Source organism: Zingiber officinale, chromosome 1B (genome assembly GCF_018446385.1).
Source record: "Zingiber officinale cultivar Zhangliang chromosome 1B, Zo_v1.1, whole genome shotgun sequence".
NCBI lineage: Eukaryota > Viridiplantae > Streptophyta > Magnoliopsida > Zingiberales > Zingiberaceae > Zingiber > Zingiber officinale.
In genome coordinates, this window is record NC_055986.1 from 36,640,276 (window position 1) to 36,712,364 (window position 72,089).

The following is a 72,089-nucleotide window of genomic DNA, read 5'->3' on the forward strand; positions in this document are numbered from 1 at the left end:
CCTTGGTCCAGAAGCTTTTTCAACGAACTCTGAATTGTAATTCCAACGCTTGTAAGCTTTAGTCTAGAGTTGAGCTTCTGTTTTCTGCACTTCAACGTTGTACGAGGCTTCTCCGCCAGAAGGAGTTTTTAAGTGAGCTTAATCTTCCTTGGATTAACAACCACATCGGTTGTAACCAAGTAAACCTTTTGTGTCTCGTCTTTTTAATGCTTTATTTATTTGCTTTGCTTTATTTATGCAAGTGCTAGCTTAAAGAGTTCGAGAAAGGTTGTTTTGTTTTTCATTTTACAGGACTATCCAACAACCCCCTTCTAGCCGGCCGCAACGGTCCTACAGAGGCTAGGTCAGCTAGAACCCGGTCGGGCCCTCCACTTTGATCCCTTGTTCAGCGTGTTGGCCGGTTGTGGAAATAGTGGGGTCATTCGGCAAATGGCACTTGATTGCTGCTTGTCATTGTTGCACCATTTTAGCTGCTTGAGCTTCTATCAACATCTCTAGTTCTTCTTGCGTCAAGTTTACTATAGTGAGTCATCCAGTTTTGTCCATCTTCACATCTCAAATGCAGGTGAGATTCTCACAGACGACGTCAAATATAATCTCGTCTGAAAGCTGGGAAGATGGCTAGTTAGAAACCCGGCCGTGTTGTTGACCAAAAGAAGATCTCAAGCTGTCCTGTGTGTCATAAAGAGCGTTAACTGCTGGGCCAGGGAAGACGCCTTTAGCGTTGGCCATCCGACATTCAAGTTAATAATTGGTTTTGAGAGAGGAATAATGAAAGAATTGTAGCAATGAGCGTGTAAAAATATGTAGCATCGCATACCTCCACATGTGGATGAAGATCCTCCTTTATAATGTCGTTATTTTGTCTATGCACTAATTATGGAAGCACTTCCAAAAAAGGACAGATCATAAAGTGATCCTGATACCTTTCCTAAAATGAGCCCGTAAATCTTTGTGATTTGACAAGCTAGAGCCTTCGAAAGTATGATTTACCTAGAGTATATCCTTTATCCTCCGTGGCACAAAAGTCAAAAAAAGTGTAATAATTTGTTGGGATACGGGGCCACAATAGACTATTTTGACCAATCAATCTAATTATTGATATAGTCTGATCGGCCTTGACACCCGAGTAGTACCCGGTCAATGTTTATGAGTGCAGTCGGTAGCTCAGCTTTCACTCGGCTTCTTTATTTGAACTGTACTCAACCGGGTGTCTAGTATGTATGATCGGACTATACGTCGTTGGAGAACACAGTCGGGGTAATTGATACTTGGCTTTATACTTCATCATTGATTACGAAATCGGGCTTTGAGGCCAGACCAATCAGAGGAACCGATTGGGATTCGATCGGGCAAGCTCCTAGCTTAACACTCCGTTTACGCACATGATTGAAACTGACGAACTGACTTAGAGGTCTGATTTAACATTCTCTTATTCTAAATAATATTGACGCACATGATTGAAACTCACGAACTGACTTAGAGGTCTGATTTAACATTCTCTTATTCTAAATAATATTGACGCATATGATTGAAACTCACGAACTGACTTAGAGGTTTGATTTAACATTCTCTTATTCTAAATAATATTGACGTACATGATTAAAACTCACGAACTGACTTAGAGGTCTGATTTAACATTATCTTATTCTAAATAATATTGACCACCTTTTACCTTTAACTTTGACCCCCTTTCAACCGGCCTCCTAAAGTTTCACCCATGGTAAATAGGCCTATCTTAAACGCAGTATCAAACGTCAACGGTGGTTAAAGGATGAAAGAGTATAAAAATTATGAGATATTGCTGATTTTAAAAATTATGCGTTTTTAAGAAGATTTTAAAATTCTAAGAAATAGTGTTTTTAAGAAATTAAACAAACTTAAAATATGACTTATGATACAATACCATTAAAATATGATTAGCATGAATCATGACTTATGATATAATACCATTAAAATATGATTAGCATGAATCATGAGTTATGATACAATACCATTTGAAGTCGTAGATATAATTAGCATGGAGACAAAATTTATTATCCATTTATGATACCATTTATTTATATAATTGAATTTAAAACAAGATGACGTTTGGTTGAATATTAGTATTTGCAATTATTGCCAATGACTTTTTTTAAACACCAAATGTGGTTGTTAATATTTCGAATTGAATATCATCAATTGTTGGTTGTTAGTTCTCTACCGAATTCGTATTAATAAATACATTTTTTTTTCTTATTTTTTATGGATATTGAACGTTGATCATCAACATTAACATTCCTCTTATTTTTAATGTGAAGCTGGCATGACGGCCCAATATTATTAGTAGTTTAATTATCATAAATGTATGATAAGAATTGAACTATAATTATTTAAGAATATACCGTGTCTTTTACCACCATACCAAACCGTATAGGCATAGAAAATCTTATTTTTATCCATGTAAACTCAACCTTCCTACATCTAATTACTTTCATTAATTTGACATTTCTTTGATATTAAATAAACCACGACTTCCCTATCCTTCGTCCATATATGATATATTTATTATTCACAAGTCAAGTCAATATAAAATTTAAAGTAATTATATCTTTATAATATTTTGTATAAAATAATTTTATTTATCCTCATTCGCCAATTTTCAGTCGGATTAAATGTTAAAATTTAAAAATCTACTTCTAAACAATATAATATTAATTTATAGTCGTTTCTTGTGTGACTGACTATTAATGGGAAAGCAAATTACAAAAAGAGGCAAATAAATTGAATGCTGCTAGTGTTTTGGAAGTTGGAGGAGTGATGGAGCTGGAGAGGGTAGAGGCGATAGTGGACGAGGAGGAGGAGGGCGAGGGCGGCGGCCTCGAGGCGAGGCAGCGGCGGCGGAAGGCCGACAGCTACGGAGCTCCGCCGCAGGCGGAGGAGAGCAGCGGCGAAGAAGCCGAGGAAAGTTGCCTCTCTGACGACGCCGACCCAGGTTTAGTACTTCGTATTTTGAGTGGCTCTTTTTCGGTATCGACTTTTATTTATTTCGTTTGTAGATCTCTCTCTCTTTCCCTTCCTTCGATTGGAGTTCGTATCTCCGTCTTCTTTCTTCTGTCCTTTTCGCGATCGTAATGGCGGAGATTGTGTTCGTCTGCTAGCTTCGGCTATGGTCTTGTTCAGTGATGGTTTAGGGTTTAATTTTTTTTTAAAAAAATAAAATCCATGAGAAAATGTTCCTTGAATGCGGGATGCTTCATTACCTCGATTGCCTGCGTTTCTTCTTGTTTGCTTGATTAATTTATTATCGATAAGGTAGACTTGGATTCGGGTTGACTGCATTTGGGAGTGGCGCCCTTTCGTTTACTCAACTACTGTCGTGTTAGGAACAATATTCGTGCGTCAAATTTGACATCCTTCTTGGAATGAGCTGGAGCCTCCAAACTTCGCTTTCTTGGGTCCCACGTTGGTGTTGACTTTTATCATCTTGCAGCGAGGCTTGGGCAAGAGATCAAACTGTGATACACAACAAGTGGACTGTTTGAATGTGATAGGAACCGTGTCCTATCTCGTGGAAAATAGAGGAAGGATGAGAATAAGAGGATAGGATGATCATTTCGAGGGGTTGACCTCTAATAATCAAATTGATTTGGTTAACCAATCATATTACTTGTCTTTAAATGTTACATATGTCTCTGATATGGGTTATAATGAGCGAATCCAGAAAATGACGTGATAGTTAAAGTCAAGGTGATGTGACGGTCAAAGTCAGGATAGTGGGACATTCCACACTTGGTCCTGTTGATCACTCAGTGTCAAAAGTCTCGGGTCTTGCCTCCGCAACTTTGAAGCATGGTGTTTGGAAAAGGCTGGCGGGGTATACATTCTGTCGAGTATAAGGACTCTAAGGGTGCGTTTAGTTGAGGGTTATCCTTGATAACCTTCGATGGTTATCAATGAAAACCCTATTTGCTTTAGATAATCGATGATTCTCGAGTAATGATCCATACGCGACACGTCAGCAAAAGGGGCATATAATATGGAATCGGAAAACCTCGGAAAGCTGAGGTTTTTCTTGATTCCAGAGAACGAAGTTTTTTGGTAAAAAATACCCTTCAAAGCGTGAAAAAAAAGAAAAACGTAAAAAAAGGAAAAAAAAAAAAAAACATAACAAACATAAAAAAAAAGTAAAAAAACATATAAAAAAATGTAAAAAAAGAAAGAAAATGAAAAATGTAAAAAACACATTAAAACGTAAAAAAGAAAAGATAAAAAAATAAAGGAAAAAAGTAAAAAAAATTGAAGTAACGTAAAAAAAAGAAAAAAAATGAAAGAAAGTAAAAAAGAGACGTAAAAACATAAAAAAGAAAAACGTGAAAAAGCAAAAGTAAAAAAATATAAAAAAAGGAAAACGTAAAGTTTAAATAATAATAATAATAATAATAATAATAATAATAATATGTAATTAGTTTTGTAACTAAGGGTAATATAATAAAATATTAAACTAGGTTATTCATTAAAACCTTCAAACAAACAAGTATTTGTTGCATTACCTAAGTTAAACCAAACAACATTTGATTATGTTTTATTCCTCATAACCTTTGTTATGTGATTATCTGATGCACCCTAAGGTTTTACTCTAAAACTAAAGAAACAATGAGCTCGGTTAGTAAATAGATGGCCGGTTCAAAGGAGCCCGACCATATGAAAGGCCGTTCGGACTCTAGGCATTTGAGCCTTACAAAGATCTTAATACACGATCGGTCGGATAAGGGTCAGTCGAACATAAGGCTTTCTGTGTACGCCCAACTGGGCAAAGTCCGACCGGGCTCAAAGACACTTAGCCTCATAGATCTCTTTATACTAGATCAGTTGGATAAAGGTCGGCCGAACATAAGGCTCTCTGTGTATGCTTGGTCGGGTAAAGTCTAGCCGGGCTCAAAGACACTTAGCCTGATAAAGTTCTTAATATACAATCGACTAAATAAAGGTCGGTCGAACAGAAGACTCTATGTGTACGTCCAGCCGGGCAAAGATCAGGTGGACTTAAAAACACTTATCCTCATAGATCTTTTTATACTAGATCGGCCTGATAAATGTCGGCCGAACATAAGGCTCTCTGTGTACGTTCGGCCGGGCAAAGTCCGGCCTGACAAACTTCGGCCGGACTCAAAGACACTTAGCTTCACAAAGATCTTAATATACGATCGGTCGGATAAAGGTCGGTCGAACAGAAGACTCTATGTGTATGCTTGGCTGGGCAAAGATTGGGCGGGCTTAAAGACACTTGCCCTCATAAATCTCTTTATACTAGATCGACCTGATAAGGCCGACGAAACATAAGGCTCTCTGTCTATGCCCGGCCGGGCAAAGTCTGGCCGGGTTCAAAGATAGTTAGCCTCACAAAGATCTTAATATATGATCGACAGGATAAAGATTGGTCAAACAGAAGACTCTATGTATACGCCTATCCAGGCAAAGACCGGGCGGGTTTAAAGACACTTATCCTTAGGAAACTCTACATATACGGTTGACTAGGTAAAGATCGACCGAGTTTAAGTTACTTGATGTTATATTGTTCCTAAAATAAAGACTTTGATATACATAATTTATTATATGGTTCCTTGAATAGATCTTTGCTATACTATGGGCATCATACTAGTCTCTGAATAGATCTTTGCGGTATTTAGTACATGACAAGCAGATTGATACCAATACAGGTTAAAGGTACTTCATTTCATAGGGCTTACTATAAATGGCCAGTCAAATGAAAGATTAGTCCAAAATATATTCAATGAAAGATATTCCAGTTAAGTAGCCGGCTTAAGGACCGATCGAGATATATTTAGCAGACAAGCACCAGACAACATTTTGACAGGTTGTCAAAGTTGTCGGGGAATATTCCTTGGGGATTTCCTCACTAATTAATCCGTTACAATAGTATATCTCAACAATGTTATCAAAGGCCTAAGGCATAAGCGACAAAAGAGGTACATTGTGGTAGAAAAAAGATTCCTCGGACTATTATTGCCGATCACTCAGACTGTACTTTCCCATCACTTACCAAACTCTGACACAAGGGGCCACCTCACGATCACGGAAGTTGTGAGAGGTGGTATATAAAGGGAGATCATCTCCGTTGGCAAGGTAGGCAATTCGCATCATCTAGACCTCTGATGCATATCCACTGTTGTTCTTCTTCTTCGCCCACTCACCGAAAAGTGTACTGACTTGAGCGTCGAAGAGCCTTGCTAGGAATCCTTTCCTAGTCTTTAGTCACTAATGCTTTGTTGGATCGTCTGATTGTGTGCAAGATTGGAGGAAGGTTCCATTCTAAGCTAAAGAAATCTTCTGCCGGTCAACAAATCATCCACTAGAGCCAACGCACCATCTCCCTAGCCTTCAGACAGGATCAGTCTCTTTACATAAGCATATAAGGATGCCATTTCAAGAGAAATTTTTTAATAAATTCAACGAACAATTCTAATAGAAAAGAGAAAAAAAATATAACAACTTGTTCTAAAAGAAAAAATAAATATAAGGTTTTGAAGGGTTTATTTGAATATATTCGTTAAGGGATCATATCTGAATTTTTCAATAGTGAGGGTTGCTAGGTGGCGATCATGTCCTATAAAACTGAATTCTGTGTTTCTGTTAATTCCTTGATTAATATTTGCCTTGCTGCTTTGACTTAGTTGTCTTCTTAGAGCTGAAGTGTATTCTTTAGCATCCAATATGGCTTTCATTTTGTTAACAACTGTAATTCACATCATTATCAAGTGCCATTTTTGCCAAGTGTTGATATTTATGACATGGAACTCTGGCTAATGCTTTATAATTATGTCGATATCAGTTGCTAAAAAGTTATGCCAGAGTGAGAACATTAGTTTATTCTGGTCATTGATCAGAATTTGATTTATCACTAGGCTCTTCAACTTCACCATTTTATTTAACTCAGCAGTGTGTAATCTGCAAAAGAATCCTGATCAATGTCATTTTTGAAGCTTGATCTCCTCAAGTGAAACCTAAGAGCTCATGAATGTCTCGTGGAAAATGAAAGTTAATTTTTTATGCTTGTGATGTTGGGAGCTTATTGAGATTTTTCATGTTTAGTCAATAGAAACTATTTTGAGGCCTTCCTATTGCTTGTCTTATTACTGTTTTAGTATGCTTTAATGCTGTTCGTGCATGAAATAGGAAAACTAAACTGCTTTATAATGTGGTGAATGTGGATCAATCTATACTTGCAGTTTGGACTAGTGGTGTGGAGCTCAAAAAGAATGACCAGAATGTTATACAGGAGGAACTTGCAAATGGAAAGTCGACATCTGATATTGTTGATGATCATAAGGGTATTACAACTGAAGGAGAAAATCAAATGCTGAAGAATGCAAATGTGGAGAATGGATCCAAACCGCAGGATTATCCCAAAGTTCGGACTAATATAATGACAAAAAGTGAAGAAATAACAGTTTTTGAACACATAACAGTACAAAAAAAGAATGCCTTGGAAGCAGTAGAATTTGATCTTGAGAGGATATTAGATGAACAAGATACTCATGATTTATATTGTCCTAATTGTAAGTCATGCATAACAAAAAGAGTGATATTACGTAAGAGAAAGAGGACAGTTAAGGAAATCCAACACGATATGCCATCCAAAAAAGCCCATGAAGAGCAATATGTTGTTGAGAAGACAGTTACAGAAGCTTCACCAGATCATTTAACAAATCGAGATGATGCACAAGAACCAGACATTTATAGATGTTTATCATGCTTCAGCTTTTTCATTCCTATAGGTAAGCAACTTTTGCTTCTGCCTAGATGAGTTTGGTTACATGTGAGAAACTGGGTCTCTAGAATGTCTTGAAAGATATTAAAATGTTAAATTACTATAGTATATATGTTAAATGAGGTGGAATTTTAAGTGATGTTTAACTAGAGTAATGATGGTCTCTTCATATGTGACAGTGGGTGGTTTTAACATATTCCGTATATTTGAGAAAGGAAAGGAAATTTCCAAGAAAGTGTCTGAAGAAAAGGTGGACTCCACTTCATCTATGGTTAAAGTGGATGAAATCAAAAGCAAAGGAACTGAACCAGGTAAGCAAGGAGTATGGACTGCATCCTTCTATGACCTTAATCATATGGGTATTTTTTTCGTGTAATATTTAAATAAGTTAATCCTGAAATTCTTAGATTCATCAAATGACATGGTTACCTTGTTCATTCATGAAGCACGATATGTGAAGCCAGTTTAATGAAATCAAACAAGATGTATTGCTGCAATCTTGTTGCTCAAACAAAATGAAATTCTTGGCTGAAGCCTAGGATTCCTGCTTCCTTTTATTATGCCTAGGATGGAAATGGAAATTAAGACATTGTTTTAGTTGTGAATGTGTCAACCAAACAGTAATTTTGTGATAATCCCTTAATGAACCCTAATCTACTTACTATTCATTATAAATCTGGTTATTGCTTATTCAATTATCTTGACTGTCTATGGTGACTTGAAAACTTCTATAGTTCTTGCCAAAGTGGTTCATCCATTTTAGTCAACGATTTGACTTTGTAGAGAGTTTGCCTTAATTCTATTTAATCTTTCTGTTCCTGGATTAGCTTTCCACTGTTTATAAATACATTGTAGCAAAAAGGTGATTATGCTCACCCCAGGTGCCTCTCAGCCTGTCCCAGGTCATGTGAAGGGAGGTAAGTCACTGGGTTAGCTTATAGCCAACCGCCCAAGTGGTTAGAGAGTGGGAAGGTTTTTTTTTCTTCAAGGGCATGCGCCCGCTGGGAATTGATCCACTGTTTATAAATACAGCTGCTTGCCAAAGTGGTTAATTTCCTTTTGGTCAATGTTTAGACTTTGTAGATAGTTTATCTTAATTCTTTTTGATCTTTCTGTTCCTGGATTAGCTATCCATTATTTCTAAGCTGCTATACCTAGCTAAGATTTTTTATCATTAATCTCTACAAATAAAATGGATGTGAACAGCTAATCATATTGTTGTAGCTCATAAGCTATACTGAATCTTATATATTTATATTTATAGGAATTTCATCACCCGATGAATCATCTAGCATCAGTAGTAGGGTTGATCAACTGGTACAGAAGGATACGGCACCATCACCAAGTTTTCCAGGTTCTCTGAACTTTGTGGAGGGTCAAAGTATTTCTCAAAACAATGATGGTCTGTTGATTACAAGAGACAGAAAAGGTTACTAACATGTGAATATAAATACTATATTGTTACTTGTCAGTATGAGTAGTTTTTGGAAGCTCATAATGTACCTGATAAATTCGACTCAAGTGACCATGAAAGTATATATCCTGACTCCTAAGAACAGATGCTTAGTGCTCAGTACTGATTCTACTAACAGTATGTTATCCATAGATCTTATGATCTACTAGATAGTGCAATATACTAGGTTATTATATCACGATAACCTTACTGGCAATGTAAATTATGAACATATCAATTATGAAAAAAATATACTTTTTTATTTATCACTATCATTATATATTACTCTTCACTTTTTTTTTTTTTTTTTGCACCCAATAGCTATCAAGTTCTTATTAAGAAAAATCAATTTCACATGCTGATTGCTATGGACATAATTTCTCCTAAAAGATACAAATATTCAATCATAACTGCATAATGGTAAAAAGAATTTCATATTTATTGTAAGCCAAGTTTTCACAATATGTTCATGTAATTTTTCTTCAATGCTGCTCTGTCAAGCAATGGTAAGAATACCAGCCTTCAATCTTTCCTTACTGAATCATTTGTTTTTATTTTAAATCAGCACCAGTAGTGACTAACTTGACCTTTCATTTATCAACCAAACTTAAAATAGAAAAGTGTATGATAAACTGATTTCTTGAATATTGGAGTTAGCCCCATGAATTTCTGATATATGCAGTTAAAGTGAATTTTTGATGATTTACATAACACAAGCCTGCCACAGCCTTGAAAGTGTACAATTTGCACAGTATGTTAGCCTGCCAATATGAGATACCTGAATAACATTGTATTAAGTTCTAGTAACTAAGTAAATTATTGATTAGGAGTAACTTAAAACGAGTATACTTTCGCTATGTATTCTGTGAAATACCTCATTTACTGCAGAAAGCAAGCAAACAAAGGAACAGTATCATATTGGAGCCCAGAGCTTCATTAAATTTTAACCTTCCTAGAGAAATGGCCATTACCTCTTATGTCTCAGGAAATTTAGTAATTTCTTTATCTAACCACTAAGGCTTAATGTATGCTATTTTCCAGTCATAAAATATGCTTGTCTTCTTTGATATAGGAATATTTAACCGGGAGATAACTGCTGGTGGAGGGGAAATGGATGATCATTCCCAGGTAAAGCCAAACCTTGGAATACCTATAGAAGCAGGAGAGCTTGATGATAATGGTATTGCTACTGAAGCAATTGATGCAGGTAAAATTTTATCCATCATTGCAATCGAAGCATGATTCAAATGAACCTATTGCTGTTGACATGTAATTTGTCAAATAATATGCTATCGATCTTAAAGTTCTTTACTGAGCGATATAATTAATTTGTAGGAAGTGTATATAGTACGTCATCATTATAATCATGCCATATTTGTCCCAACTTTTATTACATTGATTAAGGTTCTTTAATCTCCCTCTATCCTTTACATTTTCCACTCTAATTAATTCAACTCTTCTAATCTTCTAATTATGGAATCTATTGGGTACTTTTGAATATGTTTATATCATCTCAACTTATGTGCTCGCACTCTATGTCTATTGGAGTTACAAGCAATTACTCTTAGATATTAGTAGTTTTGATTTCTAATAAATCCACGTATCTATGTTAGTATTTTGAGCTTTGCTACCATGTTAAGTTTTTATACTTGTTGCTATCTTCTTCTTAGCATGGCTTTGTTTGAAATTTTGTCTTTTAATTTAACACTCAACTTAACTTTTCTAAGTTTTTTATGCTCATTTTTTAAGTATCCCATTTGTGATTCTGCCGATTTATTATTTTAACACAAGAGAGACCAGATGCTATCTTCTCTTATAGCTTGAAGATGAACTAGATGATCACTTATTCTTTAATTTTTACAGATCTAGTCTTCTCCAAGTTTGAATATTCCATACACAATCCTTCCATCCCATTTTCACTTGTTACTCAATGATTATGATAGCTCTCTAGATATTATAGAATAGATGGAACCCATTTGCTCAAACTGGGTTGCTGAGATGTGATCAAGGAGGATGGTTTGACAGTGACAGAAGAGAATTGGACCACTCACTATTGATATGGACCCTAACTTCAGAGTTCAGACTAACTACCCTGCTTTTAGTATAAGGAATTGCTCCTCTCTCTCTCTCTCCGAACGTTGCAGCAACCGCATCAATGGGAACCTAACCTGAACCGTTCCCAGGATATGTGTGGTTGAGGCATGTTCCAAGGTGGGTAGTGTGTTGGCTATGCTTTATCGAATTTAAACAATTGTATGGACAAAATAGGTGCGGTTTACAATGGATTGTGTAGACACAAAATGCTGACTGATAGTGTCTACCTTTCACAAGATCATTTGCTTGACCCACAGTAGCGGACGTTGTCACAATTCTTAAGCAATGCCTATGCAGAAGAATTGATTGTCACCAAAGGAAGTTTAAGGATTGTGTAAGAGGTTAGGAGGCAGAGAGGTAGACCACAAGAGAAGGGAGAGGAGGTGCTTGTAACTCTGAGATCCTATTTTAGTTTCACATGGAGAATAGTAGACTAGTCAAATTTGGTTTATTGGCTTCAATAAGCAAACTTCTATTAACTTTAGCTTAAACATTTTGTGCAATAGCAGCAAGTTAATAGGTTGATTCTTTCATCAATACAAGTTAATACAATCAGCTTCAATGCAAAACGGATTAGTTGTCTGCTTGTATAATTACAGAAGCACCATCAGGGCTCTGGTCAACAGGTATTTTCTTTCCTTAAAGGAGCAGAGGAGATTGATTGCACATGTGTATGTGCCACGCGATGGATGCCTTGTGGTAGGAGTTGTGAAAGGATGAAAAAACTAGGTGTGGAGAAAGTAACTGTTTTATAGGAAGGGAGGTGATGTTGCCACCCCAAACCTTTAACCTTAAGGGATTAATAAAGAAAAAAAAAATCTAACTAGTAGAGAATCCTCCCTCATACCAAGTTGAGAAGTCTAAAAATGTATTTGTCAAAAGAAAACCAGTGCAACTATATATATAGCTCTCAGATGCACCATCTAATTATATAATGCACAAGGTAGGACTATATGTTTACTCTAACCTTGACATAATCCTCATGTCCAAAGTCATGTTAGTTCCAATTTATTCTTTTGATCTTAAATTTTTTCACTCTAGAATTAAGGTTGTATTGTCTATTATCATTAAGTTATTGTCTTCCTATGCTTCATTTCCCCCCTTTTTCTTTTAGAGGCTTTGCAAGTATCTTAGGTTTCTTTAAAATGTCTTCTTGAACTGTATTACTTTCTTGACACTAGCATATGCATTTTGAATTTTGCAATTTGTCATATAAAATGCTAATATTCTATGATAGCAGATATTCCAGTTAGTGGATTTCCCACTGTTGGTTTCTTTGAACAATTGAAGGAACAAATAGAACACTATGATCCTTCCACTCAGATTATATCCACACCTGGAGCTACTATTCAGATTGAAGAATTCACTGATACTGTGATTAAAGTTGGTGATTTTATAACAAAGAGTGATACAGGTTGATTCTCCCCTCTTCAATTACCTGAAAGTTAGGTGCTCTGTGGTGAAAAACAATTTTGTGCACTGCTTATGCTACCATATATAGTATATTTAATTTATGAGTACCCTCATGTGATTACAATTGCTAGAAATGATAGGAATATTATACTCAGTCTTGTACATATAATTTTGATAACTAGTTAGGTGTCGAGGTTATGTATTTGTGGGTTTTAATTAGGGAACCTGCAAAACTCGACCTATTTAAGTTAGGTTTGGGTACTGACTAATATCTTTGATTAGGCATCACTTGGATAAGTGTGTGATAATACAATAGATTTGCAATGCATTTCAGAGAGCTATCAGATGTTTATATTTAGGGAAAGTGACAACTTCCTATGATTTGAGTTTCTTCACACTATGCAGATAGTGCTCAAATAACTTTTCGAAGTGAGCAGAAAATTGAAGGTTCACAAACAACCACTACAAATGTGTTACTGCGACCAGATGATGTCCAGATTGCCGTACCTGATCAAACTTTCAGAGAGAGTGAAATAAGCAATAGTTGGGATCTACTTAAAAGTATTGTTTTTGGAGGTCTGACTGAATCAATTACCAGCCTAGGAGTTGTCTCATCAGCTGCTGGTGTTGGTGCTTCAACTTGTAAGTTTCAAATTCAAAAGCCTTATTTCAATTCCATGTATTTGAATGATGTTTTCTCCAGTATAACTGACATGAGATGTCATATCATCGTTATATTTTTGAAAGCTTGGGAATAATGTTGGCATTCATCATGAAAATATGTTTGTGTCAACTATTTAGGGAACTACATGGATTTGTCATCAACTGAGGTCTATGTTAGACTATATCATTAGGAAACACAAGATGCACTGAGGTTTTTCTTAGATATGATCAGTGTAATAGATAGGGATGCAAAATTGACCTTGATATAAACGTAGATTTATAACAATATACCTAACTGTATTATCATGCATTTCACGTCAATATAGTGACTAAAATGTCCATGTCCTCCTTAAAACCCACTATATATAACAGAGTTTAGGAACTCTATGATGTACTTTTTGTAAGTCAATAAAAATCATATGCTAATCCTTTTTCTAATTTATTCATTAATTGTTTTGTTAGTAAATTATTATAGGCAAACTTTCCCATGTAAAACCAAATTGACTATAAAAACATTGTTTCTTTCATCTCTTAGTCTAGTTATTGTAACTCTTTTCCAAAGTTTCATAAGTATAACTTACCAACTTGATCACTCTATAATTGAAACAATATTACATTGTGCCTATATTCTCATTCTTACAAGTTCTGAACAAATTTTCTTTCATTTTTTTTGCCCTCTAATTTTAAATGTTTTATTAATAATTTAGTGATTAAATTTTATACCTTGATCTCTTAAAAATCTTCCTAACTTCAACAGAAGTATCGTCTACCTTGATCTCCTATGCTTTGACCTATCTTCATTTTATTGATCATCCACTTTTTTTCACAATAGTTGTAAACAAATCTAATGTGGCATCTCTGACATATTCTAATCCTCCATATCTGTACATCATCATGTTCTTTTGCTTCCTGATTAATCACTGAACTGTTTTAAATTTCCTAGTCTCTATTAAGATAACTCTAATCATTGTTTGAGAAGTCATAGTCCGAAATAATTTCTTGTTTGTTGGTTTGTAACTGGAACTAACATCACTATTTCTAGTTCGTTGGTTTGAACTGGAACTAGCATCGCTAGATTTTGTATGTTTTTTTCTCTATTGATATAAGAGATTCAAATCATCCTCTCTTTGTTTCTTTCTTTTTCATGATCTTTTGCAGTGAACATCTTTGCTTTGGGATTGGCAAATCTAATCGGTGGATTTCTTGTAATTGTACATGAAGTAAGTCAACCATTAGGTTTGCTTTTTGTACTCCTCTTCTGTGGATATAAAAGGACTCTAGGTAGGCAATGTTGTTTATGATGACATTTCCAGTTTTGACATTGGGGGTACTTTTTGTATGCAGCTCTTTGAGCTTCGAGCTGTTCAAGACCACCCTACTGAACAGACGGATGAACGAGTTGGCCGATACTGGGAAGTACTAGGCCAAAGAGCAAAGTTCCGCCTTCATTTCGTCGTCGCCATAATCTCGTACATTATCGTTGGCCTACTGCCTCCAGTTATTTATGGTTTCTCATTTTGGAAGAGTGACAACAGGGAGTACAAGCTCCTGTCTGTTTCTGGGGCATCTCTTCTATGCATAGCTCTGCTGGCAATAGGGAAAGCACATGTTAAGCCTGAAAAGCCATATCTAAAAACTCTTTTCTACTACCTGAGCCTCGGTGTGTCGGCATCGGGTATTTCATATGTGGCTGGGGTGATGGTCAACACCCTGATCGAGAAGCTCGGTTTGTTTGATCACACCGCAGCTCCCTCTTCACAGACCACATTTCTGCCTCAAGTTTCAAGCTCAAGAGTATTATCATCACCATGGGCATCTTCTTGAGTTCGGTGTTTTTCTCTGATGGAGCTTATTCTCGGAGAGATCTTAAACTTATTCCAACACCATTACGAATTATTTTACTAAGCCAGAGCTTCAATTTGCATTATGCGCAAATCTTTTTTTTTTCCTTTCTTTGGAATTGTCTTACCATAAGAAAACTTGTGGGCAACACTGTTGTATCGATGGGTCCCCAGTTCTTTCTCTACCGTTTCATTAGTTAATGATAATCTCTTTATCTCTCGATTATAAGCCTGTCAAGTTGATTTTAATTGCTCTTTAAAATGCACTTTAAAAAGCCATATCATGATTTAATCCATTAGTTAATGACTTTAAGATGCTCTTTTAAAAAATAGTTTATTGTTAACTTATATCTTTCATTTTATAAGTGTGTGATTGATAGTAACTTAGAAGACTAAAATATTAATTTTGTTGTTATTTAATCTTTCAGTCTTAATGATAATATAGTTAAATTATCGATTAATAATATGATAGATATGTTACATATGCACCTATGATTTTCTTATTAAATAAGGGGGTGTTTGGTTTAGGTAATAAGAGTGGGGAATGAGAATAACAATCATTGATTGTCATCGTTGATGTTTGGATTATAAGAATGGAAATACAAAAAAGGGAATGAATCCTTATAATTGGGAAATGACTCATTCCCATGTCTCCCCATTTCAACGAGTCATTACTCTATTTTCAACAATCAAAATATTTCCTTATTTCAAAAATACTCTCGATCCAAAACTAAAATTTCTCCCCTTAATATCAAATATTAAAATATATTTATTTAATTTTTTTTTCATATCACTTTCTTTTTCCTGGTTCTCTCTCATCATATTTTCTCTCTCCTCATTTTATCACCCACTTTCTCTCTCCTTAATTTCTCTCATCACATTTTCTTTCCTTTTTTTTCTCATTACATTTTCTCTCTCATCATATTTCCTCTCTCATCATACTTTCTCTCTCCTCAATTTCTCACATCAAACTCTCTTTTCTCTTTTTCTCATCACACTTTTTCTCTCATCATATTTTCTATCTCATCATACTTTCTCTTTCCTCAATCTCTCCCATCACACTCTCTCCCTTCTCTCTCATCATACTTTCTATCTTCTCAATCTCTCCCATCACATTCACTTTCCTATTTTTTCTCATCACACTTTCTCTCTTATCACACTTTCTTTCTCATCATACTTTCTCTCCCATCATACTCTCTCTCCTCATTTTTCTCATTACACTTTCTCTCTCTTCATTCTCTCTCATCATATTTTTTCTCTCATCATATTTTCTCTCTCATCTTCTATCATCATGCTCTCTCCCATCACACTCTCTTTCCTCATCTTCTCTCATCACACTTTCTCTCTCTTCATTCTATCCCATCACACTTTCTCTTTCATCATATTTTCTCTCTCATCATTCTCTCTCATCATATTTTTCTCTCACATTCAACTTTCTTTCACATTTAATTTTTTCTCTTATTTTCCTTTAAGGGTAAAAAAAGAAATTTTAATTTTCAAGTTAATTAATTTTATAAGTTAAACTCCCAAGTGATCCTGAACATTTTCTACTGTCAAGATTTTTTTCCTTAGCAAATTTTTCATAACTTGTCTATTTTAATTTTTTGATGAATGCCAAAGGAGGAGGGTTAGGTGGTTTAAGTTAGCAAACTACCAAAGATATAAAATTAAAACAAGACTAACTTAAAAGTCATATCATTTTTTTCATATTATTTTTTTTCCTAACTTAACCCAGGTTATCATTGCATCAAAAAGGGGGAGATTGCTGGTGCAGGTTGAACCAATAGTCGAACTCAAGTTTTGATGAATGACAAAGTAAGTTAAGTTAGATTTGTTATGATCTAATGATGTAACTAAGTGTGCAGGAGAAGTCTAGATAGGTCGACGGGCTGACCAGATATCTGGCAAGAAATCCAACTAGGTCGACGAGCTGACAAGATAGCTGGTACGAAGTCCAAATAGGTCGATAGGCTGACCGGATATTTGGCACGAAGTCCAGCTAGGTCGACAGGCCGATCGGATAGTTGACACGAAGTCCAGCTAGGTCAACGGGCCGACCGAATAACTGACACAAAGCCTAGACATGTCGACGGGCTGACCGGTTGTCTGGTAAAACGATAAGTTAAGATAATTCACTAGAGAGAAGTGACTTGGTGAGAGTGTGTTCCCCATTTGAGGGAACAGTAGGTGTCGATCCAACTTAAATACATTTCAGAAATCTAAGTTGAGATCTTGACTAGATTCTGGTCTTGAAAACACAAAATCTAATTATTACTCTATTTTTATAAATTATGCTAACTTTTGTTTTGTAGGGTAGTATAATATTTATTGCCTCGAACTAATATTTTTTTTGCAAGAAAAAGCTTTGCTGGAAAAAGGGGGTCCGGGCGTCCGAAAGGGGTTCGGGTGCCTGGAAGGGATCCGGGCACCCGGAGTTGGTCCGGGCGCCCATAACTTGTCTGGGCGCCCATAACTGGTCCAGGCGCCCGGAATGCAAAACTCTATCTCGTCGCAAACATGGAGCGCGCTGATTGGCTGGGCCACAGTCACAGTCCAGGCGCTCAGAAGGGATCCAAGCGCCTGGAACTGCTTATATAAGCAGTCTTCCACCAAGAGCCAAATACAACTTCTTCTACGATTACTCTCTTGCGCGCTGCTCCAAAGACACTCCTGCGACGCTGCGAAGTTCCTCTGACAACCTGTGACTCAGTTTCATTTTCCTTGTTGTCGGTATTTTTTATAATTCTTGTACTAAAATTGTGTAATACTTTTACAAATTATTAGTGATTGTCCAATGAAAGTACTCTCACGTGCGGACTTTGGAGTAGGAGTCGATGAAGGCTCCGAACTAAGTAAAATTAGTTTATTAGCGTTGCTTCAATTTTTCTATTTCCATTGCTTACTCGATTTACGATTTTCGACGATCGCTATTCACCCACCCTCTTCTAGCGAATTTTATGATCCAACACTTTTAACTCTCCCCTTTGATCACATTAAAAATAAGGTCTTCTTATGAAATTAAGTTGAAATAGGTCTAAGGAATTTATACTTGAAATTAAAACTAGTGACTTATATTTAGGAAAAATTTTGAAAAATTTATACTCGAAATTCTAATTTTTGTGATTAAAAAAACTTTTAACCAAAATAATTCTAAAAATTATTTTATTTGTTGAAAATTTTTAAAAACTTTTCTAAACGTTAATCAGACACATCTAAAACCGTGATAAAATTTTCATGAGAAATTAAAATAAATTAAAATAATAAATAATTATTTATTACAAAAGGATAAATCTTTCTTAGAAATGCTTATGAAAATAGTTTTGAGATTCAAAAAAATCTTGAAAATTTTCTAGGAATATAATAGAGTAAATATTTTTGCAAAAAAAAAATCAATTTTTTGAAAATTGAGTATTCAAGAATTTTTAATATTAAAAATTAGTGTTTTAATAAAAAATTCACAGAAAAATCAATAATTGTAAAAAAAATCATAAAATTTTTTTTGGATAGAGAATATGATAAATTTTCACAAAAAATAAATTTATAAAAAATAACTCTGTGAGATGTTTTGAATATGCAAGATATAATATTTGAATGAAAATTTATAAAAAATAATGCAATGGTTAAACAATTTTAAATTTTTTTTATACAGATTATAAAATAAAATCCTATTTTTTAGAAAATTTAATAACTAATTAATTTTAAACAAAAATTGTATGAAAATATTTTTGTACATTGGGCAATTAAAAGGTAAATATTAAATTAAATTGAAATTAGAAATATGCATAATTTAAACTAAACATGATTTTAGAACCTAATATAGGGTCCTTTCAACTGGGTTAATCTGATATTTTCTTGGGATGTATGTTTTTGTTACTCTTCTAATTTGATCCTTATGAAATTTATAATACTAATTTAATCCTTTATAGTTCATAAAATTTGAAGAAGAAAAATTTGAATATTTTAAATTTTCTATTTGTTCTTTCAAATTAGCATTTTCAATTTTGAGCAATGATATGCTCAAGGAAAAAACTCAAGGAAAAGCTCAAGGATAGACACATAAAGTCATGACCCACCATTTCACTTTATGTGAGTCTCATCACTTTATGTGTCTATCCTTGAGCTTTTCCTTGAGTTTTTTTCCTTGAGCATATCATTTTTCTTCAATTTTTAACTTATCTAGATCCTCTATTAAACATGATTTTGCTAAAGTTTTTTTTATCTCTAAATTTTCATTTTTTAATTTGTCATTTTTAGTTTTTAATTTGTACATTGATTTTTCCATTGATTTAATACCAAAATACAATTAATCTGGTGGTAAGAGGCATACCTTGATCTTACCATGTCAAATCTGAAGCTTGATTTTCCTCCTGCTTTGTTGCATTCATCTGATGTCGGTCCTCCTTCATCGATGCTGGCTTCTGAGGTGCTTTATTCTTCGTGGCTAGCCATCAGTGCTAGACCAACGTATGCTTCTATTTCTGACTCAGATGATAAGATTTTGTCCCAAGTGGCCTTGAGATTCTTGTGTTTGTTTTGTTTGGGTCTCTTGTCTTTTTTCCTTTTCGAGTTTCGGGCAGTCCTCCTTTATGTGTCTCTCCTTTTGACACTGGTAGCATTGAACTTTTCTTATATTTCTTGGATTTTTTCTATTCTGCATTTCTTTAAATTTGTTAGATCTAAAAAATTTTCTAAATTTCCTTACCATGTAAGCTTCTTGGTCTCCTTCCATATCTGAGTTTGACTCAGGTTCGTCCTTTTTGGTGGCTTTTAGTGCCAGATTCTAGCTTGATTCTTTTGTTGTACTTGCACATATGGTTTCATGTAATTCTAAAGTTGAAAAGAGTTCCTCTAGGGTACTTACCTCCAAGTTCTTCGAGATATAGTAGGCGTTGATTATCGAGGTCTATTCTGGAGTTCTGGGAAAAGCGTTGAGTGCATAGTGTACCGAGTCCCGGTTGGTTACCGTTTCACCGAGGTTGACCAGTCTGGTGATCAGTTCCTTGATCTTTGTGTGTAGTTCAGCTACCTTCTCATCTTTTTTCAAACGGATGTTCGTTAGCTTGTTCTGAAGAATGACCCATTGTGCTAGTTTTGTTTCGGATGTTCCTTCATGGAGTTCCAGGAACTTCTCCCAGAGGTCTTTTGCCAATGTGTAGCTTCCGATGTGATTTACTTATTGAGGCAGTAATACACTTAATAAGTGATATTCTGCTCTACTGTTATCTACGAATTTTCTTTGCTCCTTCGTCTAGAGGTATTCTTCTTTCTCTACGCCTTGTTGATCTTTTGGAACTGTAAAATCATACTTCATTATTAAAAGAATTTCAAAGTCAATTTTTAGAAATACCTCCATTCAGCGTTTTCAGTGTGCGAACTCCCCCTCGAACTTTGGCGGGATGAGGCTTGGTATAGCCATTGATTTTGCTTCGATCGACGATTAGTCCTTCTAAAGCGTCCTTGCTCTGATACCAATTGCTGGTCCCCTGGCGACTAGCAAGATAGGGGTGAATTGCCCTGAAAATCAAAATCAACCTTTCTCGACGTTTCAAACTAAATTAAGAAAACACTTGTATAAAAATAAAATGTAAATGCATAAATTAAAAAATAGAGACAAGAGAATTTACTAGGTTTACAATCAGAGGATTGCTAATCCTAGACAAATGAAGTTCAATCAAGTTTCCTTTGGGCAGAGTAACCTCTTTACAACGTTGATAGCTCACAAAAGTAGTAGAACAAAAATATAAGTCATTTTATGAGTGATGTTCTAACTATAAAAATTAGGGCTATATTTATAGGTCTGATCTGGGTGCCTGGAAGGGTTTCGGGTGCTTGGGTGTGGATAAAATTGTATCTGCATCATAACGGATCGCGATGAAATGAGTTTGGATAAAATTTCTGGTTTAGGCGCCCAGAAGGGTTCCGAGTGCCCGAACCGCCTTCGCACAGGGGTGCCTTGGCGAGGTGCCTTGACTGAACCAGACTAGTATGGACTCCTGGAGTTCGCTCGCTTGGGTGATTTTTTGTCTGAGTCTTTCGCTTGCTTGGGTGATTGTGTCCATCTAAAATAGGGCTCATCTAAACTCATTTTCTAGCCTTCTTGAGTAGTCTTCCGCTCCAGTTTCTCATCCCTCAGAAATGACGCGCGCCTCCTTCTTGTCCACCAGAGTATTCTTCTGCAGCGCTTCGTCCCTCGGATACACCGAGCCCATCAGCTCTTTCCTGTGTCGTCCTTCTCACTAGCTGCGTCTTTCGCTTGACTTCCTGTGCTCCTAAGTTCCTGCACACTTGGACACAAGGCATCAAAATAACAACATGACCTAACTTGACTTAGTTGATCACATCAAAATCATCACGGGGTACTTACAGAAAGTAGATGGATCGATTAATCGATACAAAGCTCGTTTAATTGCAAAAGGATATACCCAAATGGAGGGTATTGATTTTGAAGAGACATTTTATCCTATTGTAAAGTTGTGTCAATATATGTCATCTTAGCTATAGTAGCACATTTTGATTTGGAATTACATCAGATAGATGTAAAAATATCTTTTTTAAATAATAATCTTGACAAGGAAATCTATATGGCATATCTAAAAGGTTATATTACTAAAAGTTAAGAGAATAAAGTATGTAGACTTTAAAAATCTATATATGGGTTAAAGCAAGTGTCAAGACAATGAAATATAAGATTTAATGAAGTCATTTATCTTATGATTTTGAAATGATCAATGAGAATCATAGTGTTTACATAAGAAATGAGAAAGGAAAGTTTGTCATATTATCATTATATATTGATGATATGCTAATAGCTAGAAATGACATTAAGTTTTTGATAGAAGTCAAATCATGACTTTCATCATAATTTGACATAATTGATATGAGAAAAGCTTGTTGGTTGCTACTCGGAATACCGTCCTAGTTCCCCTGTACAAAAATTTGTACAAGCATAGAACTATCATAGCTATCCATGTGCTCTACTAAAGTTAAATTTGGATTGCAAACGATGCTTAACATTATTAATTCAAATTTCCCATTAGAAGTTAAACTTGGATTGGGAACGAAACTTAACATTCTTACTCCAAGTTCAACGGATGTAATCTTCCTAAGTTAAACCATATTACAGAAGTTATCAAATATCTATTTCAAAAATCGGCTTCCAGGTTAAACATGGCGAGGCACTAAGCCTTCTTGGGTATGAGATCATCCACCACTTCCTAGATAAAGTCTCACAAAGAAATCGGATATTTAACTTCTTACAGTAAACTAGGTTTAACTATAGAGACCTCAATAGAAACACATTATCGAAACATGAAATCGAAAAATAAAAATCGATAACAAAAATGATAACTAAAACTGATAACCTCTTGTGTTTGGTTTTCAAGATCTATACAAAATGAACTAGTCATGATGCGGAAACTAATAACTAGTTATACCTTTTATAGCTTATAGACCTCTTGATCTTCTATTATATTCCTCTCCTTCTCTTGGACGTCGTGTGAGCGACGATCTTCCAAGATAAAATTCACTCAAGCTTCTTCCAAGGCTTCCAAGATCCGGCCACCAACTAACCTCCAAGGGATGCTAGACAATAGAGCTTCCTTCTCTTCTTCTTCTCCTTCAAGCAACCGCCCACCAAGAGATCTCCACACCAAGATGCCGCCAGCCACCAAGAGGGAAAACAAAAGGAGAGAAGAGAAAGAACAAGGGTCGACCACCAAGGAAGAATAGAGAGGAATAGAAGATGTGTTATGAGGTGAGGCACCCCTCCTTCTCTTTTATATTCCTTGGTCTTGTCAAAAAAGGAAAGTTTTATAACAAAAAATAAAACTTCCTTTTCTGCCATGACATGGCCGGCCACAAGCTTATGCTCCAAGCAAGGAAAGATTTTAAACAAAATTAAAATCTCTCTTTTAAAATCCCTTTTGTGGATAGTTATAAAAGGAATGTTTTATAAATTAAAATCTCTCTTTCTTTTAAATCCTTTTATGGATATCTATAAAAGAAAAGATTTAAAATAAAACATGGTTTACAAAAAGGAAAGTTTTATAACAAAAATTAAAATCTTTCTTTCACATTGTAGATAATTACAAATAAGGAAAGATTTCAAATCTCTCTTTTATTCCTTTGTAGAAAGCTATAAAAGGATAGATTTTAAAATTTAAAACTCTGTTTTAAAACCATCATAAAAGGAAAGCTTTTAACAAAAAAAAACTACTTTTATTTCCTTTTGTGACCAATCTAAAAAAGGAAAGTTTTATATTAAAATCATCATTTTAAATCCTTTTATGGATCTCTATAAAAGGAAAGATTTTACAAAAAATAAAACTTCATTTTCTTCTTGTGTGTGGCCGACCCCTTGCTTGGGCACCAAGCAAGGCTTGGCCTGCCCTAGCTTGGGCTCCAAGCTTAGCTTGGTCGGCCCCTTGCTTGGTCTCCAAGCAAGGCTTGGCCGACCCTAGCTTGGGCCTTAAGAAGCTAGACTTTTGGGTGGATATAAGACTTTATAAATAAGAGGCTACAATAGGGACCGAGTGGAGGAATTGGTTTTGGTTTCTGATAATCTTGAACTTCCCATGTTCGCCCCGAACACCCAACTCAAGTTCATCAATAATATCTCATTCCACTAAAGAGTTATTATTGCACTACCGCACCAATCCCATATTACAATATGAGCTCCTTCTTATCATGAGTGTGTCAGTCTCCCTGTGTTTAAGATATCGAAGGCCCACTAATTAAATGAGTTACTGACAACTCACTTAATTAATATCTAGCTCTAAGAGTAGTACCACTCAACCTTATTGTCATGTTGGACTAAGTCCACCTGCAGGGTTTACATAACAATCCTTATGAGCTCCTCAAGGGGACATTATCAACCTAGATTACTAGGATACAGTTTCATTCTATAATCAATAACACACCATATAAATAATATTATTTCTCAACTTATCGGGCCTATTGATTTATCAAACTAAATCACACCCTTTGATAAATTAAAGAAATAAATATTAAGTATATGTGCTTGTTATTAGTGTTAGAGTGTATACTAAAAGCCTAGCTTTTGTATAAACATTTATTTAGAAATAAAGAATCACAATGGTCAAATACCTACATTTATTTGTTAAATATAGTTGTTCAATTAATTTATATTGTAGATAACATGGTGTGTGGCGTCACACACAGAAAATCATGTTATCAGTTCTTTATAAATTATAAACAGTTGCTCACGACTAAGATGGAAAGGAACAAACCATTTGAATAATCGTAGTGTAATTAGGTATTAGTTTATCTTGACTAATAAATTACACTAGTACACTCTAAGTGTATTGAGTAGGACCATTTTAGGTAAGTTCTTTTTATACTGACTTGATAAAAGAACTAGACCTTAGTTATTATGGAAGTGTGTGATCTTAATCCTAATATAATAACAAACACATATATCTAGTATTTATTTCTTTGACTTATCAATGGGTGAGATTTAGCTCGATAAATCAATAAGCCTGATAAGTTGGGAAATGATATTACTTATAGTGTGTGTTGTTGATTATAGAAGGAAACTGTGTCCTAGTAATCTAGGTTGAAAATATCCCCAAGAAGAGCTCATAAGGATTGTCATGTTAAACCCTGCAGGTGGACTTAGTCCGACATGACGATGAGGTTAAGTGGTACTACTCTTGAACAAAGATATTAATTAAGTGAGTTATCAGTAACTCATTTAATTAGTGGACATTCGACATCTTAAACACAGGGAGATTAACACACTCATAATAAGAAGGAGCCCAAAATATAATTTGCGATTGGTGCGGTAGTTCAATAATAATTCTTTAGTGGTATGAATTATTATTGATGAAGTTAAGTTGTGTGTTCGGGGCGAACATGGGAAGCTTAATTTCATCGGGAGACCAAAAACAATTCCTCCTCTCAGTCCCTATCGTAGCCTCTTGTATATAGAGATTTATACCCACCACATACCCACTTCTTACCCACCTTTATACCCATCCTATTGGGGTCGGCCAAGCAAGCTTGGAACCCAAGCTTTGGCCGACCAAGTAAATAGGATGAGTTGAGTTGGTGTGGTCGGCCCTAGCTTGAACCCAAGCTTGGTGTGGCTGGCCACATCATATTAAAAGGGATTTTATTTTTAATCTTTTCTTAATGTGGATATCATGGTTTTAAAAGAGAGTTTAAAATTTAAATCTTTCCTTTTATAGCTTTCTACCAAAGGTTAAGAAAAGATTTGAAATCTTTCCTTATTTGTAGATTGAAAGGTGGATTTTAATTTTAAGAAAACTTTCCTTTTTTTAACCATGTTCATGATTTAAAAGAGAGTTTAAAAATTAAATATTTCTTTTATAAGTTTCTACAAAATATTAAGAAAAGATTTCATATATTTCCTTATTTGTAGATTGAAAGGAGTTTTTAATTTTTAGAGATAACTTTCCTTTTTGGAAATCATCCACATGTTTAAAAGAAAGATTTTAATTTATAAAATTTCCTTTTTACAAACCACCATGAAGGGAAAAATTATTAGAGAAATTTTATTTTTAAAATTTTCGGAAACAAATAAGGGAGTTTTAATTTTGTTTAAAACTTACCTAGTTTTGGAAGCTCTTAAGGTGGTCGGCCACTTTAATAAGAGAAAATAAAATTGATTTTTATCAATTAATTTTTTATTTTTCATGGTAAAGAAAATAAGAAAGTTTTATTAAAACTTTCCTTATTTGCCAAGGCCAAGGATTATAAAAGGGGGGTAGAGGTGCCTTCATGGCTAGTGAACTCTATTCTTTTTCTTCCTCTCTTTTCTTCCTTGGTGTGGCCGGCCCTAGAGGTTTTCCCTCTCCTCTTCTCTTCTTCTTTAGTGGCCGGTTTCATCTTCTCTTGGAGCTCTTGTTGATGGCCGGTTCTAGCTAGGAGAAGAATGAGAGAAAGGAGGTTTTGTTTCTAGCATCCCTTGGAGCTTGGTGGTGGTGGCCGGACCTCTACTTCTCTTGGAGAATTGTGGTGGCCGAATCTTGCTTGGAGAAGAAGGTGGCTTAGGTGGATTCTCATCTCGGTAGATCGTTGCCCACACAACGTCCGGGATAAGAAGAGGAATACGGTAGAAGATCAAGAGGTTATTTGCTTACAAAGAAAGGTATAACTAGTAATTGTTTTTCGCATCATACTAGTTTTCTTTGTATAGTTATTTTTGGAAATATCAAACACAAGAGACATTAGATTCTAGAGTTTTCAGATTTGTTTCAAAGTTGTGTTTCTTTTCTTTTATTTTTTGAATTTGTGATTCGATTGTTCTTTTTGGTTAAACCTAGAGTTATATAAGGAAATTAAATATTAGCTTTCCTTAAAAGGCTTTGTCTAGGCGGTGGTGGATGCTCCCATACCCAAGAAGGCCATGTGCCTCGTCATGCAGTCCTGGAAGTCAATTTTAGAAATTAATATTTAATTGAATTTATAACATATCTTGATTTGGATTAATAGTGTTAAGTTCCGCTTGCGATCCAAGTCTAAACCATTAAGAACAGATAAGTTAAATTTGGAATCAATAATGTTAAGTTCCGTTTGTGATTCCTAATTTAACTTCTAAAGAACACAATAAGTTGTTTAGGAAAGGTTCGACAATTGTACAAAATTTTTGTACCGTGAAACCGGTACGATCTTCCTAGGACCAACCAACAATTGGTATCAGAGCTAGGGTTTGCCTCTGTGTGTTTGGTTTTCAAATAGATTATGCACATGTCATACATAATTTAGGCAGGATAATAATATGATGTGCTAACTTTGTGGTTGCAGGCTCCAACTATTATGACATATAGATATTGTGTGTGATTGGACCCTTGGACATGTCAAAGACATTATTTTGTGTGTACATGATTGTATGTATTAAATACAGCAGGAGCTGTATTAGTTTTAGAATTTTACTTTTTTGTTCGATCTAGAATACATGTACATTCCTTTATGGAATATAGGATCGATATATGTAAAATTCTATTTTTGTCGCGGATCGTATCTTTGCGAGGCGTGGTGCTATTGGAGGACCAGAAGCGCAGCGGAATAAAAAGCAAGATAGATGCGGCAACTCGACCCAATGGCGGTGGCTAAAGATGTCAATAACTAGGGTTGGAGCACACGGAGGACAGTGATGAAAATGCCATAATAGTTGGAAAATTAATTTCTAAATTTATTGCTTTTATTTACTCTGTGTGTGTGTGTATGTGTTATATGCTAGCATAGGTTAAAATTCCTCACCTTAAATAACTAAGTGGGAGAGGAATTTTAAATAAATTTCACGGTCTCCATTACTGGTTTGTAAGTGATGCAACAAGCTTACGTGTTGGCTCTGAGTGCCTCCCTCCACAACAGATGGGTTTGTTGCGGATCACTAGATCAAACTTCCTTTATGGATAATTATAAGAAATTATTTAGGAGCGTATGATCTTCTCCAACTGAAGGGGCATAATCCTATTTAATAGACTAAGTATCAAGTAATGATATACACTTAGACGCATTCAATAGTATCCTCCCCAACAGAGTCACTGCTATTGTTTTGCGGGACCAAAGCGCAATACTAACTATTAATTTATCATAAAGTTAGGTAAAACCCCCCCTCTTACAAATGTTTAAATTTGTATACGTCCACACTAACGTGGCATACAAAATTCACGGTATTTGAGGTAATTTTATTTGTCATAAAGTTAAGTTGACAATATAAAATGGGTAATACCTCCTCTTACAAACAATTGAATTTGTATACGTCCACACTAACGTGACATACAAAATTCATGGTGTTTGAGGTAATTTAAAATTGACAAGATAATTAATGGGTAAGACCCTCCTCTTACGAATGTTGAATTTGTATACGCTCACACTAACGTAGCATGCATAATTCCTGGTGTTTAAGGTGTTGGTGAATTTAAATAATATTATTTGAGAAATCAATGTTATTTTAAATTTAAAGTTTTGATCAAATATTTGATCAAAGACAGACAAACTATTAATTTTATTCGTTATAAAGTAAAGTTGATGAGATAATAAAATTAATGGATAAAATCTCCTCTTTGATTTTGTATACGTCCACACTATCGTGGCATACAAAATTCACGGGGATTTTAAGGAGTTAGTCTTGACCAAATATTTTTGTGATTCTTAGATTTTCAAATGTTAATCAATCCCCTAGTTGTTATACTATAGAAAAGACTTAGTAGTCCCAATTATAATAATTGGAAATAGGACTTGGACATTAAGGTGGGTTGTCTTCTTAGAACTAAGAACAATTCAGGTGTATTTTATTCATTAGTTGTTACATGTTTAGTGGAGTTATCTACCGGTACCTGGCGTGTAGATACGGGAACCACTGATCATGTCTGCAATTTATTGTAGGGGTTCCAGGAAACCTGACAATTATATAAAAGAAAAATCACCGTCTACATGGGCATTACTACAAAAGTAGCAGCTGTTGCAGTGGGAGATGTTTATCCACTGAAATGAATAAAAAGTGGATTGTCTTTACATACCAAGTTTAGAAAGAACTTGATTTCGGTTTCTAAACTATCAAAGAATAGATAGAATATCTATTTTGATAGCAAACTTGTTATCAAGAAAAATAGGGAAGTTATCTGTTCTGATATGTTGGTTGACAATTTATAATCCAATAACTCTCACGATGCAATAAATGGAAATTAATAACACATCTTCTAACTTTAATAAGAGAAAGCAACCTTCGGAAATGAACCAATCATATTTCTGGCATCTAAGGCTAGGTTATATTAACTTGAGTAGGATTCAAAGGATAATAACCAATGAACTCTTGGGTTCATTGGTAGTGGAAATCTTTTCCAACCTGCGAATCTTACTTGGAAGGAAGAATAACCAAGAAGCTTTTAAGTCTAAGGGGTATGGAGCCAAAGATATGTTGAAATTGGTTCATTCTGATTTATGTGATCCTATGACTATCCAGATAAGAGGTAGTTTTGAATATTTCGTCAATTTTATAGACAACTATTCAAAATACGGGTACATTTACTTGATGCGTTGCAAGTCTAAGTGCTTTGATAAGTTCAATGAGTATGAGGCTGATGTGGAGTAACGTCAAGGTAAAAGTATCAAGACACTACGCTGAGATCGTAATGGCAAGTACCTCTTGGGAGAGTTTAGGAGTCACTTATCAGAAGTCGGGATTCAATCCCAACTAACTGCACCTGGTACACCCCAACAGAATGTTGTAATAAGAAGGTATAGGACTCATATGGAAATAGTTAGATCAATGATGAGTTATTCAGAATTACCAAAATTCATTTTGAGGATATACACTGGAAACGGAAGTAAACATAGTACCTTCTAAGTCAGAACTCTCTACTCCCATAGAATTGCATAATGGATGTAAGCCTAGTCTGAAGCATATTCGGATTTGGGTGGTCTAGCACATGAGAGACACTGATAAGTTGGACAGGAGTTCACTTGTTTGTAGGTTATCCTAGAGAAACGAAAGGAGGTTTCTAGTCCTAAAAAATCAAAAGGTCATTGTTAGCACCAATACACGAGTTTTAGAAGAGGACTAGGTAATAAACCATAATCCCATAAGTAAATTTTTTCTTAAGGAAATAATAAAGGACACGTCTAATCTAGTACCAACTGTACAAGATGAAATATTACAAGAAACTGCAACACGTATCACAAATGATACACAATTGCAGAAAGTGTCTCGTCGTAGTGGGAGAGTTGTTAAGCAACCTAAAATATTCATGTTTTGGGAGAGTCTTTGGATTTGATCCCTGGTGAACATGAACCTAATTCTTGGACATATGACGAAGCACTCCAAGATAAAGATGCAGCATCTTTGTAAAGAGCAATGAATACAGAATTAGAATATATGTATTCTAATAAAGTTTGGGAGCTTGTAGAACCACCAAATGGTGTAAAAGCCATTGGGTGTAAATAGGTCTACAATAGGAAAAGAGGGGTAGACAGGAAGGTGGAAATTTTCAAAGCAAGGCTTGTTGAAAAAGGAAACTTTTTCGCGGGTAACTGTGCTTAAGTCTATCCGGATTCTTTTATCTATATGGACTATGAGATTTGGTAAGTGAATGTCAAGACAACTTTCCTTAATGGAAGTCTCGAAGAAAATATCCATATAAAGCAACCAGAAGGGTTCATTGAAAAGGGCAAGGAGCATATAGTATGTAAGCTCAATCGGTCTATAGACTGAAGCAAAGCTTCAAGGTCTTGGACATCTGGTCTAATGAAGTAATCCAGACCTATGGATTTATTCAGTGACCAGATAAGTCTTGTGTATACAAGAAGTGTGATGGAAATGTGGTGGTATTTCTTGTACTATATGTAGATGACATTTTTGGTAGTTGTTGGTTAGTCCTAGGAAAATCGTACCGGTTCCACTGTACAAAAATTTTGTACAAGTGTCGAACCTTTCCTTAAATAACCTATTGTGTTCTTTAGAAGTTAAATTAGGAATCGCAGACAAAACTTAACATCATTGATTCCAAATTTAATGTATCTGTTCTTGATGGTTTAGATTTGGATCGCAAGCGGAACTTAACACTATTGATCCAAATCCACCTATGTTATTAATTCCATTAAATATTAATTTTCAAAATTGGCTTCCAGGACTGCATGGCGAGGCACATGACCTTCTTGGATATGGGAGCAACCACCACCGCCTAGACAAAGCCTTTTAAGGAAAGCTAATATTTAATTTCCTTAAATAACTCTAGGTTTAACCAAAAAGAACAATCGAATCACAAATTCGAAAAACAAAACAAAAGAAACAAAAATTTGAAACAAATCTGAAAACTCTAGAATCATATGCCTCTTGTGTTTGGTATTTCCAAAAATAACTATACAAAGAAAAACTAGTATGACGCAGAAAATAATTACTAGTTATACCTTTCTTTGTAAACAAATAACCTCTCGATCTTCTACCGTATTCCTCTTCTTATCCCGGATGTTGCGTGGGCAACGATCTACCGAGATGAGAATCCACCTAAGCCACCTTCTTCTCCAAGCAAGATTCGGCCACCACAATAGCTCCATGACAGGATGAGGTTCAGCCACCACCAAGCTCCAAGGGATGCTTCCTTTCTCTCCTTCTTCTCCAAGCTAGAATTCGGCCACCTTCAAGCTCCATGAGATGATGAGGTTTGGCCAATGAAGAAGAAAGAAAAGGAAGAAGAGAAAACTTCTATGGCCGGCCACACCAAGGAAGAGAGAGAGAGAAAAAGAATAGAGTCGTTAGCCATGAAGGCACCTCTACCTCATCTTTTATAATCTTTGGTCTTGGCAAATAAGGAATTTTAAATAAAAACTTCCTTAATTCTTTTTCCATGAAAAAGAAAATTTAATTAATTAAAATTAAATTCCTTTTTTCATATATCATGGCCGACCACTATAAATTCCAAAACAATGAGAGTTTTAATTAACATAAGAATTAAAACTTCCTAATTTGTTTCCGAAAATTTATAAAAAAAAATTTCAATACTTTTTCCCTTCATGGTGGTTTGTAAAAAGGAAATTTCATAAATTAAAATCTTTCTTTTAAACATGTGGATGATTTCCAAAAAGGAAAGTTATCTCTAAAAATTAAAATCTCCTTTCAATCTACAAATAAGGAAAGATATCAAATCTTTTCTTAATCTTTTATAGAAACTTATAAAAGGGAATATTTAATTTTTTTAAACTCTCTTTTAAATCATGAACATGGTTAAAAAAGGAAAGTTTTCTTAAAATTAAAATCCACCTTTCAATTTACAAATAAGGAAAGATTTCAAATCTTTTCTTAATATTTTGTAGAAAGCTATAAAAGGAAAGATTTAAATTTTAAACTCTATCTTAAAACCATGATATCCACATTAAGAAAAAAATTTAAATAAAAATAAAATCCCTTGTAATATGGCCGGCCAATCAAGCTTGGGCTCCAAGCCATGGCCGACCAATTAACTTGGCTCAATCCTATGGTCTTGGTCGGCCCTAGCTTGGGTTTCAAGCTAGCTTGGCCGACCCCATTAGGATGGGTAAGAAGGTGGGTATAGGTGGGTATAATTCTCTATATACAAGAGGCTACGATAGGGACCGAGAGGAGAAATTGGTTTTGGTCTCCCGATGAAATTAAGCTTCCCGTGTTCGCCCCGAACACACAACTTAACTTCATCAATAATAATTCATACCACTAAAGAATTATTATTGAACTACCGCACCAATCCCAAATTACATTTTGGGCTCCTTCTTATTATGAGTGTGTTAGTCTCCCTGTGTTTAAGATGTAAATGTCCACTAATTAAATGAGTTACTGACAACTCACTTAATTAATATCTTAGTCCAAGAGTAGTACCACTCAACCTCATCATCATGTCGGACTAAGTCCACCTACAGGATTTAACATGACAATCCTTATGAGATCATCTTGGGGACATTATCAACCTAGATTACTAGGACACAGTTTCCTTCTATAATCAGCAACACACACTATAAGTAATATCATTTCCCAACTTATCAGGCTTATTGATTTATCGAGCTAAATCTCACCCATTGATAAGTCAAAGAAATAAATACTAAATATATGTGCTTGTTATTATATTAGGATTAAGAGCACACACTTCCATAATAACTAAGGTCTAGTTCTTTTATCAAGTCAGTATAAAAAGAACTTACCTAAAATGGTCCTACTCAATACACTTAGAGTGTACTAGTGTAATTTATTAGTCAAGATAAACTAGTACCTAATTACACTACGACTATTCCAATGGTTTGTTTCTTTCCATCTTAGTCGTGAGCAACTGTTTATAATTTATAAAGAACTGATAACATGATCTTCTGTGTGTGACATCACACACCATGTTATCTACAATATAAATTAATTGAACAACTACACTTAACAAATAAATGTAGGTATTTGACCATTGTGATTCTTTATTTCTAAATAAATATTTATACAAAAGCTAGGCTTTTAGTATACACTCTAACTAATACATCGGGAGCAAAGCAGCTGGAGACAAAAACCAATTCTTCGAGACAGCTGTTGCTAGATTTGGCTCGCTCCACTCAGTCCGAACGGAGACAGCTGGAGCTAGATTTGATTGACGAGGAGCGAGCCAAAGCAGCCGTCCGACTGATGGCGTACCGGCAAAGGATGAAGCAGAATTATAACAAGAGAGTAATTCCCAGAGCGTTTCAGGTCGGCGACCTGGTATGAAAGAAGGTAAAGCCGGTCGGCGATGTGAGTAAGCTGGAGACCCATGGGCCGGTCCCTTTAAGGTCATTGAAAAGCTCTGATCGGACGCCTACTATCTCGAAGATCAAGACGGACGACGGCTGAAATGACCATGGAGCGCGAACCATCTCCAGCCGTATCGAGCTTGGTGAGAGGTGCGCCAATGTAATCATTTAAGCATGTTTTCATTCTCCTGTACCCTTTAGCTACAGGAATGGAATCAAAAAACACAAGGGTATACCAATTTCCACCGAAGGGTCATCTCCATCAGACTATCGAGCGACAACGTTAAATCCCAGAGTCGGACCGACGACTATAAACCCCCCGGCCTGAAGATCATCGAGCGGCGACGTTAAATCCCAAAGTCGGACTGGCGACTATAAAACCCCCGGCCCGAAGACCGTTGAGCGGCGACGTTAAATCCCAGAGTCAGATTGGCGACTGTAAACCCCCCGGCCCGAAGACCGTCGCGAGGCGACGTTAAATCCCAGAGTCGGACCGGCGACTATAAACAACCCAGCCCGAAGACCGTAAGCGGCAACGTTAAATCCCAGAGTAGGACCGGCGACTATAAACCCCCCGGCCCGAAGACCGTCGAGCGGTGACATTAAATCCCAGAGTCGGACCGGCGACTATAAACCCCCCGGCCCGAAGACTGTTGAGCGGCGACTATAAAAGCCCCGGCCCGAAGACCATCGAGTGGCGACGTTAAATCCCAGAGTCGGACCGGCAACTATAAATCCCCCGGCTCGAAGACCGCCGAATGCCGCTCGGAAAGAATGCATCTGAAGAAGTAAACAAGAATGGAATTGAAAGGTTATATTGACTCGTCGCATGGCCAGTACATAGACAAAAGTCGGATAAAAGTAGGATGAAAGTCAGATAAATGCGGATATTATTAACTCGCTGAACGGCGAGTATACAGATAAAAGTCATATAAATACGGATAATATTAACTCGCTGAACGATGAGTATACAGATGAAACTTCAAAATTTAAAGGCGCTCCTCACTCCAGAACATCAAAGATGGACTCGGGGATGGTTTCCAGCAGTCTGGCTAGGTATTTGGGGGGGGGGGGGGGGGGGGGGGTAGATGCCGTCTCTGGAAGATGACCCTTAGCCTTCAGATAAGTAGTTGTAGCCTGGATGGCTTCCTCGAAGGCCAGGACTAGCCGATCACTGAACTTCTCGCCGAACTCGTCCGAGCGGAAATAGTTTTGCCTCATCATCGCGAAACGACCTGATTCGCCGTCTTGGTACTCCTTGAAGGCAGCCCGGGTAGCTTCGAGGGCGTCCTGGAGATCCTTCTTGTCTCCCTGTAATTTAGCCTCATCAGTCGATCGACTTTCTCGCTCGGTGGATAGCAGGCCAGTTAATTCTTGGACATGTTGTTCCAGCGCTCGGGCCTGCACATTCTTGGCCTCTAAATCAGAAACGACCCTATTCTTCCTGTTAGTCGCCAGCTTGATCTCCTGGTCGTGAGATTTGACCTGGGCTTCGAGCCCAGCCACCCTGGTTTCCAGGCCAAAAGACTCGTGCCGCTCGGCCTCCAGCAGTTTCACTATTTTATTCAGCTCGGTCCGAAGCATGGCGTACGAGGGTCCCTGAGCTGGCGCCCCTCCAAAAATATGAAGTTTCTTCATCTCTTCCTCTAGCACCGCCAGGCGGTTGCTGACCGCGATGTTCTCCACCCAGTTCTGTGCTCAGACGAAATAATATCAAAAACCAAGTAAAATAGTCATATAGGAGTTTGAGGGGCATACCCCGGTAGCCTGCTGCAAGTGGCTGTCGCCGAGCTGACCGGGAGTCATTAAGGCAATGCGGGCCCTTGCATCCTCCTATATTTTGGCAAGTGGCCCGTGGATGGTGATCTGATGTTCGGGGGCAGTCAGCCGATCAACTGCCAGAAGGAATTCTTCTGTTGGGAGATGTAGGACAGCTTTAATCACTCGACGGCCACTCGGATCAGACTGGGTTGAAGTTGAGCGACCGGATGACTCGCCGAGCGGAGCGGAGATTATGCCCGAGCGCCTAAACCGACGAGGGGCTCGGGGCAGAGAACTGACGGGCTGTGCTTCGAGGGAGACCACTGGTAGATCGAGTTGTGAGGGAGTTCGATCCGAGGAAATTGCCTCAACCGAAACGGGGGCTGGGTCGACTGCTGCAGAAGGAGCGTCGACCTGCTCTGACACTGGTTCCATAGATGTGGCCGAACGGGCAGGGGCATCCGTCTGACGCCGCTTGCGTGTCACCAGCTGAGCGTCATCGGCTGAGGGCCCATCGTCCTCCGGCATAGGATGTCCAGCAGATGAAGTAGCATCGCCGACCGCCTCGGCTGCAACTTCCTGAACGGCCGACTCTCCAACGGCAGGTGGATCTTCTTCGCTTTCACCCTCGTGTGAGTCGACCGGCTCAATGCCCCGGTAGGCCATCTCCTTAGCTGTTGCCGCCTCTATCTCGGCGTCCCTCAACTTCATCCGATCAGCGGCCTTGGCGCGCCACATGATGTCAGTTACATAAAAGAAAAATAAATTAGTTAGATCAAAAGGAAAGGGGGCGAGGAAAACGCTTACCCATGCTGCTTGGATGTTTCGTTCGGATCGGACTTAATCCGAATATGTACAACACACCCTCACAAAGCAGCTTATGGATGTTGAACTTCTGCCCGACCAGTTGGTTGGCTACATGGAGGTAGGTCGGCTGGCTCTTGTATTTACCAAGGTCCGGCGGGGACGGCACGACGGTCTGCTATTTGGTTTGAAAAACTGGCAGCTTGGGAAGACGAAAGTAAAAGTAATACTCCTTCCAATGTTTATTTGAGGTCAAAATTTTGTCGAAGAAAACAAGGCCGATCCGCGACTGGAAGAGGAAGATACCCCACTCGGACTGTTTGGGATAATAGAAATAATGGAAAATCTTGGGGACTAAGGGAATGCCATGCAACCTAAAGAGGACGACCACTCCACACAACAACCTGAATGAGTTTGGGACGAGTTGGCCGAGCGGAAGACGGAAGTAATTACACACTTCAAGGATAAATGAATGTAGAGGAAAGCGCAGATCGGCCACAAACTGATCTCGGAAGAAACAAGTAGTGCCGGGCGGTGGGTCGTGTGGCCGATCGGAAGAGGTAGCTAATATCAATCTAAAAGCAGAGGGGAGTTCGAAGTCGCGGACGAAGTTCATCGCGTCACCCTCATCAAACCGGCTCTCCATGGTCATATACCAGAGGCCAGGAGAGGGATTAGACGGTTGCGAGGTGCTCGCCATCGCCGGAACAGTAGAGAAAGCAAGAACCAAAGAACAAAGGGATGGATGAAAGAGAAGGTTAAAACAGTGCAGAACTAACACAGATGTTGCTAAGAATACTAAAGAAAGCACAAAGAAGGAGATAAAGGGTAGGGATTCCTTACAGGAAAGGACGGCGGAGGCAAGGGATTGCTGGAACGCTGAGAAACGAGCTCACCGGAGCACTGAACAAGATGGAACAGAAGCCTTCGGATGCGCGCACGCAATAACGCGAAGCGGCTAGGGGAAGAAGAGATGTCCTTATAAACGTTGGCCTTGATCGACCGGAGCCGTCCGATCTAGGTCACAGGATCCGAGGAGCAGATCTGACCGCCGAATTCAAAAGGGCAAAGGTCACATCAGCCCTGACAGCTCGAACGAGCGGTGACGGCTGCGTGACCACGTGGCGCCCGCTCACGAGTCACATTTAATGAGCACCATTACGCAGGCGTGGTCGCGTGCTCAGCCTTAATGGCGAGGATTTGCATGAATTCCAAGGACATCAGCATTGACCAATGTTGGAGCGGTGGGGCAACCGCTGGCAAAAAACTTTCCAAGTGCCAGCAGGGGTCTTGCCGAGCGGCATCGCCCACTTCCGTAGTTCCCGATCGGATAGACACCAACATCGGTAGCCGAGCGGCAGACGTGTCATCAAGCCAATAGTCCAGTCAGTCGGACTTGCAGCCTTCTTCGACTAGACTTGAAGAGAAGGCACGTGATCCGGTGGTAAGGATCGGGGGCCCACATAGGAAGGGGTCAACGGCACGGGAGAGTTAAAGTCCTGGCTAAGAGGGTTGGGGAAGTCGCCTGGCCGACCGGCCGGAGTAAATCCCGGGCAGCGCGTGGATAGCTCGACCTGGGGTCGAGCTTCCGACGCTCACAAGCTCCCTTATAGAGGAACTACTGTGTCGAGCGGCCGATCCACTCGGCCGAACCGCAGATCAACCAGATCGTACTCCCGTCCGAGTGTTTGACCGAGCGGCCTTCTCGCCCGGTCCGACGCGCATACGCACCCAAGCACCTTGGAGGTCGAGCGTGCATCCCGTCCAACCCAGTAAGAGACAAAAGACCTAGAAGAGGACAGAAAGGGTAGAAAGTGATATCATTCTCGAGACACCTGTCGCCGACAAACAGCATGGTCGGCGGTCGGGTCGTACCGAGGATCGTACGATGGAAGTTTCCACTGCCGTGGCAGAGATATGCTCGGATAGTTGTGGTATGGCGTCAGACACGCTTTTCTGACACAACCATTCTGAGGTATGCTTTGAGGAACGTGCACGCCTCGGGAAGCGTGCACGCGCCTCTCCGGGGTCCTATATAAAGACCTCTGGACTTCGATAGAGGTATGTTTTTCTCCTCTACTGTAGCCACAGTCTCGTTATTTTGCCTCTGCTTCATCTCGCCGCTGCCTGACTTGACCGTCGGAGGGTCGTCGCCGGGAACCCCTTCCCGACCCGACTTTATTGCAGGTTCACCGGAGGTCCACGTCACTGAGGAGATCACCCGGAGGCAGTAGAGAGCGTCACGTCCCCAGTTTTCATCAACTCATCGCTCGGACAGGATCAATGCTTAATCTCCTCTTCACTAGAATCGCTATTAGGTACATTAGGGCAAGCCTCCATCAGTATAAACTTATAGCCTTCAGCAGTTAGGACAATGTCCAGGTTTCTTTTCCAATCTATGTAATTTGGACCAGTAAGTTTGTTCTCTTTCAGAATAATAGCCAGTGGGTTGAAAGTCATCCTAAGAATCACAAAATAAGTCTAGGTAAAAAATTTAGAATTTAGAATAATATTGAATCCTCAAACAATATTATTTAAATTCACCAACACCTCAAAACATCGTGAATTTTGTACGCCACGATAGTATGGACGTATACAAAACCAAACATTTGTAAGAGGAGGTTTTACCCATTAATTTTATTCTTGTCAACCTAACTTTATCACAAATAAAATTAATAGTTGGTATTCCTTTGGTCACACATATAATAACAGTGACTCCAATGGGGATTATACTATTAAATGTGCCTAAGTGTATACCATTACTTGATACTTAGTCCATTAAATAGGATTGTGCCCCTTCAGATGGAGAAGATCACACACTCCTAAATAATTTCCTATAATCATCCTTAGGAAGTTTGATCTAGTGATCCACAAACAAACTCATCCGATGTGGAGGAAGGCACTCAGAGCCAACGCACAAGTTTATTTGCATCACATACAAACCAGTAATGGAGACCATAAAATTTATTTACTAATCCCTCTCCCACTTAGTTATTTAAGATGAGGATTTTAAACATACACACACACATCACAACAAATAAAACAATAAATATGGAAAAATAATTTTTCAACTATTATGGCCTCTTCCATCACTGTCCTCCGTGTGCTGCCAACCCTAGTTGCTGTCATCTTTAGCCACCGCCATCGGGTCTAGTTGTCGCATCTATCCTACTTCTTTTTCCGCTGCGCCTCTGGTCCTCAAATAGTACCACGCCTCGCAAGGATACGATACGCGATAAAAATAAAATTTTACATATATCGATCCTATATTCTACAAAGGAATGTACATAAAGTCTAGATCGAACAAAATGTAAAATCCTAAAACTAATATAGCTCCTGCTGTATTTAATACATACAATCATGCACACACATAAAATGCCCTCGATATGTTCGAGGGTCCAATAACACATAATCACAATAGATCATAATAGGTGGAGCCTGCAACCACGAAGTTAATCTATTTGCATATCCTACTATTATCCTGCATAAAATATGTATGACATGTGCATAATTAAACTAAAATCAGACACACAGAAGTTAAAACCTACCTCTGATACCAATTGTTGGTTGCTACTCAGAATACCGTCCTAGTTCCCCTATACAAAAATTTGTATAAGCATAGAACTATCATAGCTACCCATGTGCTCTACTAAAGTTAAATTTGAATTGCAAACGATGCTTAACATTATTAATCCAAATTTCCCTTTAGAAGTTAAACTTGGATTGGGAACGAATCTTAACATTCTTACTCCAAGTTCAACCGATGTGATCTTCCTAAGTTAAACCATATTATAGAAGTTATCAAATATCTATTTCAAAGATCGTCTTCCAGGTTAAACATGGTGAGACACTAGGCCTTTTTGGATATGGGATCATCCACCACTTCCTAGGCAAAGCCTCACAAAGAAATCAGATATTTAACTTCTTACAGTAAACTAGGTTTAACTATAGAGATCTCAATAGAAACACATTATCGAAACATGAAATCGAAAAATAAAATCGATAACAAAAACGATAACTAAAACTGATAACCTCTTGTGTTTGGTTTTCAAGATCTATACAAAAGATGAACTAGTAATGATGTGGAAACTAATAACTAGTTATACCTTTTGTAGTTTATAGACCTCTTGATATTCTATTGTATTCCTCTCATTCTCTTGGGCGTCGTGTGAGAGACGATCTTCCAAGATGAAATCCACTCAAGCTTCTTCCAAGGCTTCCAAGATCCGACCACCAACTAATCTCCAAGGGATGCTAGACAATAGAGCTTCCTTCTCTTCTTCTTCTCCTTCAAGCAATCGACCACCAAGAGATCTCCACACCAAGATGCCGCTGGCCACCAAGAGGGAAAACAAAAGGAGAGAAGAGAAAGAACAAGGGCCGACCACCAAGGAAGAATAGAGAGGAATAGAAGATGTGTTATGAGGTGAGGCACCCCCTCCTTCTCTTTTATATTCCTTGGTCTTGTCAAAAAAGGAAAGTTTTATAACAAAAAATAAAACTTCCTTTTCTCCCATGACATGGCCGACCACAAGCTTATGCTCCAAGCAAGGAAAGATTTTAAACAAAATTAGAATCTCTCTTTTAAGATCCCTTTTGTGGATAGTTATAAAAGGAATGTTTTATAAATTAAAATCTCTCTTTTTAAATCCTTTTATGGATATCTATAAAAGAAAAGATTTAAAATAAAACATGGTTTACAAAAAGGGAAGTTTTATAATAAAAATTAAAATCTTTCTTTCACATTATAGATAACTATAAATAAGAAAAGATTTCAAATCTCTCTTTTATTCCTTTGTAGAAAGCTATAAAAGGAAAGATTTTAAAATTTAAAACTCTCTTTTAAAACCATCATAAAAGAAAAGTTTTTAACAAAATAAAAACTCCTTTTATTTCCTTTTGTGACCAATCTAAAAAAGGAAAGTTTTATATTAAAATCAACCTTTTAAATCCTTTTAATGGATCTCTATAAAAGGAAAGATTTTACAAAAAATAAGCCCCTTGCTTGGGCACCAAGCAAGGCTTGGCCGGACCTAGCTTGGGCTCCAAGCTTAGCTTGGTCGGCCCCTTGCTTGGTCTCCAAGCAAGGCTTGGTCGACCCTAGCTTGAGCCTTAAGAAGCTAGGCTTTTGGGTGGATATAAATAAGAGGCTACAATAGGGGCCGAGAGGAGGAATTGGTTTTGGTCTCCGATGAGCTTGAGCTTCCCGTGTTAGCCCCGAACACTCAACTCAAGTTCATCAATAATATCTCATTCCACTAAAGAGTTATTATTGCACTACCGCACCAATCCCATATTACAATATGAGCTTCTTCTTATCATGAGTGTGTCAGTCTCCCTGTGTTTAAGATATCGAAGGCCCACTAATTAAATGAGTTACTGACAACTCACTTAATTAATATTTATCTCCAAGAGTAGTACCACTCAACCTTATTGTCATATCGGACTAAGTCCACCTGCAGGGTTTACATGACAATCCTTATGAGCTCCTCAAGGGGATATTATCAACCTATATTAGTAGGACACAGTTTCATTCTATAATCAATAACACACCATATAAATAATATCATTTCTCAACTTATCGGGCCTATTGATTTATCGAACTAAATCACACCCTTTGATAAATTAAAGAAATAAATATTAAGTATATGTGCTTGTTATTATATCATGATTAAGGGTACACACTTTCATAATAACAGAGGTCTTGTTCTTTTTAACAGTCAGTATAAAAAGAGCAACCTCAAATGGTCCTGCTCAATACACTCAAAGTGTACTAGTGTAATTTATAGTCAAGATAAACTAATACCAAATTACACTACAACCACTCCAATGATTTGTCTCATTCCATCTTGGTTGTGAGCTAATATTTATAATTTATAAGGAACTGATAACATGATCTTCTGTGTGTCTCCTCACACCATGTTATCTACAATATAAATTAAATGGACAACTATACTTAGCATAAATGTAGACATTTGACCAATGTGATTCTTATTTCAAAATGATTGCTTATACAAGAAAGCTAGACTTTTAGTATACACTCTAACAAATCTGAGTGCATCTTAGTAGTAAAGATCATTAGAGATCGATCGAAAAAACTTTTGGATTTGTCCTAAGAGGTTTATATTACTAAAATGTTACCGCACTTTAATATGTCAAATTACAGCATTAAACAAATATGTGCAGCAAGAGGTATTGTCCTGAGTAAAAGTGTGTATCTCAAAACTCCTAAAGAAATAATCGAAATGAAGAAAAAATCATATGTCAGTGGCATTGATAGTTTTATGTACACTATATTGTGTACTTGTCCTGATATAAGCTATGTTGTTAGCTTAGTTAGCCGTTTCCAGTCAAACCCAAGATTTAGATACTGAAAAATGGTGAAGAGAATATTCAAATATTTCAAAGGGACAACAAATTATTGTCTCTATTTCAAGGATCTAAAATGAGCCTCAAATATCACAGCAAAGACAAGCATATAGAAATTAATTATAATTTTGTAAGGGATATTGTTGACAAGAAAAAGATAATTCTGAGTATATCCCTACATGTGCTATACTTGCAGATCCTTTTACTAAGTCATTGAATAAATAGTCATTTCAAGGATATGTGAAGTCTTTGGGATTTCATAAAATATGACATTTTGTAAAAACAATTGGATATATGAAAATGTCATGATCTATTCAGTGTATATGTTTTTGTTACATTTTTATATAAAGTCTCAATGAGTATGTTGGCAAGTAGAGATTGGTCTACTCACATGGATAATCAATTTTACTTGTTATGTATAAATAAAGGTAAGACCATTACTTATAAGACAACTCATATAGCTGTGAATTAAGACATACCTATAAGTTAATGTCACCTTGATTGTTGTATCAAGATGAGATCATTTGTGAATTGATAATGATCGAAATAAATATACTCACCATTTACTGAACCTGCTAGAGGCCATATTTGAATTCATATATTGAATTTTGGATTAGACATTAGGTATATCTAAATCAAAATCTGTACTATATTAAATTTTAAGAAAAATATATACTCTTTTGGATAAAGAAAAATATTATAGTATGTGCTTCATACCACATGTACTATACCGACAATAAGGATAGTAGAAGAATGCATCCTTTCTTATTTACTATGTGAGATCTTGAGATTATAAGTTAATCTCAATATTTTTCCTAAGTGACTATTTAGTCGTTTACTTAATGTTCTAATCAGTTACTGCTACTTTAGCATGTATCATATGACTATGAATGATTCAATCTATGGAGCATAACTAGGAAAGAGATTGATTAGAATGAACAGATTCTAACTAAAAATGAAGATTAATATTGATTTACATCTTTGGCATTTATTCACTAGTCAACCAATTATATTTTTTGAGTACTTAAAATATGTTTGTGAATAATTGTATTGATTGAAAATACTAAACTTGCTCTCGACATAATTGTCATTATGAGGTATTAGAGATGCTCATATTAATATAAATGATTTAATCTGGATAAATAACAAGACATTGATGTCTTTTAGAGAACTACTGTGTGCCACCAAGAGAGCGTCTAAGTATAATAACTTTATTAGCATTGATTGCTCAGAGAGCGGTAATGTAAAGTGTAACAACCTTCTTAACATCAATCACTCGGTATACTTGCTATCGCATGAACTATTTTTCCTTAAGTATAAATTGGATGTTCTAATATGATCTTGGTGACTAGATTCTAATATGGTCTTTGTGACTTAATTTGAATGAGTGGAAGATGTTAGTAGTGAGAAGGGCTATGGCAATTACAACTGCAGAGCAATTGCTTGCCACACCCATAAATCTCACTACACTCCTTTTCCTTAAAGGGAGTTCATCCAAGTGAAAAGAGTGATGCTAAAAGTGAAGGGTGAGGACTCGGTTCCTGTTTGGAAAAGAGTCCATCATTTTAGTAGAAGAACATTCAAGTCCGAGACAAGAGAATTACTTTGTGGATGTGTTTAAGAAATTTATTATGATTTTCTCACCAAGCATAAAAATTATTCTTCATCTTCAAAAGATCGCTTAGAGAGATGATCATAAATTTTACACGATTCCTATCTTATATATTATATATTTCAGAGTAACATGTGACACCTCAACAAACCCTTTTTCCAACACATCAGCAGTCTAGCCAGGGACAATTTCTTGGAGACAATTCAAAGGTGCTGATTGGCCCTGGCTAAAGAAGGGGTGTGCCTTCTTAGGGACAGATGATAGAATGCAGCCACCTAAAACAAAAATACGGCTTGCTCCCCACAGCTTTCTGGAGATACTGTACTCTCTTGCCGCAGTTCAGATGGTCCGCAAACGTGGACAAGAGGATTCGTGCTCATGTTTCTAGCCAATCAGAAATCTGGACACCGCGATTATTTTAAGGTCACAAAATTTACTAATTTTTCTGCGTTTGAACAAAACTTGGACCTTTAACGCACTTTTGAAGGCGGTGAGCTCACCCGAAAGTCAACGTACTTTTTCTATTTGTGCAAAAATTATATGTCGCCGTTAATTTTGTGAGCCTTTTTTTCTTTTCATTTACTTAAACGCCACATTTCAATCTTTTTGGATTTTAATTTGTTTATCTTTCCTCTCATAATTCATTCTGGAAGAGTAAATGATTTTTCATTTTTCTTCTGGGTATGTTGAATGAATTTTGTCTATGATATACAAACTTTGACTGTATTTATTTTGCTGGAAAGTGAAAATGAAAAACAAAAATTGCATATAAAATTTTATCTATATGTTGCTGAGATGATATTGCTTTGCAAGTATAAAGCCCAAGGTTTTCTTGTATCTGCAAAATTTCTGAATCAAAATATATTAACATAATTGTGGCTATTCTCCAATATTAATTCAAAATTTTCAAAGATATGAAATGGTACAGACTGGAGATTGCGATAAACAGGAGGAATCAACATTGCTATAAACAGTCCGGTTACTACTATTCCTTAGGTACGTCGAGCCATTCCTCATATTTAACTTGTTGGTCATTTTTAAATCTATCATAGTCTCGCAGCTCAAACGATTGCACAGACAAATCTTCAAAAAGGGGAACTGTTTCCTGAAGCAGATCGCCTTCGGGTGATGTTATTGCCAGTGACTGATGCTTCTTGCGATCATCTTTTGACATTGTATATGGCTGTGGCTGTCCGAGAGCAGCCGCCTTCTGCCTCGTTGAGCTGAAAAAAGAGGAAAAATAACTGCGACTACTCCCTCCGTGCTGATCACCACCAGGTGCAAAAGCGTCCTGTTCGTTTGTCTTGCGAATTAAACTGTGTCAATACAAACCACCAGCCAAAGCAAGGATTAAAAATTACTGCATTAACATGGTTTTTTCTGAACAAGATCAGTAGAAGATTAGCAAAATAAAGCAAAGAAAAGGAATCATATTACTAACATATGTAAATTAATGCTCTCCAAGATTAGCAGGCATGGTATCCAAAATCAAATTTCTTGAAACATAATCCCACTTCATTCAGGAATTTGTAGATATGCGAAGCAAAATCCTTCTAGAAATGCTAAAAGACATGAGCATGTTAGTACTTAGTTGATGAGATAATTAGTCTTAGTCCCCCATAGAACAGTTTTAGTCGTATTTTAGAAAAGTGCAAAATTCAAGCCTATTGGTGGAATCTAACTAATGTGTTTCAAAATAATATAGGGCAATCCACATTCACAAGAGGAAATGAGGCAGTGGAAAATGAGAAATGGTTTCATTTTGTGGTAGTTAAAGGTGAGCAGCAGTGGGTTTGTTAGGTCACACACAAGTCGTGCAATCCACATTAACGTTGTCATGATAGAGACCCTAACTAGGAATGATACAAGGTTCATAAGATTGAGCTGTAAAATCATAAGAAACTGCAATTTAACATTTGAATGTTGTACTGGGAATTTGTGAGTTATCATATGTATTAACTTTTAATATCTAATAATACTAAAATTTTTCAAATTATGTGTTCTTCCAATATGATAAAGTATAATCAAAATTATTCATATGATGGCACATATATAGAATGCAATTGTGAAGGTGTAGCATGTTTGAATAACAAGTAGAAAGTTCTAGAATAGGGATGAAGAAGTCAAAAAAAGATAATTCTACATATAAGTTAAACAGTTGAAAAACTTACAATAAAATGAAAAGCTTTAGGGTTTAGATGATAAACTTACAATACAATGAAAAGTTGTAGTGAATGTCATACAGCAACATTTAATTTAGTCAAGATTGTCATGATTGAGAGCAAAATATGAGATCTAATCTAGGTTTGTGAGATTCCAGCTAATTTGGATCCAATTCAGGGTCTGGATCAGAAGGACTCTAAATGAACCAGGAGTTCGTGAACAACTTGATGTTAAACTTGGTAAGAGCTTGTTTATGTTCATTCAATATACACAAGATCAATTAAACAAATAAGCTTGAATGACTCGTTAAACTAAACAAACAAGCTTGAACACATATGTGTTTAGCTTGTTAACGTTTTTGAACAATGTTCGTGAACAATGTTCACGAACCATATTTATTAATAAAATTCTTATTAATATGCTAAATAAATAATAAAATAAAATAAACAAATAAGTTTAAATTATCAAGCTCAATAACTAATCAAACAATTAAAAGTTTTAAACAATCAAACAAGCTTAAATTGAGAGCTTAATAACATCTAAACGAACCAAACTCGAATCAAGCTCAAGCCAAACTTAATTGAGGGTTCGATAACATCTAAACGAACCATGCTCAAGCCGAGCTTCAAACAAGCTCAAGTTCATAAAAAATAAACCAAGTCAAGCTTGAACAATCATTTCAAAGGCTTGGTTCATTTTAAGCTCGGCTCGGCTTGGCTCAATTACCTTATCCAACAAACTTGAACATCCCAAAGCTTAGTTCAGCTCGGCTCATTTCGTTTATAGCCCTATGGATCAGTGAGGCAAATTTGAGTTGTAGGATTGTAAGCTCCAAAAAAAATGAATCAATGCATATAATCAATAAGAGACAGACAAACATATCCAAAATCAGGCTTAAACAAAAGATGCAGACCCATACCCTCTCTTAGGTTGAGATGTTGACAGGATAAGTAGAGATTTATTTATATCTTTAATCATCTCCTCAACAATAGGAATGCCAAATTCTTTTATTGATTCCACTGAGCAGACTGAGTCCTTTAAGTCTTCTGTATGCAGGGTGACTTCGCGAATCTTTCCGTCCACCTTGTCCTAAGAGAAGAAAATCCAACCCAATAATGGTTTTCCATAAAGATTGATGGTTGAAATTCCAAATGATCAGAGATAAAAGCTCACTTAGACTAAAAAAATCATAATGGACAACAAGGATGTGATGGACACAGTTTACATAAGAAATATATGAGGAACTTGTAGAAGAGAAGAATATGCACAGTGAAGTGTAAGAATAGAGAAGTAAAACACAAGATAACGAAGTAAGAACGTAGATATCATAGTACTTTTTGACTCAATCTCCTTCAATCATTCCTCTGGGAAGGGCAGCAAACCAATCACCAATAAAATGAACTGTACATCCACAACAGGTTAGTGTCTACTGTCCACAACAGCAATGTAGACCACATTGAAGTTTTAAATCCCTTTCAAATAAGATATGTTTATTGTTACAAACATTTAAAGCACAAAAACATAAAGTTTCACAATAGGCGTATGGTTAGATTATATGTCCTGCCACAGAATCAGGAAATTCGCATATGTTGGTGCGATCCTACAACATATTCATCTAATTGATATCCTCCAAATAAAAAATAACTTCAACATACAAATCTTCTACTCAACAGCAGATATCTCTACAGAAAACATTATTATACAGGTGCCTCCTAGACTGGGCTGGTGAGCGTGTGGAAAGCTCAAGCTCAAGCTCAAGCGAACAAATGGTTACCTACATCGAAAATTCAATTAGTAACAAAAGCTAAATTCTAGGCAAAACTGACGTTGTTGTACAGGGAACAAGATTTAGTAACCTCTGTGTTCAAGCCAGATTACAGTAAATAAGCAATCAAAGTTACACGACAACCTCATCAAAATGATACGGAACAAATGTATAGTGCAGAGAAAAGGCTTCAGCAAAGTTTCCATAGTTCGGCGCTATGAATGTTAGAAAGGGAAGCTAAAGAACTTTGCACCCCTGCTATTTCTAAAAGATGACAATTAGGTCGAAAGTAGATTAAAATCCTAATGCAGCAAGGAGCACCACCGGGATTGAGTCCGATAAAAATTAACTTTTGATTGAAATTGGACGACGCCTACCGATCATTGATTTGCAAGACTTGGGTCGAAACAGGCAGATCCATGTTTTCGTAACAAAGGAGATCCAGAACACAGATCAGGCTTGGAAGTCATGGACTAAAGGAACAAAGCTATAGCTACCTTGACGTCAAGAAGGTAGGGCATCGACGCATGGGCATGCTTCTGGACGAAGAAGAATCCCATTGAGGGCTCGTTGGCCAAGAACTTGATCATCTCGTCCACCCCTTCCTTCACTTCATCGCTCAACAGGAAAAAAAGGACGAAATCAATCAGGTGAAAGAGAGACCAAAAAAAAAAAGGCAAGAGGAGGAAAGAGGAGTACCGTTCATGAAGAAGCCGTCTAGCCCATTATACATCTTGCTGCCGCCGTCGCCGTCGCCGGGATGGAACAGGCGCTCATCGCGAGGATCGAAAGCAGAAATAGGAGGAAGAGGGAGAATTACCTACCAAACCAAGTGAAATGGAATAAATCTAAATAACTTATTATTAGTCTCGAAGAAAAACACAAATTTTTAGTAGTGTTTATTAAGCTTTATCGAAAAAGTTTATATTAACAAAAAGATAAATCACAAACATCATTTATAATTTTATTAATTTTTTTGTTAATTCAGATTAATTTTAAAATATATAATTTTTCCCTTGATTTATTTACCAAATAAATTCGAAGAGCGGATCTACCATCGAGAGGATGAATCATTATATTTATTGGTTGATTTGGATGATCAATCAGCCTATGTGGTTCAAGGGGAGATCTCCTGGTATATATTTTTGTGAACTAGAGAATGGATCACATGGAATTGTAGTCGGATCATGACGACGATCCGGCCACAATTGATTAGGATTTCTCCTTGAGTTCACCGTCTTTCAAATTATAGTTTGGATTGGAGAGGATGACCGAAAGTATGATAAAAACATGGACTAAGAGATCTGATATGTCATTCATCCTTAATCCGTAAAGTACGCATAAGAAGATCCCGCTTGATAAATTCGAAACCCAAAATATTCATCTCTACTAATTTTACATAATAAGTCGAAGTCCTTCCCCAATCAACTTTTTAAGAACAAATAATCACATATCTTTTGGTAATTAGTGATTTTAACAAGCAGTTACGTTCAATTTAAAAACAATCACGTTAGAATTTTAACTAATTAAAAAAAAGTTTGATTAGGATAGTACTTTACTACGTTATGCTCAAACTGTTAAATAATAACAGCTCTAAAATTAAAAAAAAAACATTTTCAAAATTAAAATTAAAAATAAAATGTAATATTTTTTTTAAATGCCCTTTTAACTACAACAGAGAGCTGTTTTGATTTTTGCCTATAAGAGATGCAATTTTCAAATATAAAATGTCAACAAACTTTGAAAGGTAAGTAAAATACAACAACAACAATTTGGAAGGTAAGTAAAATACAACAACAATAATTTTATCCCATTAGATGAGTCAATTGTATAATTTTTTTTTTTAAGTTCTATTTGCTACTATATTATTATTTATATTTAAATAAATTTTATTTTATTTTATTTTTATTAATCAAGTTTTTTTATTTTTTTCCTTTAATATGGATATTTATCATAGTTTCATTTTACCTAATTCGAATATTTATTGATCATCTAAATATATATTTGTATCATCTTAAACATGTTTCCTAAAAATTTTTCTTAATAGATGTAACTTTGACTCTCTCTAATATTTTCATTTTTATCTTATCTATCTCTGTATATTCGTACATTCACTTTAACGTCCTCATTTCTATAATTTTTATCTTCTGCTCATGTGTTCACGTCATAGACGTTGATTTTACTCCATATAATATAGTAGATCTAACCACTATTTTGAAAAAAAAAAATTAAGTCTTAAAAATACTTTACGATTTTACTCCTTCATTTCAATCATTGTATTCTATGTAAAATATCTTTCTCAATCCCTCCATTATTTTATAAAAATAATCTTAAACACTTAAAACTCGTAGTTAGAGCTTGTAATCTTCTATATTAATTTGTATCATGTTTAATATTGTTAAATTTAAATTTCATATATTTTATTTTTACTTTTCTAAGTCTAAACCTTTTACTTCTAGTGTTTCCCACCAAGATTCGAATTTAGCATTTACTTCTTCACCTATCTCATCTACCAAAACAATATTATCTACAAACAACATGTATCACGATATTGTATTTTGGATGTGTCCGGTGAGTGTACCTATAATTAGTGTAAAAAGATAAAGATTTATAGCTAATCCTTGATATAATCATATCTTTATGGAAACACTTCAGTTAATCCACCTGAAGTCTTTACTCTTATCATTACATTCTCATATATATCCTTAATTAGTTCAATATATGTTATGCTAATACCTCTATTTTCTAGCATTCTTCGTATAATTTTCCTTGTAATTCTATCATATGTTTTTTCTATGTCAATAAATATCATGTGTAAGTCATGCTTCTATTCTCGATACTTTTTAATTAGTCGTCTAAAAAGATGTATAATTCTATTGTCGACCTTCCAAGTATAAATTCAAATTAATTTTTGATTATCGTTATCTCCTCTCTTAATCTTTTTTCTATTATATTTTCCTAAAGTTTTATGGTATGACTCATAGTTTGTTATTTATAGAATTTACACAATTCTGTAGGTCTCCTTTTTTTCTTATATTAAGGATCTAAAGTACTTACCCTCCATTAATCGGATATTTTTTTAGTTTTCAATATCACATTGAATAACTTTGTGAGTCATTCAATACTTTATTTCCCAAGGTATTTCCATACTTATATCGGAATATCATCTGGTCCGACTGTTTTTTCATTTTACATCTCATTTAAAGCATGTTCTAAATTTATAGTTTGAATTCTAGGATATAAACTTAAAGTTCTATACTCATCTGACCTACTTAAATTATCTAAATTAAGTTGATCATCTAAGCTTTTATTAAAAATTTAATGAAAAAATATTTTTCATCGCTCTTTTATTTTCTCACCATTTACAAATACTCTATTACATTAATTTTTAATATATCTAATTTGGATAAGATTTCTTGTCTTCTTCTTTCGCTTTAGCTATTTTATAAATATTACTTTCTCATTCTTTTATACAAAAATTTTGATATAAGCATAATTTGGATAAGATTTCTTGTCTTCTTCTCTCGCTTTAGCTATTTTATAAATATTACTTTCTCATTCTTTTATACAAAAATTTTGATATAAGCATTTAGAATTTTCATTTTTAGTTTCATTCACTACTTTTTAACATGGCTACTATATATTTTTTTAAAGTTGTTCTCGCTCTTAAAAGTATATTTCCATATAGGCTATTTATTTTCCCATCACTTTCCCTTGTATTTTCTTATTCCACCACTAAGATTCTTTACTTATTAGTGCACGTCTTTTTGATTCACCGAATATACTCTTAACTATTATTTTCAACTTTGACACTATATTATCTCATGTCATATTCGAATCACCATACATTTGTCCTAATACTTGTAATCATATTCCATCTTTAAATATGTTTTCTTTTTTATCCTTTAACTTCCATCATTTAATTCTAAGAGTCGTATATATTTTTCTTTTATTGATACTCTGTTTGAGTCGTATATCCAACACTACTAGCTTATGTTAGACAGTTAAATTTTTTCCAGAAATGACCTTGCAAATTGCAATCTTTAGATTCTTTACAAATTTTTCTATCATTTTTCTTAACCATAAGAAAATCAATTTGTGATTTATTATCTCCAAAATCAATTTGTGATTTATTATCTCCACTTTTGAATGTGATCAAATGTTCTTCTCTCTTTTTTTATTAATTAATATAAAATCATATATATTCTCGCAAAATCTAATATAGTTTTTCTTTCTTTAATTCTTATTCCAAACTCATAACACTCATGTACCATGTCATATTCCTCATTTTTCACTTCTATTACCCCTAGCCACTTGGTGATTGACTATAAGTTGTCCTGTGATTTATCTCTTTTCACATAACGTACGAACGAAATGTGAAGGGAGTCAGGGTGAGCGTAATCACCTTTTACTACAATTAAATCTTCTTATATTAAAATCATTTCAATTAGCAGAATATTTTGTAATACTTCATTTAGATTGTCACAAAATCTAGATTTAGCATGTTCATCTTGTTGGTGCAGGGATCACCAAACGATCAAATATAAGTTTTGATTATGGTAAAGGGTCCAAAGTTAAGGTTACTTGTTGTCTAACAAAGTTGAATGAGCTTGCAGGAAAGTCCTAAGTGTTCTTAGCCAAAATTCCTAGTGGATTCTAGGCAGATGGAAAACCCTAAGAGATGTACCCTAGGTCATAGGGGTAGTAACCCAAGGTTATGAAAAGTCCTAACTGCAGTTAGACAAGGCAAAGCCTTGGCGGGTCGAGCACTTTAGGTGAAATCCTAGAGTCGGAGACTCTAGGTGAAAATCCTGGTGGTCACAAATCAAGTAGAAGTCTGGACGAGTCATGGAGCGGATGTTCAGCATGAAGACTTGAAGTCTCGGACGCTGAGCAAAAGTCTAGATGGTCGTGGAAGATCGATTTGGCAGAAGATAAACTCTCCTGAGAGGAGTAGGTGAGGACGTGTTCCCCCGAAGAGGAAACATTGAGCGTCGGTTCGACCTAGAGTTCTAGCAAAATTCAAAGTCAAAATCAGACAGCCAGAGGCTGTCAAATTTATATTATATAAATTGTTTATTGTCTAGACTAATTTTGTTTTGTAGAAAAAAGGGAGGCTGAAAAAGCTAGTCCGGGCGCCCGGACCAGCTCCAAGTGCCCAAAGCTGGTCCGAGCGCTCGGACTAGCCTCGCCCAGGGCAGGTGGTGGGCGCCCAGGCGATCCAGGTGCCTGGACCCGAAAAATCATCCATAAGCCTATATGGAGCGTGTCGATCGGTCGGGACACGTGGTCCAAGCACCCAGAGGGGTTTTAGGCGCCTAGAACAACTTATATAAGCAGCATTCAACCAGGGGCTACATAACAACATTCAGAATGACTTCTACTCTTGCGTGCTGCTCAGGAAACGCATTCTCGATGCCCAAACGCTGCTCCGACGACTAAAGGCTTAATCTTTTAAATCTGTAGTTGTCAGTATTCTTTACTTTACAGTTGTCTTAATATTGTAATTACAAACTTGTAATATTTCAATTGATTAGTGGATTGCCCATCGAAAGCACTCTCACGTGCGGGCCTTGGAGAAGGAGTCGTTACAGGTTCCGAACCAAGTAACTCTTGGTGTTCACGATTGCTTTCTTTCTGGCTTGTCTTTCTTATTCCGCTGCTCTTTACTTGAACATTTTCAAATGAATGTGAAAGCCATAAGCACTATTCACCCCCTCTAGCGCAATGATCCTACAATTGATATTAGAGCAGAGTCGCTCTGAATCGATACAACTACCATTGAGCAATTTTTGCTTTTTTGTCTATTTTTTCAAAAAATAAATTCTTACGCATTTTGTTTTTTTCCTCCAATTTTTTGAAAAAAAAACATTTTATTTTTTCACCATTGATCAGTATTGACAAAATATCACATTTAATAAAATTTGAAATAATATTTTTTTATTATTTATTATTTTTCTCAAAATTAGTAAAATATTATTTTATTTTTCCCCACCATTGCTAATCCAAGACCAAGTCTTGGGACAAGTTTACTTATTTTTATTGTGTGCTAGATTTGTTCAATAAATGACCCATCAAGAAGGGTATAGCATTGCACGCCCTCCCCTCTTCTCCGGCGAAAACTTCTACTACTGGAAGAGCTGAATGGAGTACCACCTCAAGACACAAGTTGAGATATGGATAATCATCTAAATAGGGCTTGTCCTCCCTCTCGACGACACTAGAAAACTAGTATCATGCGAGAACTGGGACACAAATCTGATGAAGAAGATCGAGGTCGATGCCAAAGCAACATGCACTCTACAATATGGACTAACAAAAGAAGAGTTGAACCGAGTCGGTCTATTCTCAAGCACAAAGGAGTTGTGGGAAAAGTTGATTGAACTGCACGAGGGAACTTCTTACACGAAGGTAAGCAAACATGATTTGATATTAAATAAACCTTATAATATAAAAATGTAGAAAGGTGAATCGGCAAGTGATGTGCGTAGATTTTATACACTTGTTTATCATATTTTGACATTCTTATGTTTTATACATGCTTTATCTATACACTTTCATGTCCCTTGCTTTGCTTTTAGCATAAATACTTTTCTTTGTTCGGAGATATACTTTTGTACATTTTATGCTTTCAGGAGTCGAATTTGGAGAAGAATTGATGTCTGTGGCTGATTCTACAACCAAATGGAGGAAAAATGACTTGGGCAATGAGTGACACACAGCCTTGCAAAGGGGAATGACCCTGGCCATGTGGTCATGGCACAACTGTAAAATACCGAAAAATAGAGAATAATAATAGGGGAATTTTTCAGAATTTTTGAAAAAATTTCGAGAATTTTTCGGAGCTCGTACGGACGAGTTAACGGGGATAAAAACGGGGCCTGAAAAAGCCTGTTTAGGCTACCCCGTTTTAGCGAGGAAATGTTGATTTTCTCTATTTCCTTTTCTTTTCTTTTCTTTATTTTCTATTTCCTCATTTTTCTTCCCCGTTTCTTCTTCGATGTCGTGTGCCTGAGGCTTCTCCCGATCCCTGCCCTAACCGCCAAACCGGCGCCTTCTCCTTCCCTTCACCACTTCTTCTTTCCTCCCTCGATAGCCATTTCTTGCCACTGCCGAAGCCCTTCTCTGTTGTCGCTCCTTGCCGTGAGCCGATCCTTTTATTTCCCCAGCCGACGCCGCACTTTCAAACCCCAGCGCCGGCCGTCGTCGCCTGTGCCCTAGCGTCGGCCTCCTGCCCGCGACGTTGATCCCCTCTGCCGCCGGAAACGAGAGCCACCTCTCCTCTCCCCTCCTCTGGTCCGACGAGCCACCTCCGGACACCCTTGCTCTCGGCCCCATCGCGACGATCAGCGGCCACTGGACGTCGATGCGCAGAGATCACGCCATGCCCTAGCCAACTCGGCACCGACCTCTCCTATCTGTGTCCTAGCTTTCCTCTCGCCTCCCCTGTGCCAAGCGTCGGCTGCCTCCGTGTTGTGACTTAGTTCTCCACCGTCACAGCCTGAAGCCGACCACCATACAGTGTTGTGCCCTAGCATCAGTGGTCGATCCTTATTCTTGTTACTCTCTTATCTCCGGCGATCTTGAAGGTAAGGGAGTACTGGATTGGAATTTGGGATCTAATGCTATATTTAGTTAGATTCTTGATCTCCTCATGTTCTATTCAGTGAATATTTCAACCGAAAGGGTTATTCTATGGACTTTCTTGACTACCAACAGCAACCCCATCTAGTAGCCTTGCTCCAGCAGCAACAACAACTGTGGAACTTGAGGTAAGGTTTAGGGTTTTTGATCTTCGTGGTAGATGATTGCTAGTTGAGTTAGCAAGAATTGTTAACTTGGATTCATGTGTGGGTTTTAATGTAATCGAGTAGTGGAATGATTAGGGTTTTACCCTAAATTAATTTAGAAGATTTTATTTAGCTATTCGTTTAAATTTGTAGCTAAATAAAAATGTACATTATATGGTTGACACAGGATTTTGACGCGAGACGAGTATCTCGATTATCGAATCGAACCTTTTCGATTAGAAGTGGGTACTTTGACTTATGTCTTTTGATATGCATAATAATGTGTTTAACATATAGCAATGATTGTGTTATCCATTTGTTTCGGTTGGTCACTACATGATCTGTTACATGTTTGCTTGTTTACTTATTATGCACTGCATGTTATTATTTACCTGATCATACATGCTTTAGGTAGTGACCCAACCATATGATACATTATGTTCAGGACCTAGGGTTTATTTGATACCTTATCTGTTTATGTACCTTCCATCTGATACATTGACTTGTGGTACACCTTTTATTTATGTATGGATCTTGCTATGCTATTCATGATATTGCTATGTTTAGTGTCATGCATCATCTTGCATGATTGCATGTTGTGCGATTGTTTGATCAATTATTGTTGAGCGCATCGCCAGTTAATGTATCTGTACACACCACCACTCATGGGTTAGTGGTATATCAGACAGGTGTGTGACAGTTCTGCTGTTTGGCTCCGTTGGTCTGGTGACTCAGCGTGGTAGCCGGCAGACAGTTCCGCTCTGTTTGGCTTCGTTGGTTTAGTGTAGCAGCGTTGTAGCCGGCAGGCAGTTGGACTTTGTTTGGCTCCGTTGGTCCGCTCATGGGTAGTGTGACTCAGCGTGGTAGCCGGCAGAGAGTCCTCCCCGTCATCGTGTACCGGGAGATGAGAGCATTGCGCTCCCCCATTTATTATTTCGGGGTAGGAGTATGTGTATATTCCGACAGCATCCCGTCCACTCGGTCACTCATCAAGGACAGTGATGTCAGAGTGCACGGTTGTCACAGCCCTACCCACTCGGACTCACCATTGTGTGTGAGATGGCTGACTGGCGTCAGGGGTGACCATGTCATTGGCATCATATGCATGATGTATTTATTGCTTGTGTTTGCTGTATTTACTTGCTGCATTTATATGGATGCATATGATTGACATGCATATAGGATTATGACACCCTCGGTCTGACGACCTTGTTATCCTTATACCTTGGTCCGGGTTAGTACAGCTTTTCTCCTGCATTCCTCAGTTGCATTTACCTTTCTTGTATCAGGAGACTGTACACATGATTAGTGCTAGTTGTTATATTCTTTATTATGCATATCAGTTGTTACCCGCTGAGCGTTGGACTCACCCCCGCCTCCGTTGTTATTTTCAGGTTGATGCTGTCAGGAGGCAGTTCCAGTCGCTAGTCCCCACTGCACGTAGTGCTAGTCCTCTGCAGACCACGAGTTGTTATTTTAGTTTTCTCTATCGGACTATGTCTTAGTCTTGTATTAGTTTTACTTCTGGATCTTGTATGGATTCTTATCGTTGATGGAATTTGGTATGGTTTGGATATGTTTTACTCCATGCCTGCCTGGACGGCAGAAGAGGTGAGTTTGTCGGATTTGAGCTTTACGAGTGTAGTTGAGTAGAGTTATTTTCGAGTCATCGTATTACTGTTCTATTTGTTTACTACTTAACTGCATGGTTGTGTCAACCAGAGGCTGAAATTGATATTAACTGCGTGGTGATTGTTTTATTATTGTTATTATTCCAGCCGCATGTGGCTGAGGTATATGATGCTGTAGAAAAGTTTCAGATTGTCCGCTGTACAGGGGAGATACTACCGAAATTTCTTCGGACAGAGACTCCTCCGGGGCGTGACAATTTAGTGGTATCAAAGCTTAAGTTTTACGATCTTTGTTTTCATATTTTGGATATTTGGGATAACCTGATACCAATTTATTTGGTATCAGAGCGCCAAGTTTGGCGATACTTGTTATTTTTCGTGTTACGTATTTTTGAGATTTAACTGATACCAATTTATTGGTATCAGAGCGGGTTACGTCACCTGCTTTTGGTGTTCTGGATATTTGGGTTAGCCCAAGTTTGCGAGTCAAACTGGGTAGTTATTTTGGATTGCATGGATTTTTCCATTATGTATATGTTATGGATTTCCGTTTCGGATTTATATGGATTTCCGGTGATTTTCATGTTTGGAATTTTGAGGTCAGAAGTTAGGGACTGGACAGCGATGGAACATCTCCAGACGGCTTATAGGTATGATGTTTAATTTTATAGTTTATGACATGTATTTGCATTCTTTGTTTAGTACCTGTCTGGTTGTTGTAACACATATTACATGTGATGGGTTAGCCATTGAGTAAGTTTGACCTTAATAGAGATCAAGGATTATAGTCTCTGGTGATTTTTCATATCATATGATCAGTAGTTTTAGCTTCTGTTACTACTGTAGGAGATGGAGGCACATACCAGCCTCTGCTATTGTTAGCTGGGTAGTGGATGATACCTACATATTCCTATTGACTTAGCCAGTAGAGTTTTTATACTCATATCTTTTGGATATTAGGGTACCTGATTCGATGAAAATTGGTCATTGGGGAGTTATCATGTTTGATCATTGTTGAGAATGGTTTGAGGTTGAGGGATATTGTGAGATCAGATATTGTGATGTGTTGATTTCTAATGATTTATGAGAGTAAATGTTATGTGGTTGTCTGATGATCTATTACTAGATATTTGTTTTGATGATCTATTAGTGGATAACTATTTTGATGATCTATTATTTGGGTTGTAGTTGATGGTGACATAGTGAGTGTCATGTATGATATTCACAGGTTTGATGATTATAGTTGGTGATTAGATTATAAATCGGGTGCTAGAGAGTTTACGGTTGAGTGTGTCTATGAGATTTTAATAAATCTGGTTAGTTGTGGTTAGTTAACAGGATGATAAGATTGATATTTGCTTCCTCTGATGTTGGACTATGTAGATAAATAATGATTTGATGTTTTGAATGCTAACTTGCTCTCATGGGGAGTAGAGACTTATTCATCTGATATTATGTGGGCTGATATTTTTGAGGATAAAAATGAGAGTGTCTTGATGATTTTGAATTCTGACTTTTTCTTTTGGGTCGTACACATTTATACATATGATATTATGTGGGTTGGCATTTTCTTGTTTGAGTTGATGTAATTAGTGTTGAATTAACCCATGAACTGATTTAGTTATTTGACAATTTATTTGGGGGTGGTCAAGTTGTTACTTGCTCTGGTGTCTATAAAGATGGATCCCTTCGGATAGTTCTGTATGGATTATGGATCAATGAACTGGTAGGATTTTTGTTGTGCTGCCTTTGGTTGTCATAGTTGAAAATTTTTCTGGGGCTGCTGGATACATGTATGGAACATGATATCCGGTTGATTATGAGTGGATTGGTTTGTGAATCCTGGCAAAAAAAAAATTTTTTGATCATATAACTCCATATGAATGATTAGTAATGGTTTCAGATATTGAGGATATAAATTTTATTGAAGTGTTAAATGTAACCAATTTTTCATCAATGTCAAGGCTGGATGAAAATGGTTGAGTATTGTGTCGGATTTGGATAACATAGAAGGTAAAATAGGGAATGTCAGGTTGATTGGATTAAGTATGTTGATTTTTGCATATCTATGAAGTGTGTTCATATGATTATTATGTGTTGTAGGAGTTCTTGATAGACGGTTTAAATTGCACGTAGTGGGTGTATACTTGTCCAGTTATGATTATTGTGGGTTTCTAGTAGATTATACCCGAGTGGTTAGGCATACATGTCTGATTATTTATTGGAGGTATTTTATCGATTAAATCTATGTTGTGAAATATGCGCATGTGTTTGAGTGTTTTATTAGAGGTGTCTTATCGATTTAATCTGAGTTGTGATATGTGCAGATGTGTTCGGTATAATATTTGAGGTATCTTGTTTATTATATGATTGTTCTGAGTGTATACTCGTGTCGATTATGATTTGTTGGAAGTATTACGTTGATTATACTCTTGGCATAGGTGTATATATGTCATGTGAGTGTTGTTGAGGTGTATTGTTGATTATACCTATGTTGATATATGTACACGGGTTCGATATGCATTGTTGGAGGTATCACGATAAATTATACCTATGTTGTGAGTATGTGTGATGTGTATAAATTGGAAAATTATGTCGATCATACATATGTTGTGTGAGCACGTGTGCAGGTGTATTGTTGGTAGCCGCATGATGATTCTACTTATGCTGAATGCAGGATGTGGAGTGTCTGCATTATGTCATATGTTGGATTACCCTATCAACCCATTTTCTTATCGGTGGGTGACTCACTACGAGGTTGATAGATTTGACGATGAGTTTGATTTGATTGCTGGATTGTTATACCTTTGGCTGGCCACAGTGATATGTGGTTGAGTGATCTCATGCAGCCTCTAGTTGGATAGTTAGGTGCCTTGGACACTTATGGATCATTTGTGGTGGAGCGGAGCTCCCACATATTATTGTTGGTTTGTGGTAGAGCGTTGCTCCCACATATTACGGATTGTTTGTGGTAGAGCGTTGCTCCCACATATGTAGTATTTTCTGTGATGGAGCGTTGCTCTCACATTGGTGGATTTATTCTTTGGTGATTTATATCGTTGATGATCAGACCTGTTTATTGTCGAGGATCTTATGGTTAGGAATGTCTGTGATACGGACATTATGTGTCTTGGTTTTACCATTAGGGCTTGCGGAGCGTTAGATGTTTCCATGGACTCGATGATTTGGGTATCCCTAGGATATTGAATCAGAATTCGTTATCGTTATTGACGACGTTGTGTTTTATTCCTGATATGAGGTGAATCACGTACACTATCTTCGCATAGTTCTAGAGATGTTTCGACTAAAACGTATATATGTGAAGATCAGTAGTGCGTATTTTGGTTGTCTTTTGTGAGATGTTTGAGAAGACACACGGTCACTAGTAGGAGTATACCGTGGTTCCACAGAAGATAGAGGTTGTTATCGTGGGAAGTAGACGGAGTCTATAGAGAAGGCTCGCAACTTCCTTGGTTTGGCGCGATATTTTCGGAGATACGTTGAGGATTTCTCTCGGATTGCTATGCCACTTACACGCTTGACCAGGAATGGCGTGAAGTTCACTTGGACTGAGGATTATGAGATCAGCTTCCAGGAGCTGAAGCGGAGACTAGTGTTGGCTCCGATTATGGTTTTACCTTCTGAAGAGGATGGATTAGTGCTCTATACCGACGCATCTCTACAGGGTTTGTGCGCTGTTTTGATGCAGCACGGCAGGGTAGTCTCCTACTTCTCGATAGTTGAAAGAGCATGAGGAGAACTACCCAGTACATGACTTGTGGCTGGCTGCCATTATTTTGCCTTGAAGATTTGCCAGCAGCATCTGTTCGGTATTACATTTGAGATTCTCACTGATCATAAGAGTCTCAAATATATATTTTTACCCAAAAGGAATTTAAATCTCCGATAAAGGAGATGGATGGAGTTCCTGAAGGATTATGACTGTACGATTGACTATCACCCGGGGAAAACTAATATGGTTGCCGACGCACTCAGCTAGAAGTCTAGAGAGGCTTTAGCTTGCCACCGAGTTGTGGTCACATATTTGATTCAGGGTTTCTCCGGGTTAGGCCTTACGAAGCAGGGATAGACAGAGCAGGGTATTCTGGTTACCATGGTTGCTCAATCCTCGATCAGGATGAGGATTCAGGAGGCCCAGGTTGAAGATCAGTATTTACGGTCTATTGGCAGTCAGATAGCTTCCGGGAAGCAGACCGAGTTCACACGAGACGAGGAGGGTATTATATACCTCCGAGGCAGATTATACGTACCTCAGTCTCATCCGATCTCACAGGAGCTACTTCAGGAGGATCATCGCTCTCGATTTGCGATCCACCCAGGCGTCCACGATGTATTCCACGTATCTATGTTGAGGAGATACGTACCTGACCCAACACATGTGCTGACAGATATCTCAGTTCCGGTTCAGCCTGACGTCACTTATGAGGAGGTTCTGGTACGGATTCTGTACCGGAAAGAGCGTCAGTTGCGGAACAAGACTATCCGGCTGGTTAAAGTCGGATGGCAGCATCATTCGGATGAGGAGGCTACTTGGGAGCTCGAAGATACTATCCGAGCTCGATACCCCCATCTTTTCACTTGAGGTATGTGATTTAATTTACCGTTCAGCATTTATACTTTATATCTGTTGTTAGTACTTGCTAATGGTAGATAATGAAATTTGGGGACTAAATTTTTATTAGTGGGGGAGAATGTAAAATACCGAAAAATAGAGAATAATAATAGGGGAATTTTCCGGAATTTTTAAAAAAATTTCGGGAATTTTTCGGAGCTCGTACGGACGGGTTAACGGGGATAAAAACGGGGCATGGAAAAGCCTATTTAGGCTACCCCGTTTTAGCGAGAAATGTTGATTTTCTCTATTTCCTTTTCTTTTCTTTTCTTTATTTTCTATTTCCTCATTTTTCTTCCCCGTTTCTTCTTCGATGCCGTGTGCCCGAGGCTTCTCCCGATCCCTGCCCTAACCGCCAAACCGGCGCCATCTCCTTCTCTTCACCACTTCTTCTTTCCTCCCTCGACAGCCATTTCTCGCCACTGCCGAAGCCCTTCTTTGCCATCGTTCCTTGCCGTGAGCCGATCCTTTTATTTCCCCAGCCGACGCCACACTTTCAAACCCCAGCGCCGACCGTCGTCGCCTGTGCCCTAGCGCTGGCCTTCTGCCCGCGACGCTGATCCCCTCTACCGCCGGCGACGAGAGCCACCTCTCCTCTCCCCTCCTCTGGTCTGACGAGCCACCTCCGGACACCCTTGCTCTCGGCCCCATCGCGACGATCAGCGGCCACTGGACGTCGATGCGCAGAGATCACGCCATGCCCTAGCCAACTCGGCACCGACCTCTCCTATCCGTATCCTAGCTTTCCTCTCGCCTCCCCTGTGCCAAGCGTCGGCTGCCTCCGTGTTGTGACTTAGTTCTCCACCGTCGCAGCCTAAAGCCGACCACCATACAGTGTTGTGCCCTAGCATCAGTGGTCGATCCTTATTCTTGTTACTCTCTTATCTCCGGCGATCTTGAAGGTAAGGGAGTACTGGATTGGAATTTGGGATCTAATGCTATATTTAGTTAGATTCTTGATCTCCTCATGTTCTGTTCAGTGAATATTTCAACCGAAAGGGTTATTCTATTGACTTTCTTGACTACCAACAGCAACCCCATCTAGTAGCCTTGCTCCAGCAGCAACAACAACTGTGGAACTTGAGGTAAGGTTTAGGGTTTTTGATCTTCGTGGTAGATGATTGCTAGTTGAGTTAGCAAGAATTGTTAACTTGGATTCATGTGTGGGTTTTAATGTAATCGAGTAGTGAAATGATTAGGGTTTTACCCTAAATTAATTTAGAAGATTTTATTTAGCTATTCGTTTAAATTTGTAGCTAAATAAAAATGTACATTATATGGTTGACACAGGATTTTGACGCGAGACGAGTATCTCGATTATCGAATCGAACCTTTTTGATTAGAAGTGGGTACTTTGACTTATGTCTTTTGATATGCATAATAATGTGTTTAACATATAGCAATGATTGTGTTATCCATTTGTTTCGGTTGGTCACTACATGATCTGTTACATGTTTGCTTGTTTACTTATTATGCACTGCATGTTATTATTTACCTGATCATACATGCTTTAGGTAGTGACCCAACCATATGATACATTATGTTCAGGACCTAGGGTTTATTTGATACCCTATCTGTTTATGTACCTTCCATCTGATACATTGACTTGTGGTACACCTTTTATTTATGTATGGATCTTGCTATGCTATTCATGATATTGCTATGTTTAGTGTCATGCATCATCTTGCATGATTGCATGTTGTGCGATTGTTTGATCGAGCCATCGCCAGTTAATGTATCTGTACACACCACCACTCATGGGTTAGTGGTATATCGAGCAGTGTGTGATTCTCTGTTTGGCTCCGTTGGTCCAGTGACTCAGCGTGGTAGCCGTCAGAGCTCTGTTTGGCTCCGTTGGTTTAGTGTAGCAGTGTTGTTGGACTTTGTTTGGCTCCGTTGGTCCGCTCATGGGTAGTGTGACTCAGCGTGGTAGCCGGCAGAGAGTCCTCCCCGTCATCGTGTACCGGGAGATGAGAGCATTGCGCTCCCCCATTTATTATTTCGGGGTAGGAGTATGTGTATATTCCGACAGCATCCCGTCCACTCGGTCACTCATCAGGGGCAGTGATGTCAGAGTGGACGGTTGTCACAGCCCTACCCACTCTGACTCACCATTGTGTGTGAGATGGCTGACTGGCGTCAGGGGTGACCATGTCATTGGCATCATATGCATGATGCATTTATTGCTTGTGTTTGCTGTATTTACTTGCTGCATTTATATGGATGCATATGATTGACATGCATATAGGATTATGACACCCTTGGTCTGACGACCCTGTTACCCTTATACCTTGGTCTGGGTTAGTACAGCTTTTCTCCTGCATTCCTCAGTTGCATTTACCTTTCTTGTATCAGGAGACTGTATGCATGATTAGTGCTAGTTGTTATATTCTTTATTATGCATATCAGTTGTTACCCGCTGAGCGTTGGACTCACCCCTGCCTCTGTTGTTATTTTCAGGTTGATGCTGTCAGGAGGCAGTTCTAGTCACTAGTCCCCACTGCACGTAGTGCTAGTCCTCTGCAGACCACGAGTTGTTATTTTAGTTTTCTCTATCGGACTATGTCTTAGTCTTGTATTGGTTTTACTTATGGATCTTGTATGGATTCTTATCGTTGATGGACTTTGGTATGGTTTGGATATGTTTTACTCCATGCCCCCCTGGACAGCAGAAGAGGTGAGTTTGTCGGATTTGAGCTTTACGAGTGTAGTTGAGTAGGGTTGTTTTCGAGTCATCGTATTACTGTTCTATTTGTTTACTACTTAACTGCGTGGTTGTGTCAGCCAGAGGCTGAAATTGATATTAACTGCGTGGTGATTGTTTTATTATTGTTATTATTCCAGCCGCATGTGGCTGAGGTATATGATGCTGTAAAAAAGTTTCAGATTGTTGCTGTACAGGAGAGATACTGTCGAAATTTCTTCGGACAGAGACTCCTCCGGGGCGTGACAACAACCGTGCAGCATCGGCAGCAAGGGAGGTCCTGGGCCGTGTATAGCTACACGATCGTGTAGCCTTTCCAGTGACAGAGATTGCCTTGGCCGTGTATGATTACATGGTCGTGTAGACTTCCAGAGCCGAAGAGTGGTAGGGCCGTGAAACTCTTCCAGAGACAAGAATTGACCAGGTCGTGTGGTTTCACACGGCCATGCAAGAAAGCAGGAATGGAAAATGGCACGACCGTGTGAGGATCACACGGCCATGTGATCTTGGCCGAGAGGAGGAACACCTTGGCCGTGTGGATCTCACACGGTCGTGTCCTGGGTCGCGTGGCGCCCAAATGCCCTCCTCTATATATAGAGCTTCTCCCTCTTTGAAAGAGGGAGGCTCTCCCTTTGGGGAGATCTATTCTTGGGCGAATTTCCAGCGTTCGGAAGGAGATTTCTGTCCAAGATTCGACTTCAAGAGCGGAGGATTGGTTCCAAAGATGACTCGTCGTATTGAGATAAGCCTTCCTTTCTATTTCTTCTTCTTGATTTGGATCGGAATGTCTTGGGTCTTCTTGTCTTCGATTCTTTCCTCATTCTCTATGGAGTAGATCCCTTGTTCTAGGAAGGAGGGAGTATTTGTGATGTAAATTGATGTAAGATTCATGGATTTGCCATCTTATTGATTCAAGGATATTGTTATATTTTGTATCGATCAATTTTGTATGGATTGTTATGTTTTGTGCCTAATTACCATTCTTGATTGGTTGTTTGTATTTCTTGTGGAATCTTGCCAAGGAATTTGCTAAATCGTATGACCGAGGGGCATCGTGACAGGGTTGCCCGCTAACGGACCTTTGAGGGGATCACCTTTAGGGATAAAGCAAGAACATACAAAGAAGTAGGACGGATTGATATACTTCATTCTATATCTTAAGGTGAATCGATTAGTGATGCGTTTATATATCGTATGACCGAAGGGGCGTCGTGACAGGGCTGCCCCGCTAACGGACTTCATAGGGATCATGACTCTTTGATTTCTTGAGGTTTAGATGTGAGTCCTTGACCGGTGTCTTCTGAAGAAGATAACCGGTGACTTCTTATGAATACATTTCAATTGAGGACAAGAATTGGTAGATTGCTTTACATTGACGAATATCACAAAGAAACCAAGACTCCTAGAACCTTATCAAAACTAAATTTCTGCATTTAACCCTTACATCTAATCTTTAGTTGTAAATGATCTTGTAATCGATCGTTTAGCTTATTCGCTTTTGAGACATCTTTAGTGATTATAACCAGTCCCTGTGGATACGATATCATTTATTATTACTGACAACGTAACGGTACACTTGTGATTCGTAACAGCAAGCCAACTTCACGCACGTATCCAAGATCTCCTCAACGGTCTCCACGCAATTGAACAAAATGTGGAAAATGCAACGTCATTAGGTATGCACTCAATGCATTTCCAAGGAACATTTTGTGGGCATCCATGGTAGATGCTTACAAAGTGTCTAAAGATCTTTTGTAAATTAAATTAGATGAGTTATTTTCTGAATTTGAATTTCATGAACAAATTAATACTACTCAGACCGAGAAATGTTTTACGCTACTTGTAGGGAAACTCGTGAACAAGAAGTCAAGGCCTAAGCGCCGGACCGAACCCGAGTCTAAAGATGAATCGGACTCAGAAGAAGAAGAAATCACCACCAAACTATTCAAACTAGTTTGGAAAGCACTTAAGAAGAAGAAGGTGATTCAATTGAACACGAAGGCTAAGTCTGGAGTTACCTGCTATGGCTGCAACAAGAAGGGGCACTACAAGTCTGAATGTCCAAACCAAAAGCAAGGAAGAAGGAAGGTGTTGAAGGCAACATGGTCCGAGTCATCGGATGAGTCAGACGAAGAAGAACACGAGCAAGCAAGCTTCGTTGCTCTACCAGCACAAGCGTACATTGTCAAAATCGAGTCTGAGTCTGAAATCGATGTGGAATCATAAATTGAGTCCAAAAGAAGTCACAGATCCTTATCCGTTTTTGAAGGTCAAACCACTTTGTAAGTTCTCTATTCGCTGGTACTCAAATAGATGAATTACTAAACTTAATTGAATACTTGTTAAGAAAATTGGCTAAATCCAATCTCTGGGTCAAGTCACTCCAAAAGGAGGTAACAATCCTTAAGGAAGTGACTAACTTGAGTTCTTTGACGGAGTAAATTTAAGAAAGAACCTCAACTCAAGTCCAACAACTTGAGGAAGAGAATTTCAATTTGAAAAGTCAAGTCAAGGAACTTAAGGACACATCGGAACGGTTCACCTTGGGTTTCAAGAAGCTTGATATGATTCTTGGAAAACAAAGGGTCGTATACAACCGAGCCGGACTTGGATACAAGGCTAAAAATCGATTCAAATCTTACTTGTTTTTAGTGAATCAATCAACTAAGAACCTAGTCCAAGCATGGGTCCCCAAATCTAACTTGACTAATCAAGTTGAACTTGATCAATATTGGATCTTCAAGGGGTCAAATCCATTACTTTGATAGACCTTATCGAGGTTATGATCTAGGGGGAGCAAAGAGAAAGACCATCTTTACAAATAAACCTAATTGATGCTTGATTTACTATTTTTCTCTTATACTTGCTTAGATTAGGATAAATAAGGGTTTATGCTTGATTCACACTTAACTAGTTAGACCTAGGATTTTCAGAAAAAAAATTAAATATTCAATTTCTTTAAAAGGTTTTGTCTATAAGTGGGTGATGATCCAATACCCAAGAAGGCCTAGTGTCTCACCACAACCTGGAAGTCAATTATTGAAATAAATATTTAATTGACTAACTGTTAAACCTTAATTTAACTCAAATATAAATCAATCCTTAGATTTGAATTTAAATTAAAGATTAAAATTGACCATCTCATAAAACTTATAAGGTTTCCTGATTGAAAATTTAAAAAAAAAAAAAATGAGATGGACCTAGGTTTAAAATAAAAAGTATTTAACTCAAATTAATTAAATTTAATTCAATTAAGTTAACTAAAATTCAACTAAAATTAATTCAATTAACCGAAGTCATTTTAATTAATTTTAAATTATTAATTAATTTCAAAAGTGTAATGAATTTCAAATTCTTAAGTATAATTAATTTTAAATTCTTAATCAATTTCAAAAGAACAATTAATCCTAATAATTTCAAAAATATAATTTTAAATTCTTAAGTATAATTAATTTTAGAAGGTTTATTACCTCGTCACAGCCTAGAAGCCAATGATTGAAATAAATATTTAATTGACTAACTGTTAAACTTTAGTTTAACTCAAATGTAAATCAATCTTTAGATTTAAATTTAAATTAAAGATTAAAATTAACCATCTCACAAAACTTATAAGGTTCCCTGATTGAAAATCTAGAAAAAGGTGAGATAGACCTAGGTTTAAGATAAAAAGTATTTAACTCAAATTAATTAAATTTAATTCAATTAAGTTAACTATAATTCAATTAATCGAAGTCATCTTAATTAATTTTAAATTATTAATTAATTTCAAAAGTATAATGAATTTTGAATTATTAATTAATTTCAAAATTATAATGAATTTCAAATTCTTAAGTATAGTTACTTTTAAATTCTTAATTAATTTCAAAAGAACAATTAATCCTAATAATTTCAAAAATATAATTTCAAATTTTTATGTATAATTACTTTCAAATTCTTAAAAGAACCATTAATCCTAATAATTTCTATAATATAATTAATTATTTTTCAAAACATAAATTTTAAATTTTAAACTTAGTTATTCTTAAATTAAAATTTAAACTTAAAAATTCAAATTTAATCTATTTTGATATTCAAAATTAAATTATTCTCCTTAGATTTAAATATCTTTCAGAATTCTCTATTTTACACAAACTCATAAGCTTAACATGTTTGATAATCTAGAATAGGTGAGCTGGAAAATCAGAAAAATAGATAATTATTTTTTTTGCTTGGACTCTAGGACCCTCAAAACTTAAATAATTTTCTTAAATTTTTAGGCATTAATCAAGGGGGAGTGAATCAAGTTTGAGTTAAATATTTTCTCAAAGTTTTTTTTTAAAATCTCAACTATCCTTTTACATTTTTTTAATTATTTAAAAAGAAGGGTTAAATTTTTCTTATTTAACTATTTTAAAAAAATCTAACTATTTTTGAAAAGTAGCTTTAAATATTTTATTTGAAAAAGGAAGTTCAAATATTTCTATATGAAAAAATAAGTTTTTGAAAAAGTACTTTTAACTAAGTTTTCATTTTAACTAAGTTTTTTTTATAGTTTTAAAAAGTTAAGTACTTAACTAAGTTTTGATAAAACTAAGTATTTGATAAAGTATTTTTAAGTATTTAAAATTATTTTCTTAGATAAGTATTTTTACAAGGATTTTTTTTTAAAACTAAGGAATTTTCAAAATTTAAATTTATCCAAATTTTTCGAAAAGGTAAGTATTTAGTTAAATTTTTAAGAAAATCTTTTCTAAAACTAAGTATTTAGTTAAATTCTTTTCTAAAGCTAAGTATTTAGTTAAATTTTTTAAAGAAAATCTTTCTAAAGCTAATTCTTTAGTTAAATTTTTTAAAGAAAATATTTCTAAACTAAGTATTTAGTTATATTTTTTTAAAATAAAATCTTTTCTAAAACTAAACATTTATTTAAACTTTTTAATCTTTTAAAAAGTTAAGTATTTTAAATCTCTTTTATGCTAAATTTTTTCAAAGTGATAAATTCAAAGGGAGCTTCAAATTAAAATTTAAGAAATTAAGAGTTAGTATTTTTTTTTCTTTTCTGTCTAATTTAGTATCTTTTTTATTATGTCAAAGGGGAGAGAAAGTTACATATTAGAAAGATAAAGTTAAGTTAAATATATAACTTTTGATTAAGGGAATCATAAGGGAGATTTTTTTCATTTTTTTAAAAATTATTTTACTTATGCATAAGTTCTTTTAATTGTTTCACTTATATTCATGCTTAAGTTCTTTACATTATTGTTATGTTTTACTTAACTTTGAACCAACTTACCATAATCAAAAAGGAGGAGATCGTTGGTGTATGGAACACCAGACGATCGAACCTAAGTTTTGATTATGGCAAAGAGTCCAAAGTTAAGGTTACTTGTTGTCTAACAAGGTTGAATGAGCTTGCAGGAAAGTTCTAAGTGTTCTTAGGTAAAAGTCCTAGTGGATTCTAGGCAGGTAGAAAACCCTAAAGGGAGGTAACCCTAGATCCTAGGGGATGGTAATCTTAAGTTCTGGAAAGTCCTAACTGCGGTTAGGCAAGACGAAGTCTTGGTAGGTCGAGCACTTTGGGCGAAATCCTATAGTTGGGGATTCTAGGTGAAAATCCTGATAATCGCAGACTAGGTGTAAATCTGGACAGGTCGTGGAGCTGACGTTCAGCATGAAGACCTGAAGTCTCGGACGCTGAGCAAAAGTCCAGATAGTCGTGGAGGACCGATCTGATAAAAGATAAACTCTCCTGAGAAGAGTAAGTGATGACGCATTCCCCCGAAGAGAAAACATTAAGCGTCGGTTCGACCTAGAGTTTCAGCGAAATTCAAAATCAGAACCAGACAATCAGAGGCTGCCAAATTTATATTATATATATTGTTTATTACCTACACTAACTTTGTTTTGTAGAAAAAGGAAGGCTGAAAAGCTGGTCCAGTGGCCCGGAGTCTGGGTGCCCGGACTAGCCTCGCCCAAGGAAGGCAGCGAGGGCCCAGGCGGTCCAAGCGCCCGGACTTGGTCCAGACGCCCAGACCCGAAAAATCATCCATAAGCCTACATGGAGCGCGTCAATTGGCTGGGACACGTGGTTCAGGCGCCCGGAGGGGTTTCAGGTACCCGGAACAACTTATATAAGCAACATTCGACTAGGGCTACATAACAATATTCAGAACGACTTCTGTTCTTGCACGCTACACAAGAAACGCATCCTCGACACCCAAATGATGCTCAGACGACTGAAGGCTTAATCTTTCAAATCTATAGTTGTCAGTATTCTTTACTTTACCGTTGTCTTAATCTTATAATTACATACTTGTACTATTTCAATTGATTAGTAGATTATCCATCGAAAGTACTATCACGTGCGGGCCCTGGAGTAGGAGTCGTCACATGCTCTGAACCAAGTAACTCTTGGTGTTTGTGATCGCTTTCTTTCTGTCTTGTCTTTTTTATACCACTGCATTTTACTCGAACATTTTCAAACGAACGTAAAAACCATAAGCACTATTCCCCCAACCCCCTCTAGCGCAACGATCCTACACATCTAATCCTATTTGAGGTGCTCATATAAGCTAATTATATTAATAGTTTATTTCACCTCTACTATCTTGAAAGCTATTATCATATCCCTTTATAACAACTTCTACTACTTCATCTTTTAGATAATTATCAATAATAATACCTACTCTATTTCTTATTTTACTTATTTCTATATACCATAACATAACTCAAATTCTCTATCATCTTTACATTCTCTCCTATATATTTTATCTATTATATATATATAATATTAATTATTCTTTTATTATTTTACCTGTGAACATTTCTATATTTCATATTTCAAATGTAAGATTTTATAAAATTTATTCTTATCCGACCGAAAACTCTTGCATATTTAATTATATATCTAAACTCATAGAAATGAAACTATTTTTATCGATACATCTTATTCAGACCCTGCAATATAGATACTTTCTCCAAATTCTCATGAAGATAAAACTATCTTTATTAATGACCTTATGTTCCTTCCGAAAAACATCCTAACAATAATACAATAAATTTATTTATTGAATATTTACCTGAACTCACAACCTAACACGAGTGGCCGAACTTGGGAAGGCCTGTAAATAAAAAATAGTCGCACGAAGTCCTATCAAGATTGAGACAGAGAGTCTATTAAAAAATAACTTACAAAATATCATTATAGAAATAACTTACAAAATATTATTATAGTCTCCAAACTATTCCAACTGATTCAAATTTAACGTGCTTGACATATTACCCAAAGAGCGATGTAACAAGGCAATCAACGAGCATTACAGCGAGAAAGGAAAACAAAGCAAACCAAAAATCCAGAACAGACTCATTTATAAACTCCAGAGCATCTAAAAGCACTTCCGATGAACAATAGCAGGACCAGATTC

The 72,089-nt window shown here is 36.8% G+C and overlaps 3 protein-coding genes across 3 annotated transcripts in view; 1 reads left to right on the forward strand and 2 right to left on the reverse strand.

Moving 5' to 3' along the window:
- The first annotated feature begins 2,759 nt into the window (after positions 1–2,759).
- On the forward strand, positions 2,760–15,464 carry LOC122054980 (membrane protein of ER body-like protein). Its single transcript, XM_042616387.1, has 9 exons — positions 2,760–2,974; positions 7,230–7,778; positions 7,951–8,082; positions 9,036–9,200; positions 10,297–10,431; positions 12,559–12,732; positions 13,137–13,373; positions 14,553–14,614; positions 14,739–15,464. Exons 1-9 carry the CDS (start codon positions 2,800–2,802, stop codon positions 15,216–15,218), a joined length of 2,109 nt encoding a protein of 702 aa, XP_042472321.1. The 5' UTR covers positions 2,760–2,799; the 3' UTR covers positions 15,219–15,464.
- A 29,375-nt stretch (positions 15,465–44,839) lies between these two features.
- Positions 44,840–48,788, reverse strand: LOC122054990. Its single transcript, XM_042616398.1, has 4 exons — positions 48,628–48,788; positions 48,426–48,538; positions 47,083–47,252; positions 44,840–45,316 (listed from the first exon to the last, which is right to left on the reverse strand). Exons 1-4 carry the CDS (start codon positions 48,659–48,661, stop codon positions 44,986–44,988), a joined length of 648 nt encoding a protein of 215 aa, XP_042472332.1. The 5' UTR covers positions 48,662–48,788; the 3' UTR covers positions 44,840–44,985.
- A 23,053-nt stretch (positions 48,789–71,841) lies between these two features.
- The window catches only part of LOC122055000 (actin-2-like), a 3,803-nt gene continuing 3,555 nt past the window's right edge, over positions 71,842–72,089 (reverse strand). The window contains exon 5 of the mRNA XM_042616405.1: positions 71,842–72,089. This exon is cut by the window's right edge and continues 27 nt beyond it. Coding sequence (XP_042472339.1) covers positions 72,051–72,089 — 39 coding nt within the window. The 3' untranslated portion in view covers positions 71,842–72,050.

Coding starts and splice junctions, on each gene's coding strand:
- LOC122054990 (XM_042616398.1), bottom strand. CDS start 48,661: ATGTATAATGGGCTAGACGGCTTCTTCATGAACG. Junction 47,253..48,425: donor CCTACCTTCTTGACGTCAAG/GTAGCTATAGCT, acceptor TTCTTCTCTTAG/GACAAGGTGGACGGAAAGAT. Junction 45,317..47,082: donor ACATCTCAACCTAAGAGAGG/GTATGGGTCTGC, acceptor GTATTGACACAG/TTTAATTCGCAAGACAAACG.
- LOC122054980 (XM_042616387.1), top strand. CDS start 2,800: ATGGAGCTGGAGAGGGTAGAGGCGATAGTGGACGAGGAGGAGGAGGGC. Junction 9,201..10,296: donor GATTACAAGAGACAGAAAAG/GTTACTAACATG, acceptor TCTTTGATATAG/GAATATTTAACCGGGAGATA. Junction 10,432..12,558: donor TACTGAAGCAATTGATGCAG/GTAAAATTTTAT, acceptor CTATGATAGCAG/ATATTCCAGTTAGTGGATTT.